This window comes from Heloderma suspectum, chromosome 4, assembly GCF_057233095.1.
Source record: "Heloderma suspectum isolate Gila_16-S chromosome 4, 16-S_ref, whole genome shotgun sequence".
Classification (NCBI taxonomy): domain Eukaryota; kingdom Metazoa; phylum Chordata; class Lepidosauria; order Squamata; family Helodermatidae; genus Heloderma; species Heloderma suspectum.
Genome location: NC_139461.1, coordinates 173197556 through 173258503, shown reverse-complemented (window position 1 = coordinate 173258503; position 60948 = coordinate 173197556). Strand labels below are relative to the sequence as shown.

The 60948-nt window shown below is 44.7% G+C and overlaps 1 protein-coding gene across 1 annotated transcript; it reads left to right on the top strand.

Annotated features, from left to right (window-relative positions):
- Positions 1–9384: 9384 nt before the first annotated feature.
- Positions 9385–28014, top strand: GLUL (glutamate-ammonia ligase). Its single transcript, XM_084851298.1, has 7 exons — positions 9385–9495; positions 14796–14986; positions 19295–19456; positions 23134–23280; positions 23987–24114; positions 24242–24441; positions 26137–28014. Exons 2-7 carry the CDS (start codon positions 14821–14823, stop codon positions 26453–26455), a joined length of 1122 nt encoding a protein of 373 aa, XP_084707424.1. The 5' UTR covers positions 9385–9495; positions 14796–14820; the 3' UTR covers positions 26456–28014.
- Positions 28015–60948: the final 32934 nt, after the last annotated feature.

The following is a 60948-nucleotide window of genomic DNA, read 5'->3' as shown; positions in this document are numbered from 1 at the left end:
ATGCTTAGCTGGAAGGTAACCGGAGCCAGAGAACAGCATGTGAGTCAGTAAACAAGGAAGGAGTGAAGGAAACAGAGAATGTGGATTTCCCCAGCCTCCCTCACTAGAGGGCACTGATCTCACACTGGCCAAGTTACCAGGCCTCCCCCATCCAACGGCTTTACCTTGTAAACAAGGTTTGAGAATAGCTCTTCCAGGAGGGGAAGGGAGGGGAATGAGTGGGAAGCAAAATGAATTCTGAATAGGGCAGTCCTCCTAGATGCCTAGCACGGAAATCTTTATTTCTATGAAACAGCTCTGTTCTGATATGCAACAAGAGGGGGATGAAGTGAAACCAAGCAGGGGATGAAAGCTGATCCCTTCGGCCATTTCCTTTGGCTGGGACACAGAGAAAGTGTAAATGGCAACAAATAATGGGTAATACTGGAAGAACTGCTGACAGCGTAGATTACCAAAGGAGGGGAGGGTTCCAGTTCCTCTAGCTATTGTGTAAAGATGGGGATTCAGTGGGTGCAATTTGTTCTGTAAGGATGAGAAAAACTGCGCCAGCTAAAATTCCCTCTCCTGCATACCTAATAACAGTGCAGGAGCCTCATCCTCCTTTGCATGTCTTTAGTAGCATAAGCCTGCAGTTGGATAACTAGATTCCAAAAAGGACAAGGGTGCTGTCCCTTTAAGACCTTTGGAGCAGGACACCATTCTGCAAAAGTTTGCAATGCAACAACAGAGATTGGACCAAATGTCTGTCTCTGTTAGAGCTTTTAAAGGGACAGAACCCTTTTCCCTTTAGGAATATGGTAACCCTTATGTGTGCAGCAGGTTCCGGTGGGCAAAGTTACACTGGTGCCTTAAGTGTAGGAATCAGACCTGCTTCTGTCATGGAACCACCAGAAGGATCACTTGGGAGATACAAAGATGCATAACTTCTGTGCCTTTAACTAACTGTGAAGAAGATAAATTTTGGTAGTTGCAGCATCTACTGGAGTAAGGAAAGCCACACTTGCTTGAAATACTTCTTTTACACAGCTAGCACCTATCTTTGGCCAGTCACTGCTGGTCTTCTCACAAATTACAACAAGGGCTATTTCACTTATTACAAGGCAAAGGAGAGAGTGAACCAGAGCTGAATAGGGCAAAAACATCTTTTAACATAGCTCTTGTAGCACATGTTTTGGAGTCAAATGCACCTTCCTCAGGAGTTTGCAAGATTTTCTAGTACCTCTTGAGATACAGCAGCCTTGACATCAGTTTTAGAACAAAAGACCAACACTTTTCTTTCTTTCTGTTCTCATTCGTGAACAGCCTCTATTTAAAGAAGCCCTAACAGTGCAAGCCTATGTATGCCTATTCAGAAGTAAGCCCAGTTGAGTTCAGTGGGACTTACAGGGAAGTGAGTATCCACATATACTAGGGAGTAAGCCCTGTAAAACTCTGTAAGGTAACAGAGGACTGGGCTGCAAAAGCACTAATTTACCTCTCTCATGCAGTTTGAATGATACTACCATAAGGCTGCATGCTATCCATACAGGTAAATGGAGGCACATCCTCTCCCTGTACCAGCAACTGACAATAGCAGGAGCCTCACTTGTGAACACAAATAAATGGAAACCAGATGCAGTGGTGCTGATGAGGGATAAGTAACGTGATTCTCAGGTTACTTGTGAAAACAGATGAACAGTCTCCTCCCTTGGGAAGGGCTATAGCTCAATGGAAGAGTGCATATTTTGCATACAGAGGGTCACAGGTAGGGTGGCTAGGTGAAAAAGAGTACAGAGTTCCTGCGATACCTGTAGTAGTTGCATAAAAGAGGGAATTTCAGCACATACAGCTTGAAATGTAACCCTGGCTCCAGGTTCAGTCCCTGGAAACTCAAAGTATGCCTGGTAAGACTGCTATCGGAAGCCCTGGAGGGTCATTGACAGTCATAGGCAATACGGAGCTAGATGCAGCAATGGCTTAACTCTAAGGCAGCTTTCTATTTTCGTTATCTGTTTTAAAAAAGGATCTAGTTTCCATAGGTTTGGTACAAAATCAGGCTGGTTGATGATTGTAAAATACTTAATTCATGAAATAATTAAAGTACTCTATGTGCAACACAAAACAAGTTACTTGTGCATGTCAGTGATTCCTTGACAGTCCAACAGGCTCAAAACTGCAGATTTTGTGTGGGGAAAAAAGAGATTGGACTATATTCAAACTAACCTTAAATTAACCCCAACCCTAGTTTTCTGGCATGTGTTTTGTAGCGGACAATTCCAAGGACATACTCATTAATTTGGAGTACACCAATTATTACATGAATTTGTCCTTTCTCTCTCCCCCTCACTGCAACCCAGTTTCTTCCCTAGTTGAGCATTTTGGTTCAAATGACCAGATATGAACTTGTTTGAATAATAGGAGTTTGTCTACTGTGACATAACGAACCACTTTAAGTGACCCCAAAACCTGGTACGAAACAAAGCACCATTTGATCAAAATGCCAGGATAGTTGAAGAAGAGACAGGGTGAACCCATGTGACTTGGGTTCAACCTGGCACCCTCCAAATGTGTTGGATTACAACTCCCACCCACCCCAACCAATGCAGCCATGCGGGCTGGGGATTATGGGCATTGTGGTCCAACACACCTGGGGGGCACCAGATTGGGGAGGGATGCCCTAGGGTAAGCAGGAGAACTGCCTTGTTCAATTGGCCCAATCCCACCTTATCCAGCATTGACAACCAGGATATGAAGGTAGTAACAATCCACAGTTGCAGTCAGAAGTATAAGTGCCTTTGAAAAGGAAGGTTACATCTAGCTCTTACAGCTAATAGCCTCCCGCCCTGAATTTGGGCCAGGGGGCCATCTAAGCTAGCAGATATCACTACATTTTGTTAGAGTGACCACCTATTCATTACCAGAGAAGACAAAACATGGCATGGGTTTGCATAAAATGTGCATTTCTATGCAAATGTCAAAAGAATGACTATGATTTAAATAGAAATACAATTCATCTCACCATAGCGGGGAAGGCTGTGGCCAGGTGACCTCCTGAGGCCTAGCTCAGTCTGCTGTCCAGGAATTAACTCTGGATGAGCAACTTCAAGGCCTCTCTCTGCTCTCCTTTCTTATAGTTCTTTACCTTTAAAGTGGGCTTGGACAGCCTTTCAAATTGAGAACTGTCCTCGGAGAGTCCTTCAAACGGAGGACTGTCTTCTGAAAAGTAGTCCATGGCCACCCTACATTTTGTGGTAGTGAATCCTGTAAATTAATGATGCACTGAATGAAGAAGCATCTTGAGAGAAGCACTACCTCCCAACTTTTACACATCTGCTGTGTAAAACAAAACGTTTCAAATCTATTCCCTTTTTGTGGCTCGGAAAGAACCTGAGACCCAGTGAAGTATTGGAATAATAAATTCATAATGTCTGGTCCCAGCTAGAAGTCTTGCAGCCATATTTTGCCCTAGCTGAAGTTTCCGGACTGTTTCAAAGGCAGCCCCACATACAACACATTGCAGAAATCCAAACAGGAGGTTATCACTGAAGCCAAGCTGTCTCAGTCCAGATAGGGTAACAGGACTGTTGTTACTTAACAGAGAATATACAACCTTTTGGGGCCCATGGGCACATTTGGCAATTTGAGGAACTGTCCTGGGCACCACTGAAAAATGGCTGCGTGGAGGTGTGGCTAGTCACAAAAGACAAGTAACCTGCCCAAGAGACTGAATACAAGGCAGAGGCAAGGTCTGGGCCCCACCACACTAAACTCCTTCGAACCCACAGTTTTCAGTGCCAACAAAAACCTATTTCAGAAAAAAAAAAAACTTTTTCTCCCCCTCCCCCCTCTGCCTGCCAACTCATTTCCCATCTCTCTCACAGTACATCTCTCTCTCTCTCACACACACACACACACCCCACATATCCCCATCCCTCCATCCATTCACAAACACATACACAAGCACCCCACGTGGCCATCATGCATACATATATACTGTACATGCATATATGCATACATATGTCATACTCACTGCAAGCACACACAAAAACACTTGCTCCTCAAATATCCCTCTTAAACCCTTCCCCCTCTCCCAAGCAAACACCAGCTTCAGAATAGGGGTTTTCCTCAGGACCACAGCAGCAGAGGAGAGGGTTAAACAATTCCATTAATTATTCCCCCTGCCCCAGCAGCTTCTGGTTTAATACAAAGATGTATTTAAACTCACATCTACCTTGGCCTCCATTCAAAGGATGGAAAACTGCTCTTTATGTAAACCTTCATTGTTTAATGATAATTTTTAGTTTCCTAAAGCAATTATTCCAGAGTTACTTACAGTTTTCCAATGTAATGGAAGTTATTATTCTATTCCTATTCCATACTGTGTGTAAGAAGGTGCAATAATAGATGCATACATAAATGCATGTATTTATATAGAACTTCTCCACTGAGGCAATTTACATAAGACGGTACAATTGAACTGTTGCTAAAGGTATTGTATATAAATACAATAAAATGTTAACGTCACATAAAATCCATTTATCATAGAAGGGAAAAATAATAGGTATATCCTGTCTCACTAAACTTTTGGAGTTCTTTGAGAGTGTCAATAAACATATGGAGAAGGGTGATCAAGTAAACATAGTTTACTTGGACTTCCAAAAGGCTTTTGACAAAGTCCCTCATCAAAGCTTCCTGACCAAACTTAGCAGCAGTCATGGAATAGGAGGAGAGGACATTTTATGAATCAGTAACTGGTTAAAGAACAGATGCAGAGAGTAGGTATAAATGGTCAATTCTCGCAGTAGAGGGATATAAACAGCAGGATCCCACAAGGATCTGTATGGGACAGGTGCTTTTTAGGGCACAATCCTATCAAGATAAGCGGCCACCTTCGAACTCGGTGGTGACTGCCTATCCAAAGCAAGGCAGGAGAGGCATGGGGGAATCATTCCCTCTGCACCTCTCGTGCCTTGCTATTTTTCGCTAGACGGCCATTTTCGGATGTGTCGTATGCCCAGCTCCGCTCTCCCCACCCTGGAACACCCCCCAGAATGCTTCCTTTCCGTCGCTCCGTGCTCCTCTTCCAAGCGCGGAGGATGGGGCTTCTCCATGCTGCCTCGGAGGCAGTGCGGACAAGGGGGGAGGTCAGTTTTCCGGGAACCAACCTTGGAGCGTGGGCTCTGAGGACGGTTCGCGGAAATGAGCATATCCTATGGTCCTCTAGACAGTGTCTAGTGGCCATAGGATTGCTCCTTTAACTTGTTAATAAATTATCTGATTTGCTGATGATACCAAATTATTTAGGGTGATTAAAACAAAAATGAATTGCCAAGAGCGTCATAAAGATCTCTCAAAACTGGGAGAATTAGCATTAAAATGGCAAATGCCATTCAATATAAGCAAGTGTAAAGTGAAGCACATTGGGACAAAAAATCCCAACTTGCATATGCACCTGTATACAAATCTATGGTGCAACCACACTTAGAATGCTGTGTACATACAATTCTGGTCACTGTATCTAAAGGAGGATATTGTAGAGTTAAAAAAGGTGCAGAAAAGGAAACCAAAATGATAAAGGAGCTACAGCCCCCTGTGAGGAGAGTTCCTATAAGGAAAGGTTACAATGGGCCAGTTCACAAGATCAAGCAAGCCACTGTGGCTTATAACCGGCCTGTTGGGTTATCTGAGGGTTGTTTCCCTCTCAAACAAGCCACGCCACCCAGGTTCCGACAGCACAACAAGCTGTACCTGGGCGGGTCATTAGGCTAATGGCTCCTGGCATGCACCACCAATTTATATAAGCCAAGGTGGCTTGTTTTGATCATACGAACCAGGTCAAACCATAGCTTAATTTATCCGCAGGGGCTGTCACATTGTGCCAGGTGCCCACAGGTGTCGTTTTTGCATGGTTTCCGCCTTGCCGTGTTGTGCGAACCTAGGTGACTAGGGTTGAGAGTTACACAACACTCAAATAACCCATGGTTTGTTTTAGGGTTATTTGAAGGTGTCTACCCTTCAAACAATCCTTGATGCCTGAGTTCACATGACATGACAAGCCACAGCAAGGCAGGCACCTATGGGCTCCATGTAACACGACAGCCCCCGCAGGTAAATTAAGCCAGGGTGGGCTGTCATGTCGTGCAAACCAGGCTAACGTCTGGGACGGTTTAGCTCAGAAAAAGAATGAGTAAGGAAAGACATGATAGAGGTGTACAAAATTATGCATGGTGTGGAGAAATACTACAACCTGGGACATTCCATGAAGCGGAATGGTGGGAGATGCAGGACAGATAAAAGGAAGGACTTCTTCAGACAGCGCATAGTTACACTATGGAATTCACTACCACAAGATGCAGGGATGACAAATTCATGGAGGAGAAGGCTATCAATGGCTACTAGTCATGATGAGTATACATTCCCTCCAATATTGAAGGTAGCGTGCCTCTGTATGCCAGTTGCTGGGGTACATGAGTGAGAGGTGGAGCAGTTTGCTATTGCACTCATGCCCTGCCTATGGGCTTCCCACATGCAGCTGGTTGGCCTCTGTGGGAACAGAATGTTGGACTAGGGCTTTGGTCTGATTCTGCATGGCTCTTATGTTCTTATAACACTAGAGATTGATGACCAGGATACCCACAAGATACTCTTTACAGCATTTGGCAAATTAAAAAGGTATTTAGGTACCTTTTAATGTTTAGTGCTGGCATAGGGTAGTGACTAAGGGACAAACTAAACATGATACTAAAAGCTGTAATGATGCGTTTAGTATCATGTCTAGTTTGTCCCTTAGTTTTTTTTAACTAAACTATGGTTTAACTAAACTATGGTTTAGCAAAATAATAGTAGGTTGGGAGGCTGATTTTCATTGGGACCACAGCATGCAGGGAGGGGAGGATTCAATCACACACACGCGCGCACACGTAGTCCTGATGAAAATAGGCTCCCAGCTCCTATTGGCCCTAAAAGGAAAGCTCCCATTAGTGTCAATAGGAACTTATTTTCTGGGGCTAATACCATCTTGGAGGGAAGGCCCTTGTACTGAAGTTCTGATGAAAATCAGCACCCCACCCCACCCCCATGCCTGCTATTACATTTGTTTAAAACATACAGATGTGTTGTGTAACGATGCATTTAGCATCACATCCCCTTTGGTCCTAAGGGTATGAGCTCTAAGTCCAGAGATCCATGGTTCAAATCTCACTTCAGTCACTAGATGCCCTTTTGGCATCCCACCATTCTCCCAACAACACACACACCCCACCCCCATCTGCAGTAAGAAGATCATAATATTGGCCTTCCTTGAAGAGCTATTGAAAGGCTTACTAAAGTGACGTATGTGAAGTTCATTGAATTTTCATCATTGATGACAAGACACAATTCCCCTTCTGCAGGTTTAATTTTGGGACTCTTAAAGGCACCGCACCCCCGCCCATAGCCTGACACCTTTAGGGGAGTTCCAGCCAGTTTCTTAGCTCTAGAAAAAAAGAAAATAGAATCTGTAAGCCTGAAGTCTGCCCACCCTTGTCCTATAAGATATATCTTTTCAAAAATCTGTTGGTCTCATTCACACTTCACAGTTTGAGGAGTATGATTACAATCTTAGATGTAGACCTTAAAAAGCTACCACTGTTGTGTGTGGAGACGTAGAATTTCAGGCAGGAAAATGTCTTGGCACAGGGCCTTCCCAATGCAAAACGCGCATGCACACAGACTAGGGACAGGGCCTTTTCAGTGGAGGCCTCACATCTTTGGAGCCTCCACTAAAAACATAATTGATGAGTTTTGAGCTGATTTTTAAAATGTTTTTATCGGTCAGGTTTTTTATCTACAGCTTTACTTGTCTGCTGTTTTAATGGCTTTATTTTTAATGTTTTATTATTTGAAATATTATATTTATTCATTGCTGTAAGCTGTCCTGTGACAGTTTGTTCTAAAAGGCAAGACATAAATACATCAAATAAATAAATAAATACAACGGTACAAGGAACCAACCAGCAAAATAACACATCCTCTTGTCAGCATCACTTGAGAAAAATGAAAATAGCTAAAAGCATGGACCCCCTCTCCCTGCTGTGGAACCTCTTTATCATTTTAAAATGCTTGCCTTTTTGGAGAGGGAGCGAGAGGCACGTTTAAGGTCTATTAGCTCGGAACTGACAGTTCTCTTGACAACACCGATTTCGTATTGTTTTGCGCGCAGAGAAAGTTATGTAAAGGCAGCTCCTGATGTAAACACTTCGGAAAGCGCCCGAGAGCTGCTCCTCCTGTTCTTACTTTCCAAGAACTCTTTGAGGAGCCCGGGACGAGAAGGAACACCCGGATCCATCCTGCTAATCTTGGCATTTCCGTTTATATCTCAGATAACTTGCCCCAGTCAGTTAGAATCAAAGGGGGACGCGGGAGAAGGCCCTAAATCAAAACACATCTCACACTTACGAAATCTTAGAGGGTGCAATCTATGCAAACCTCCTATGGAACAAGCCAGCATCGCCGAAGGCCCAGAGGGCAGGCGTGGATGTTAGCTGCGATCGTAAACACGATCCTTGCTGCCAAGGAGGGTAAGCCCCATTGGATTCGGTGGGATTCCCTCCCGAGTAAACACGGTCAGGCTGCAATAACGGGAAGAGCAGGAGAAGGGAATGCTTAGCAGCTGGTGGGAAGACGCTGGTGACACTTTCAGGGTTTCCCAACGAGCAAACACTTGCAGCCGGCGTGCTTCGAACCTTGCTTTCCCACAAGCCACTTTCCCCTTTCTGTTTTGCACGCTCCTTGCTTCGCGTTGCATGACTGAAGAGTAACGGTTCCCCGCTGCGCTAACAAAGGGAGGAGGGTTCCGGCCCTCCCCCTTCCCACGATCCAATGCGTGTTTACTCAAAAGTAGGTCACGAAGAGTCGGACACGACTGAACGACTGAACAACAACAAGCCTCGCCGAGCTCGATGCGGCTCCCTCCCCAAGAAGCGTGGCTAGGATTACGGCCCCGATCCCACGAAGCTGACTCAGAAACTAGCCCTCCCCCTCTCCTCTGAGTTCCGTGGGGCTTGCTCCCAGGTGGCCGTGCACGACCGGGGCTTAGCGGTTCTTCACCGATTCTTGCGGATTTGGGGGTGGCTCATGCGTAAAGAGCCTCCCAGGGCCAACCCAGCACCAGAACCACCATTTCCGAATTAATGCCTGCCTCTGCTCCTGCAGCCGCATTGAGCTTGCAACCCCCCGCCCCCTTTCCGGGGGGGGGGCTCTTGCTCTTCCCCTCCCCTCCCAGCTCTCTGTCGCCCAATGGCCAGGAGCCATGAGCCCCCACATCAGCTGATCATGTGGAGCTCACGTCTGGAAGAGGCCAATCAGCGCGCTGGGGGATTGCACCGGGCAGCGGTTAAAGGAGGGAGCAGGCAGCCCGGCTCCTTCAGTGTTGAGCATGGGCGAACCCCGGTAAAATTGGCCAGCCAGTCCCCCCAGCTCAGCTTGCCTGCCTCCGGTCTGCATCCTTGCCCCACTGACGTCTCCTCCGTAGCCAAGGTAAAAAAAGGGCTCCAAGCCACTGCCAGCACATAGGGAATCTCTGTGGAGGGGGAGAGGAGCGTAATCCCCAAAGGGGGGGGGGGCAAATGCTCGAAAGGACCCAATATCGGTGGTAGTGGGTGTTTCACAATGAATTTCTGGACGGGATGGACTGCCCCTCTCTCCCTCTCTCTCTCTCTCTGTCCTTCCTTCTCTAACTGGCTTCGCTGCATTTAATTCTCTGGGTAGGAGGATAGGAAGTTGTACTGAAGCAGATCTCTTTTTGGCGTCATTACGGATCTGGCGACCCAGCTGAATTACGATCTGCTCTGATGCTGTTCACAGGGGTCTCGCGAAGAGCTGGGGAAGGAGGAAGGATTGGCTGAGGCTTCGGTTTTGTTCGGTTAAACAAAAGCAAGTGGGGTTATTAGCTGATGGTTCGCGCACGCGCCTGCAGGCAGTGTGAGAATCTTGTCTCTCTTGCAGGGAAAGGGCTCGCGGAAGCATTTACACCGTTGTAACGTTTGAAATTGTGGGCTGATTTTTTCTCCTTCTACCCTCGCCCAAGATATGCCCGCTAAACAGGTCTTATTTCAATCTGAATTTCCAATCAACCCTGATTGCATCAGTAAAAGAGGTTCCTGGGCTTCTGTTTCTGGGTAGACAATGGAAACTGTGTGCCTGTGTATGTAGGAGAGAGAGGTTCCCTCTTTCCTTATAGGTCCCTTGGGACACAAACGGCAGGTTTTCCTATCCTTGGTCTGTATGGCTGCCTTGTAATCCAGGAGCAAAAGGAAATTCTTGTTCCAGCTTTTGAGTAAGTGGGGGGTGGCTTGGGTGGGGCGTTGTTAAGTAATAATGGGCTTGGATGGAATGTCTCCTATCCTTTTTCACTCCCCACTTTTCAAGGCATAGAAATCTCCAATCCATTTGCTTTTCAAAGCAGCAGGACTTACAAAAACAAGAGTGCAGTTGTCCAGGCTGCGTGTGTGTGTGTGTGTGTGTGTGAGAGAGAGATAATCTTCTTCCAACTGGTACTGGGGAGGGATCTTTAAAGGAGAGGAGTGGGCAGGGATCACATTTCATCACTCACAAAAAAGAAAAGGGGGGGAACCAATAACCCCTTCTCTCAAGGTTGGAGGAGCTAGAGGCAGGGGTGAAACTGCTTGTTGGAGACCGAATGCATAGGCTATCTAGAAACCCTTACAGGGACCCATTGGATTATCTTTTGAGGGTTTGACTAGGCACTAAGTCGAGGAGGGAACAGTGGGAGTGCCGTAGTGTATGCACTTTTGTGTGCACACCGCTTCACACATAACATTATTCTACCTATGCTTTTAAAAATGTAATCATGTCCAGCTAAAACATTACTTGACAGTGAAAGCTTACTATGTTTTAAGCCAGCCCTCCCCAACTTGGTGTCAGACTACAACTCCCATCACACACACACCCCAGCCAGCATTGCCACTGAGGGAGGCTGTTTCAAGCTGTCTTTAAGGGTACACCTAAATATGTAAAGTCTGACTGTGATAACCACCTGTATCATGAAGGTAGACTCATCAGGGAGCTGTGATTAGCTCCAACACCCCATTAATGTCAACAGTGTGGTTTTCTTCTGTGTCATACATGAAATGGCACTTCAGATGGAGAGTACAGGAGGAATCAAATTTTTCTGAAAGGATCGGGACAGTTCAAAAAGGTCACGGTAGCCAAGACTGAGAGGAGTGGGAAAGGGCAAAACAAAGTGTCACCACATCTGATGCTTAACTTAGGTCTGCATATTAGTCAGCAACTATTCAGGACTGCTTTTCCCAGAAGGGAGCAACTGGATGAGACAATCATTTGCAGTCTAGCTTTGAGTTGGTGTCTTTAAAATAAAAGGCGGGAGGGGTGGGTGGGAACCCCAGGTCCTGTATTTGAGCTGCATATTCCTGGGGGTGGGTTGAGGGAAAGGGGTAGATGATCTAGACCTCTGTGGAAGGGAGAAATTTGTTAACTCATTTGCCATGTGGTGTTTTTTATATGTAATTGTTGGCTGTACTGATCCCAGGTAATAAGAACTACAAAACAAATAGATAGGAGGACAATTCTAATACTGGGCATGCAACTGAAAACTCATTTTTGTCTGCTATAAGGAGATGGACAGTATAAACAGGTCTACTTTATTTATTGCAATGATGGGCCAGTGGAGAACAGGTTTTCTTTTAATGTGGACCTGTTGGATCAATTATTGAATTCTGTTAGTGGAAGAGCATGCAAATGTCCACACTATACAGAATTCTTTCTGCCTCACAAGGTTGCATAGCCTTGTTGTGTCAGCATAAAACAACAGTCGTCCACAAAAGCTCATGCTGCAATAAATGTGTTGGTCTTTAAGTTGCTACAGGACTCCTTGTTCTTGATTTGCAAGAGCCACAATAAGATGAATGGAGATGAAAAAGGGAATACAGAATTATTCAAAGAAACCATCTAAGGAAGCATTCAAAATACTGTCAAATTTTGCCATGCTTAATACACGCTAGCAGCCTTGCTGGGTTGCTAACATACTTGCATTGAAAATCCATTTTTCTGTATGGAGAAGATCATTAGGTTTCTGATCAATGCTTTTAGCTGCTATGAAGGTAGAATTTGTGCATCTTCTAGATCCCAGGTAATAGAGATTCTTCATGGAGGTCCTGTCTAGACTAAACTAGAATTCTACATCCTTCATAAAAGGGGTCTGTGATCTTCTGGGAAGACTAGGCTGCTTCTAGTTTGAAGTATCTGGACCTCTTAGTGGTTCTCTTTGGCTACGTTCTTTTTCTTGATGGGTATGGTAAGTTCATTCTCTCTTCATTATAGAGTATTGTACAACAGCACATGGGGAAAATGTCAGATTCTTGACTTGAGTGGTAAAGGGCCTCAGGATGCCAGACTTTTCTCCCACATATATCTTCCAGTGTAAATATGGTGCAGTGGGAAATATGCAGTATATGTTTAAACCGCATTTTGGAACATGAAAAAGTTTCATAGTGGGCTTGATCCTTTCTGTAATCTGCTTCTTTATACAATAGAATAAATTTATACAATTTCATGCACTCAAGTATATCATGTTACAGGTATGGGAACAACACATTCTTGGATGGGATTCTCAGATGCTAAAAATAGTAGAAACAGCAGTACTGGTTTACAACAAGATGGTACAGAGTTGAATTTGTTTTTTTTTTAACATGCACAGCTGAATTGGATCATCTGAAATATATGGGAATTGCAAGCACAGGAGGAATCTGGGGTGCTGCTGTTGAAAACTATGTTTTGATGAGGGCCACGGTTTCTACATGCTAAATTATGCTGGTACAAAAGCATGTGGACAGGCGATTGCATGTTCACCACTACTGGCTTTACTATTATGGCTACAGGGCGTATTCTACCTTCACTCAGCTTTTCCCATTTAGCTATGAGAGTTTGTATACAGTATCCCATTGGATCTGAGAAGTCTAAGGATCATTGAGGCTGTTTGTATATTTTTACTGGTGAAGCTAATTATTTGTACTGGTATGTTGTAGTTTTCTAGTCATGGTTCAACGTGGTAGTTGTAGTAGCAAAAGGTCTGCCATCATGGCGTTTGAGATATGGGGGGGGGGCTTGTGTCCTTGGGGGTTGCCTGGGCATGCAAATGCCCTGCAGGATCCCTTATCAGGGAGAGCCAGGCCACCACCCACTGCCAATGGTAGAGGGCACATTTTACTCCTATGATTGTATCCAAGTACCGTACCCTACATTCACTCCTCCCACACCCCGCATTGATTGGAAGCCATTCACTTACATGGGAGAAAGTAAAGGTGCCCCGTTGGTGTCAGGGCTGGCTGGCATCAAGGCATGGTTGGGCACCTGCTGAGGGCTCACACTTCAGCAGGAGCCCGCTAAAAAAAGCCCCCTGGAGTTACTCCTCTTTTTTACCAGTGCAGCTAGTTCACCTGCCTCTTGCTCTGGCCCAGACAACAGTCCTTGCAGATTCTTGTGGTTGTGGCTTGTGCAATTTTGTAGCATGAGTTTGTGCTTGTATAACAGCTACCTTCAATTTAGCTGCAAAAACGTCTATAAGCTTAGCAGACCAAAGTCCCACTGCCTAGTTTCCCTATTTTTAAAAAGGAAAAGCTTCAGATGCAAAAGCTGGCAACATATGGATGACTGAAGGCAAATGAGAGCATGAAGACAGAGATAGGAAAGATTAGAAGCACACACAGCTTCCAGTGTTGAATTGAAAATTACCATTGGCCATGACACACCATGGATACAGGAATGGGCATTCACAATTACAGTGGCAACAGATTAATACTAGCAGTGGGGGCTGGTGGCTCCGATGTCATTGAATCTGCTCTGGGATTCAGTCAGGACTCTAAAGGAGCTATCCAAAGTGCAGAAGCACCTTGGATAGCTCCATTAGAGTTCTGACTGAACCTCGGATTCACTGCCCCACCGAACCTTGGATAGGTCCTTTAGAGTTCGGACTGGAACCTGGAATGGATTTACAGCCCCACTGACATCAGAGCCACCAGCCTCCACTGAATAATAGAAATGCCAATCAGGGCTGCATTGTTTGACACTACACCTCCTTCGTGTAGCTGTGTCCCAGATTGGAATCCAGACAATATTTCCAACTCCTCATCCTTTACGGCAGCCTTCCCCAACCTATTGCCTTTCAGGTGTTTTGGACTTCAACTCCCATCAGCCCCAGCCAGCATGGCCAGTGATGGGAATTGTAGACCAAAAGGAAGGCTGCTGTATAGCATCATTGCTCAACTGTAAGTGCTATGTTTTGTCCTGACATACAGTAACGTAAGTTTGAGCAATGTATGTATTGCTATACATACATACATGTATGTATTGTATGTATACATACAATATACATGTATATTGTATGTATACAATACATACATTGCTCAAACTTACGTTACTGTATGTATTGTATTGGCCATCAAAGGTCTGGCTTTGTATTGCAGAAAGGTGGCTAGGCAATAAGTGCAGAGCTTGAGTGTTGTGATGTCAAAGCACGGGCCTCCTTATATTCCAGCTGTCTACTCAGGGCCTGATTTTCAGCTAGTGAAAATATTTGGCAATCCTCCAAGGCTTTCTGTAGAAATATGACTTGTAGCAACTGTAGACTTTGGCCATGGACTCTAATCAGGTGTGAAAAGTTTTATGGTAAACTAGGCCAGCAATAATCTGGGTTACCGGAAAGCATAATGGAAGTATCCCCATTTGATCTTTGGCAAGATTCCCTTTGGAAACTCTCATGGACGTTCCTCCCCTCTCTTGTTGGTCACCTAACCTTACAGGACTTCAGTCACAGTTTCTGCAGCCATGGCCACCTCTGCAAGTTCTCACCTGAGCAAAGCTATAAAGCACATGTACATGAAGCTGCCTCAGGGCGACAAGGTGCAAGCAATGTACATATGGATTGATGGGACTGGCGAGTTCCTGCGTTGCAAAACTCGGACACTGGAACGTGAGCCCAAGAACATTGAAGGTAAGCAGACAGGCGGTGGGTTGCAAGCAGTGTATCTGGTTAACTTGTGATACAAGCCCCCATTCTAGCTTGGTGATATCACTTCCCCTGTTTTCTGGCCAAGAGCTACCTAGTGACTATTTTGCTGTGTGGTGTGAACGATAAAGCTCATCCTCTGAACGTAATGTTTTTCCATTGGGTAGAAGACGGTGAAAACCAGAATTGTTTTAATGAGCTCATGGTGGGTTCTTCCTTAGTGGAAAACCAGTGGTTCCTATGAGAGCTTCCACTTTGTTAGACTTGGGCTGCAATCCTGTACACACTCACCTGAGAGTAAACCCAATTGAACACAGTGAGATTTACATTGCACTGCATGGCAGGAAAATCGCAAAAGTTATCAAGCATTAAAATGGATTGTCTGCCAAACTTCAGCTCCTTTCTCTGCCAGACTCCTTGGGTGAACAGAACATTGGAGAGAAGAAAATATTTTTGTTGTATGGTCCAAAGAAGGAAAGGCCATCTTTAATATCTTTCCTTTTAATTCCCTACTACAGTAACACACTTGGGCCAAAATGACTTTGAAGAATAGACACACTTGCACTTCAACTGTGGCCTTGGCCCCACTCATTAAAACTTGTGTCCATGGATTATTCAAAGCCAGGTCTGATCACCAGTATGTATTGCAGTCCTGTACAGGTATAAGCCCATTGGACTTAAGCCCATTGAGTTGCAAGTGTAGGCCTATGGCTGCAATCCTATACCCACTTACCTGGAAGTAAGTTTCACTGAAATCAATTGGACTTACTTCTGAGTAGGCATGTCTAGGACTGTGCTGTTAATCTCCAATTTTCCAATGGCTCTCTCCATTCTCCCTTGCTGTTCGCTGCATCTATAACCCTCTTCCAGAACATCTACTTGATGCCACCTCTCTCTCTCTTCTATGACTTAACTCCCTAACCCGAATACCCAATTAAAATGAAGCTTAATTATGTTAAATTTTACCTGCTCACATTCATCCCTTATTAGCTTTGTTTCTTTTCCTCTCTTCCCTTTGTGTATTGCCACCTGTAGACATGTAGATTGCAAGCTCCTTGCACTAGGAGACCTGTCTTTTTGCTTATGTTATGCTATAGAGTGTTATAGAAATAAATAATAATTTAACAATTACATGTGAATCTCAGACAAAGTTGCTAGCCATCAGAATCTTGCACTGCATTAAAAAAGCAACCCAATTTCTCTCACAGAGAAGATCTTAAAGACATATGGGCAGTGTTCACTAAGATCTAAGAAATCAGACAGAGGCAGTATGTGGCAGTCAGTACTTAAGAGTGCAATTTCTTAAATCTCCATATCTGCTCCTTCTTCTTACCCCATTCCTTGACAAAAATAAAAAAAAATAAAAAACCATACTGTCAGAATTAGGCATACAACTCAAGTAAATGTTAATTTGCATAGTTTATTCACTTCCTCCTCGGTTCCCCACATATAAAATAAAGTAGTTGTAGAGATTTCCTTCACAAAATAAGGCTGAAAGACTATAATGACATATTGACATCCAGTCAAAATGCTCAAAAATGCACAGGAACAGTTTTATTCAGGGGGAGAATAACATTTCAAAAAACTTAGGTTTTCTAGTTGGAGAATTCCATCAATAGGAGAAGTTGCATTATGTATTTACAAAATAGAGGGCCTTTTCTGTGGTGGCACCCCGAGTTTGGAATGCCCCCCCCCCCCGAGGTACACTGAACATGTCACTGTATTCCTTTTGGCACCAGGGTAAAACCTTTTTCTATGCCCAGGCGTTTTAAATTATTGTGTATTAATCTGGTTGAATAGTTTTATTCCTCTAAATTTTATTGTATTGTTTTATGTTTTAACACTGTATGGATTTAAAATCCATTTTTGGATGAAGGCGCAATCATAAATTCTTAACAATAAATAAATATGCTCACTCATGCACCAACACATGTCGAGAGAGATGCATTGGGAACCTGCAGCCACAGTGGACTATTTAGCTCAAACCAATATGTAAAATGCAGCACCCCACCCACTGGCTCCAGGGCCCCCATCACATTATCAGGACATGCTACTTTAGTGATGGCAGAAGCCACAGTGGGCAGAATTCCCTCCTCTGTGCAACTCTTAAAGGAACAGGATCCCTCTGCCCTCTTGGCTCCCTGATTCACGGTCTCCAGGCCTTCCACTTTTGTTTTGTCTGCTTGTCCTTCCCTCAGGCACTTTCTTCTGCCAACTCAGCCTTTTTCAGCCATTTTGCCTCCAGGCTATCTGCCTCCTTTGTATTCCTCTATTTTATTAGACCAGTGAGAAAGCAGGAGTTATCTTCTTTCCCTTCAGATTTTTTTTCAGGGCCTGCCCAAATATTTTGCTGCCTGGCAAAGGAGCAAACCCCATCTAGCCCCACAAGTCCAGGTACATAGTACCCGAGACTGGTGAAGTTATTTTGGCATAAATCCCACAAGTGCCTCTTTTCCTGCCCCCGTGGGCAATAATAAATTAAATACAACAATAATAAATAATCATCAATTTGCTGCTCTTCCATAACACCCAAACTCAGCTGCCTGAGGCTGCCACCTCACTCTGCCTCATGGTAGGGGTCATTCCTGGGTAAATAGAACATTTTTGTACTGGGCTTTGTCCCCAGGCATGCTAAAAATGCTGGCCTCTGCTCCTTAGGCCCACCCGGGAACTAGAAATTTTTATTTCAGCTGGTGGTGACTGTATTCGATATAAGACCCCTGGGGTGGCGGGCAGAGTCCTTGAACCAAAAGAACGGGTAAAAATGTTTTAGATAAATATTTAACAGCCCTGTTCACTGCACTGATTCATGTAAACAGCGTAGATGGGCAAGAGAGACAGTGTATATGTGTGTTATATATAGCCTTTTAGACGATGTGAATGGGTGTGGAGCTGTGATCCTGAAATAGCCCATATCTTGCCAGTCTTCATGATAATGCTGCTTGCTGGCTTTGCAATGCCTTCGTAAACCAGTATTCATTCTTGACCTAGGGTAGGTGGTAGGGAGGGAGGGAAAACAAAGAACACCCATCAGAACTCCAGTGTATACAATGAGTTGGCCTTTTGTTTGTCCTTCAGAACAAAACAGCCCCTGACAAATAGCATTAGGATTTCTTCACTGGTTGCTATGGAGCTGGCCAGAGATGGTTATGAAACTACTATAGCATGTATAGCCAATTAGAAGTATTTAGTTTGAGTGCTTTGTTTTTATTCTGAGGAAGTGGCTGGCACCGTTTGGTTAAATCATTTCATCACTTCAAGCATATGAAAGGGATCAAGCTGGCTGGAAGGATTAAACACTTTAATGCTAATTCAAATATACTTATATATTTGCTAATTCTCTCCCCCTGACAACTGTGTGTGTTGAATGCCTGGACACTGTCACACTCACATTCTGGACTATAATTAATGTTTGAAACAAGAAAATGTAACCTTATGCAACTTGATTCTTCAAAAAAAGTTACTCTAAACAAATTTTGCAGGAACTATAATTATTTGGTAATGAATAATGTTGTGGCAAAATCTGGAAAAGTATGAAATGGGAGAGAAACCTGGCAAGAGTCCACACATTAGGAGCAGTTGCAGAGACTCCGGTCCACATTATTTGGAATTGCAAACACTGCCTACAATGTTTTAAAGGAGGTTTTTCCGCAAACTGTCGTTTTTAAAAGGATCAAGGTTCAGGTTCTGGAGAATCCTAGTTCTGTGCAGATGCCCCGTCCAGATTCTCTTGTTTTTCAACAAGCTGTTTTAGGTTTGAAATAGTAGTGGCAGCATACTGCTGCGGGGATGTACCAAGATGCACAGGGGCATCCCAGATGCATGCATGGAACATCCACCAGCGACAAGATATTCAACGGCCTGCTTCTAGCATCTCTGTTCTGGGAAACCAATAGCATCTGCTATTTCAGCTGCTACAAGCTTCCTAATGGGATCCTTCTGGGCATCTAGCAGAACTTGAATGCCTCTGTAAGACTATCAGTGGCTTGTCAGTCATGGTGGCAATATATTACCCTCCAGGATTGGAGGCAGTATGCTGAGAAGCACAAGCAGGAGGAAACTATTACACTCGTGTCCTGTGTATGTGTTTCCCATGGGCATCAGGCTGTCACTGTGAGAACAGAATGTTGGACTAGATAGGCCTGCTGGATGAGAATCCAGCAGAGCTCTTATCTTAAAATGGGAAGCTTAGTAAAGCTGCAGTCCAATACCCACTTCCAGTTGGTTCACACAGATTCCTCTTCTGGAGTTCTGGGAAGTGGTTGGACTTTATTCCTCTTTTTCTGTTTCCAGATCTACCAGAGTGGAATTTTGATGGCTCTAGCACCTTACAGTCAGAGGGCTCCAACAGCGACATGTACCTTATTCCATCTGCCATGTTCCGGGATCCTTTCCGCAAAGACCCCAACAAGCTGGTCCTCTGTGAGGTCTTAAAATACAACCGCAAGCCTGCAGGTGTGTTCCAGTCCCTTTCCTTTTACCTCCTACTCTATTTGGACAGGCCTGGGAAAACAGAGTGCAGAAAAAGCCACAGGAACAAAGAATAACTGGAACTGAAAATGTATGAAGTTCAAGTCGTATCCGTGTGGCACAAGAGGTACCCTAAGTAGGCCTTGGCGAGGAGATGTAGCATTCAGTCTTTTAAGAAGATTAGACCAGGGGTCGGGAACCTCGGGTCGGGAACCTCAGGTCTGGGGTCTAAAGCTGGCCCTCTGGCCGAAACCCTTTCACTCAACCTCTGATAGTTTCCCGGCTTTTGTGCAATTACCCCTCCCCCGTTCTAAAAGGTTGAAATGCCTCTCCTAAGGCTAAGTTACTGGCAGTAGGAGCTATAAGCTAAAATATGCTGGCACTTTGGGGTTTTGGCCCCATCCATTTCACCTCTGGCTCTCTCCTTTTTCCTTTTGGCCCCAGCCACCACTGGAATGCAGCCCCTGAGAGCATCTCCAAAATTGAATTTGGCCCCTGGGCTGAAAGAGGTTTCCCAGCCCTGGGTTAAGTCAGATCTATGGAGGCTAGCATCTAATGGCAACCGCTATTAACCCTGATCTCTAAATGGAACCTCCCTGTTCAATGTATAAGATACCCGGGAAAGAATCTATAGCCATCACCTTCCTGCCCTATTTATAGGTTTTCCCAGAGGCATCTGTTTGGTCTCTGCTGGAAACAAAATGCTAGACTTGATGGATCCCTGGTTTGATCCAACAAGGCACGTCTCATGTTCTTATGAGACAATAAGAAGCATTTTCGGACTCTAGGAAGAGATTTTGCCATGGGTTACCTTTACCAAATCATGGGTCTACAATTTGGTTATAGTGTGTGGGCTCTCCTCACTTCTCAAGAGCAAGTGTTTTGCTCCTCTCTTATTCTCACATATCTATACGTATAGGAGTATATACATTTTCATACTAGACGAGAACCAGACTTACTGAAGTAATGCTAGGTTATCCAAGTGTTTTCTTTTGCCATCCTTTTTTGTCCATAGTTCATCCCAGGTTGGGAAGAAGCTATTCCTTACTTCTCAGTAATGGGATTTCTGTGTGTTTTTGCTCCCTGGTTAGCACAACGGGCAGTGCTTTCTTTTCCTGGAGGGGAACTTGGAACTTGCTGTGTTGGCAACTGTCCAGGAAAGCCTGCCATCTTGACACCACACTTTGGAGGCACTGGAAACAGTGGATGAGTTGCTTCCTAGAGAGGAAGTGGTTATGCATTAAGGCATCCTGGGGAAAGGTGGAAATGATCTTTCTTTAGCACACTTGTGAAAAAAGTCAAGAGCAGGTAACGGATCCACCCATCCCCACTTTTGAAGAGCAACAGTATTCCCACTCCAGCCTCAGTCTAACATCACTCACAGTGAAGTGGTTAAAGACAGAGTGGATACAGACAACCAGTTACCAAGTGGCAACTTAACATACTGTGTGTGTGCATCCTTTTGGTAATCCAGTTGACTATATTTTGTGGCATTTGGAGAGAATTAGGGCTGACCTGAAAGTTCTCAGCCAAGAACATTTGACTCAGTATTTGGGGAGGGGAAGGGGGCAAAAAGTGTAGCAAAATTCTCCACTTTTCCCGCTGTCTTTGCCACTACAGCTGCCAGTTTTGCAGTAGTGGCAAGGAGAGAATTTCCCAGCTGATAGTATTTTTTTTCCAATTTTTACTTGTTATTTAAATTTCTATCCTGCCTTTCCACCAACAATGGTGCTCTTGGCAGCTAAAATTGAGATGAAAACAAAAGTTAAAACATAACATAAATTAAAAACACAACAATAAAAGAAATAAACAGCACCAACCCATTAAAAAAAACCCCTTCAGCAGCAGACCCGCTTACATGCCAAAACTTGCCTGAATCAAAAAGCCTGCCGGTGGAAGGGTGACAAAGAGGAAGCCAACTTTGCCTCCCCTGATAGGAGGCTCCAGAGCTTGGGAGTGGCCGCTGAGAAGACCCTCTCTCACATCCGTACCAAACATGACTTCAATGGCACATCATTTTTTAATGCAGAAGTCCCCAGGAAATGACAATTCATCATCAGATTGACTGGGTTTGCATGATCGACACGGCTCATCCACAATGAGCCTCGGCCCCCTTGGGCACCCTCCTGAATATTCAAGCTATGGCATGTCATGTCTTCCAAACCCAGGGACTGTGTGTTATGCAAGGGTTAAACAACCCTCTCAAAAGCCATGGCCTGTTATAGGGTTATGTGAGGTTTGTTTAACCCTCTCATAACCCATGGTCCCCAAGTTCAGATGACACAATAAGCCATGGCTACAGCTTGAATATTTGAAATGGCTGCACGCACCGCAACACACCATGGCTTAAATAAGCCATGATGGGCTGTTTGGTTACACAAACCAGCCTATAGTGTCATTGCCAGATGGATTCTGGATTTTTAAAGAGCAGCTGGTGGTCAGCAGGAGGAGCTCTCCTTGCCACCACTGGAAAGCCCTCCTATTTCACCACCCACAAAAAGGGCTGCAAAATAGATGCATTTCAGCTCAGGCCAAGTAAACTTCTCCCCCACCGCTTGGCAGGATAATCTGGAGCAGTGTCTTACCAAGTGGTTTCATACATGCCATGGTATGTTACTTACCACTTGGTGAATGACCATTTGTATTCAGCAACATCTGAGAGACGTTGGAGAGGAGGTGATTGGCATTGCTTCATTATGCTTGTCAGGTAATGGGAGGTCCACAGTACGGATTGTGAAAGAAATTATAGATGTCTGTTGCAGGTTGTTTTGTGATTTTACTGGCTTTGGGGCAAAAAAATTTCTTTGCTGGATCAGACCAAAAGCTCATTCAGTCCAACATTTTGTTTCCTGTAGCGGTCAGCCACATGCCTTTGGAAGCTCACCAGCGCAGTATTCTGTTGGCAGAAAAGCCAGGAAATGCTTTCATGAGATGCCACCTCCAGCCCACAAGACATTCAGTCTTTAAGCTGTGTCAGCTGGTCTCTCATCAGCTGATCTGGTGATCACATGCATAGCTCTACTCATGCTTCTCTCATGCAACATATTGAACATTCTTTTCCCCTTTTAACACCACCTCACCTTCCTGAAGAAATGCAGGATTCATTAGCATCTCAAAGCCCTGGTACTGCAGTAGCCATGGTGACTATACTGTTGCCAAGGTGACATGTCTAGAATTCTCTTAACCAGACTGTTGTTTGCTTTGATGCTGATGTTCAAGGCAGTATGGCTGTAAGGTGCATAACCTAGCATAGCTAAAAGTCTTTTGAGTGGCCTTGGGCAATAGGTTGCCCAGCTTCCATTCTATCTTGACATGGAAAACAAGGATGGTGACCTAACTTACAGGGTGACTGTGAATATTAATTAGAAAGAAGCCTTTGAGCTTGTGGAAATAGAGCATTAGCAAAGCAATCAACCAAAACACCCACCTCTTCTATAGAACCCTTGCTTAAGCACTGGTCTTTGTCCCTAACTGCTACCAAGTCTTAAGTAAGTGCAGTTGCATTTTCTTCTTGCCCCCTTTCTTATACTTGCTTCTCCCCTGGAAGGGGGAAACTTACAATCTGTAAGTTCCTTCAGGCAGCCATTTATGCAGTAAAATACCGTCTAGACTGATGGTGCTGTATAAGTAACCATTAGTGCCTTACTCTTTCTTTCTCTCAGAAACAAATCTAAGGAACAGCTGTCAAAGGATTATGGACATGGTGTCTAACCAGAACCCCTGGTTTGGGATGGAGCAGGAATACACCCTTCTGGGAACAGACGGACATCCATTTGGATGGCCTTCCAATGGCTTTCCTGGACCACAAGGTAAGATTCCAAGAAGGAAGTTCATTTACAGCCTTGAGTGCATTACTGCCAATGTCAACCTGCCATTGGGATGGGGCCATAGTTTAGCGATAGAGGTTGTGCTTCATATACCTAAGGCCTGAGGTATTGCCAGTAATGGAAGTACTAAGCAGTAGACCAAGGTGGGCAGAAGGTAGATCTCCAGATGTTTTGGGCTTCCAGAAGCTGCTGCCAGAATGGCCAAGGGTCAGGAATGCTGGGAGTTGAAGTCCAAAACATCTGGAGTTCTACTTTCTGCCCATCCCTGCAGTGGATGATGAACATTGATAGTGCTGAAGTAAGTGGGCCATTGGCCTAACTCAACATAAGGAAATTTCCTATCCATGATAAAGAATGGAAGCATTTAAAGGAAAAGAATAAGCTGTTGTAAAGGACAGATGATCAAACTTAAGGCCTTGCTCATGTATGACTTGGGTGGCTCCCACTGCTTCCATCGCCACTTTGTGAACAAGGCAGCCATTTTGTGAGAGCTCTCACAGCATTCTCTCAATTCCAAATGTACCCACTGGCCCAAAAAAGGCTGGGGACCCCTGTGCTAGATGAATGTCTGGCATGATCCTGCTAATTTAGGTTAATACTGGAGCACCCTTTGCAAAACAACAACTTTCTGAAGATGGTGAAGATGTGAAAAACCCATGGATGTCTCTTGCTTCTTTTGCTTCTGCAGGTCCATACTACTGTGGTGTTGGAGCAGACAAAGCTTATGGGCGAGACGTTGTGGAAGCCCATTATCGAGCCTGCCTGTATGCTGGCGTGAACATTGGAGGCACAAATGCAGAGGTTATGCCAGCACAGGTAGATATTTGAGCCTGCTGCTGATGTTGGTCTCATATGTTTAGTGTACAGGGAGAACGGTGTGAACAGCATCTTGCAGAGGGGGCCCCCTTGTGCCAGTCCTGACCAAGTCTGTATTCTCTTGCAGTGGGAGTTCCAGGTGGGTCCTTGTGAAGGGGTTGAGATGGGTGACCACCTCTGGATTGCTCGGTTCATCCTTCATAGAGTATGTGAAGACTTTGGTGTCATCGTGTCTTTTGACCCCAAGCCCATCCCTGGAAACTGGAACGGAGCTGGATGCCACACTAACTTTAGCACTAAGCCTATGCGGGAGGATGGAGGCCTCAAGTAAGTGCTGCTTCCAGCTTGGAAAGCTTCATTTATGGGAGATTAAGGGAGGAGATCAAATAGCCTTCCAGGAATATTGCAGCTTCAAGGTCTGCAGTGGTGGAATGGAATGGACCACTTCAGATTGTGGGGGCTCCATGGACAAAAGCTCCCCTACATTAAAAATGCCCTGCAAGTAGAAAACTACAGAGAGGGCTGAGCTAGAATGCATCTCCCTGGTGTGCTCATTTCTGCCTCTAGAGTTTGTGTGTGTGTGTATACATGCACATATACTGTCAGGGGAATGGTGCCACCCCATTCGGCTGCATGTTTAGATCAGACTCTTCTCTTGTTTTATAGAACATGTGCACAGACTTCTGAATGGCAGGCTGCTCTCCTCCCTGTACAAAGATAACTCCTTGTATAGCCAGACCATACCTGTAGCAGGGTAGCGCTGCTGCCTAAAATGTTCCAAATTGTGCAACGATATAAAATACTCAAGTTCAAACTAAAGCATGCAAACATAGCAAGATTATACAAAATAGCAAGCAAATATACATGCCTAATCACCCTGTATTTTTTTTCTCTTCTTATAGTCCAGAGCAGCTTTCCCCAACTTGGTGCCTTACAGGGGTTTTGGACTTCAACTCCCATAAGCCTCAGCCAGCATGGCCGATGGTCAGGAATGCTGGGGGTTATAGTCCAACATATTTGTAGGGCACCAGGTTGGGAAAAGTTGGCTCAGAATAATCCTAAGTAATGGATTATAATGTACAGAGAGACAAAAATGCCTCCCCACCTTCACAGCCCTGTTCTTCAGCGGGGCTGAAAGTAAGGAGGCACATTCTGCACTATTGGGGGATGGGGTACATCATTTTAAATCTATTTTAAACAGTTTTTGCCACTGGGAAAGCAGCAGTATCAGACCTACAGCTCTCTGGTGCCATGTCACTACGTCAGCCATGTTTTTTCCTCCAACAATGCATCTGGAAGGATGCCATAAGAACAGCTGTGCGGGATCAGACCAAGGGTCCATCTAGTCCAGCATTCTGTTCACACAGTGGCCAACCAGCTGCCCAGGGGAAACCCCCAAGCAGGACATGAGTGCAAGACCACCCTGCCACCCATGTTCCCCAGCAACTGGTGTACATAGGCTTACTGCCTCTGATACTGGAGGTAGCATTTAGCCATCAAGACTAGATAGCCTTCTCCAGGAATTTGTCTAACTCCCTTTTAAATCCATCCAAATTGGTAGCCATCACTACATCTTGTGGTAGCAAATTCCATAGTTTGACTATGCGCTGTGTGAAGAAGTCCTTCCTTTTATCTGTCCTGAACCTCCCACCAATCAGCTTCATGGGATGTCCCCACTGGGTTCTAGTATTTTGAGAGAGGGAGAAAAATGTCTCCCTATCCACATTCTCTACACCATGCATAATTTTGTACACCTCTATTATGTCTCCCCTTATTCTCCTGCCCTCCCGTCATCATTTTAGTTGCCCTTCTCTGCCACATTGTGAAGTAGTGCCTCAGAGGTATTATGGGCCGACACAGTTCTGGAGAGCCATACGAGGCCTACTGCTGCTTTCCCACAGTTTAAATGGGAGAGGGAAAAAGAGGGCCTTCTGCTCTCTTAGATGACACTAGAACATTCCAGTATAGAGATCTGGAGCTCTCTCCCGGGATTCAGCATCCTACCTCTTGTCCCTTCCATAGGCACATTGAAGAAGCCATTGAGAAGCTGGGCAAGCGCCACCAGTACCACATCCGTGCCTACGATCCCAAAGGGGGGCTGGATAATGCCAGGCGTCTGACCGGTTTCCATGAGACCTCAAACATCCATGAGTTCTCTGCTGGAGTAGCCAACCGGGGTGCCAGCATCCGCATCCCAAGGAATGTGGGCCAAGAGAAGAAGGGCTACTTTGAAGATCGCCGACCGTCGGCCAATTGTGACCCTTACGCTGTGACCGAAGCACTAGTCCGCACTTGCCTCCTCAACGAAAGTGGGGATGAGCCCTTTGAGTACAAGAACTGAAGTGGACTCTGTCCCACAGACACCCACCCTCTTTCCTCTTCCATATTTCCTCTGTTCTAGATGTTAATTCTGGGGGCATGAGATACTATGTTTGTGCCCCTTCTCCCCTAAAACTCACCCTCTGTTTCTTCTTGTGGGAGGGGGGAAAGTCTAGTCTCTTTCAGTGTTTGTTCTGTCATTCGAGGGGCAAGGAAGAGGAGGCGTGTGTGCATTAGAGGAAACAAACCTGAGTTAACCACTGTTTTGTGTAATTCATCTGTATGTCTTGACAGGATTTCAGTAGCTTCCCGGAACAGACAGCACAGTGGGGTGGAAGGATAAGAAAAATGTATATTTAGAGCCTCATTATCCTCCCCTCCTGCAAATTTGCCCTTCCTGAGTCCGCCTGAACTGAATAGGACATGGGTGAAAGCATGGCTCTACATCACTGGTTCACTTCAGTGGTATTTCAGAATGAGTTCAGCATCCCACCACTGAAAATAGCTTAACCCATGGTGCTACCATACACAAAACAAATCCACAAGCAAGCTCTCTCAAGGGCATAAGGGCATTTGAATAGCCTCTCATATGAGATAGAGGGGCACTGTTGTACATGTGAACCTTTTGCCAGTGCTAGGACTTTGGGCATTCTTACTGTCTACAGTCACGTTTCCCGTCCCAAGATGAAAACTTATTCTAGGATTTATTAGAAAACTGTCAAATACTTTGACCTGTTTCTGGAAGCTGTCTGATTTTCTGTTTCTAACACAGAGTGAACTAGTTTTTATATATATATATATTTAAATGTCTAAAAACACACAAAGTTTTTGTTTTGTTTAAAAGGTCCACTAAATCAGCTGTATGCGGAGGGGTGGAGATGGCTGCAGGTATCTTTGTTGGTTGTTAAGACTCTGGTATGGAATGGGGAGTCAGGAGCAGAAAAGACCGTTGAGAAGAGAGATTAGCTGTGGGGTTTTTATGTTCAAGAGCAGCTTTGATGGTTCATTATAGACAAGGGGCTATCCGTTTACAAGCTTGTAAGTTAAAATAGGTATTAATTTTTAATTTAAACTGAAGCCTCTGGGCAGGACCGTGTGCGGCTGGCTGCGGAAACAAAGATGCATCTGTGCTTCAAATAAAGAGTTGGCTGGTCAACTTTAACCATGTTATGAACAAATATCTGGCAGGGGATGTGGAGGGTGGTGGTGATGATAAAGAGCACATTAAAATTTCCAGTAGGATTTGCATGTCAACTAAAGCAGGGCTTTTGGTAAAGGAAAAAAAGAGTGGGGAAATGGGTTTTTAGAGATTTTAAATAACACATTTTTAGGATTTTCTAAAGTTGTACAGTTTTACAGAGACCACCGCTGTTCCTGTAGGTATGTCCTGGCACTCAAACATGGCTGCCACTTCTGCCAGGACTCCACTAATAAGCATAGCTGTCCTCAGAGGTAGTGCTAGCTGGTTCAAACGTTCCGGGATTTTGTACCTTGGTATCTTGGGTGGTGCCAATCAGGTTCCGCGGCATTTGGACTTGAGAATAGGGGGTTTTTTTGTAATAAAAAAATCAAACCAAGTTATATGTCTTCTGCCTCTGCTTTCAGTTTCAGCCCATGTGTGATTTGCTCTTGGGGTTAATCTGCTGTGAATACTGGGGATGTGCCTGGGAAGCTGGGTTTGGGTGTGATTCCTCGAGTCCCACCTCCCCCAACGTGACATCCTCCACATGTGTAGGACTATATCTCCCATCATCCCAGTCAGCTCGGCCATCAACCATGCTGGCTGGGGATGACGGGAGTTGTAGTCCAACACTTGTGGAAGGTGCTGGGTTGGGAAGGCTACTTTACAGTATATATTTTGGGATAGACCAGCCGGAACTGCAAGGAGAGAGAATTCTAAATATGGCCTCACCATAGATTTACATCACGACCCTTTGATGCTTGCTGGGTTTTTCCCCTAACACTTTTCCAAGCTTGACTTTGCCTAAACCTTTTATTAAGGGACCAAAGCACTTTTGATTTGCCTTGAAGTAGCTACTGTGTCACACTTTCCCTTCTGGCTGAGACTGTTCTGAATCCCCATCCCCTCCCCCGCGCAAAAAAAAAAAAAAAAAGCAACTGTGCAATTAACCACCAAGACTCATAGTAATCTTGTTTCCATGGCAAGCATCCACACAGTTTGTATAATTCATTAATCCATGCTCTTGCCCATCTGAGCAGATTCCCACTTACATACTGTTACTCAGATTATTAGCATTTTTCTTAAAACTCAGGCTGTGTTCCTACAGATGCAGTTACCTGGGAGTGTCCCATTGAACTCTATGGGACTTGCATCTGAGTAGAGATGCATAGGATTGTGCTGTTAATCTTTAAACTTAACCTAGGCATGGTTGTGAAAGGAGCAGTCACTCCCTCTCAACCCCCAAAGCGCTACCCATATTGCAGGGGGCCAACGCGTAGCAATTTGGCTACCTAATCATGAATCGCCACTGCTAGAGGATTGTCTTTGTCTGCTTTCTTTGTGCTCACTTGCAGAGGTTACTTTGTGGCGGGGCTGAGCCTCTGTTTGTTTCCATGATCAAGGCCAACTCCTGGGATATGGAGCACAGTGCCGCTGGACATGTACCCAAAACCTTCCCCTCCCCACTGAATAACCCTCACTCACATCGTCTCACAGGTACGATTAAGCAGCAGGACTTCCAGAACAAGGGGAAAAGGCCATAGCTTCCAGAAAACTGGAGGACCACTGTGATTCTTTAGAAATCAAGCAAGCAGGTCACAGGCACACCTCACTAACTGGAAGGGGCATTCTGTATTTGAGGGCCTATTTATTTTTACCATCTTCTGACAAAAGCAACTAGACTCTAGGTTCAGATTTATGCATCTTAACACCTGTGTAATTTCATGAGTCTGATCTGGACTGTGTGTGCCAGAGAGATGGGGGGGGGGGCAGGAAAATGTACAGAGATGAAATGGACACAACCATGTTTGTATCCTTTGTATCAAAAGGAAGGGCATAACGCACCAGCAAGGCATCTTGCTGTGTAATCCCCCAAATGAATGGGGGTTGCAGAAGAGCATGGTAGCCTTTCCCCCACCCAAGACTTTTTGCCAATGCTACTCACACCATCGTTGTTTAAACACCTCATCTCACCCTTTTAAATCTCTCTCCTCCCCATTGTTTACTTTGGGTATATCCCAGCTCATGTTCCCTTCCCCCTCTCTAACGCTCATGGTATTATATCCTGTTTGCTTCTGGTCCCAGCCTTCTGGAGTTCTAGGTAACGGGGGTGCACCCTATTCTAGATCCCCTTAAGAGATTTCAGAGAGTCCATACCTTTGCAGGAGATAGGAACATGCTCGTATACATCTTGCCCCCACACCAAGGTACACTGCTTTAGCACCAAGTTACACATGGCAAAGGGCTGCGGTGGCTTAGTGGTTAAGACGCCGAACTGCAGGCTGGAAGGTCGGCAGGTCAGCAGTTCGAGACCCGAGTGCTGCGTGACGGAGTGAGCTCCCGTCTTCAGTCCCAGCTTCTGCCAACCTAGCAGTTCGAAAGCAAGAAATTGCAAGTAGATAAATAGGTACCGCCTTGGCGGGAAAGGTAACAGCGTTCCGTGCACCTCGGTGTTCAGTCATGCCGGCCACATGACCACGGAAGTGTCTTCGGACAGCGCTGGCTCTTCGGCTTAGAAACGGGGATGAGCACCGCACCCTAGAGTCGGACACGACTGGTTGGGGACACCTTTACCTTTACCTTTTACACATGGCAAAAGGTTCTTCTCTGCCCACTGCATGCTGTATTCATTTACTCTGCCATAGCCTATCTATTCTGCTGCAGGGCCAGCTCCAGAGGGTGGCAAGGTTGGGCATTTGCCAGGGCCCCAAGACTGGCTGAGGGTCCACCAGTCTTATGGTGCTATAGTTATTACCTCTTTGCATAGGGTATTCAAGATCTGTTGAGGGGGCTGTGCCTGATGGCCCCCCAAATCCTGTAGCCAGCCTGGCTATCCTGCACTATTTCTAGAAGCAGGGTTTGTTAGTAAATCAATCATAACAGTTTCTAAAGCTGAATGATTAATGGAATGTTGAATCTCACAATTGATTTGTTCGTACTTATTTGGATAGCTGTACCTCAGTGACACTCGGCCACCTTTTCTCTGGATAGGCAGGTGGGCCCGCTAGCAAAATGCCCAAAAGTCATCCCCAAAAGGCAAAATAGAGGCACACATTGAACACTGGCCGCAACACTCTGAGAGCCAGCGCATTGAGTAACTTCCAAAGAATCTCAGAGTTATAAAATAATTTATCTTAAGTGGGTAAGAAGCAGGAAAGAGCAGCAGAAGTAAAATGCATCTGTCTGTCTGAACGTGAAATTCTGTGGCCTTACCTCTGGAGATAGGAGCTTAATTCATGAAGTGTTTCACATTCTGAATGGCCTTGTGCATAGTTCCAGATTCAGCATGTTCCACGATGTGCAATATAACCACATTATCTTATTCTTATCTTTTGAAGTAGGGCTCACATCAGCAAGGCAGAAAGGAGGGAGGAGCAGTGTTTGACCTGGTGGTGTCCCTACAACCACCTTTTTGGACCATTTCCCCCACTCCTTCGAGTTCCCTCCTATTTATTCTAATGGGAGGGAATTAACTTATGCCAACTCCAGGGTTAGCGTAGATTTCCTGCCAGTTTGGGGGTCTTCCAGGGGAATGGGGAGGCTTTAGATCCTGCAGATCCAAGCCTTCCCCTGATGTTTCCCCAACACACCCACAGAAATCCTCTTTTGCCTCTACCAGAGCTGAAGCTCTGACGTTGGTGAGGCAAGGGTTCCATGGGACGGTTCCGTGGCATCTGGGAGGGGGTTTCTGAGGTCAGATCTCCCCTTCTGAGGACAGATCTCTCTCTCTCTCTGCCCTCAGATAGGGAGATCTGAAATGCTATATGACCCCTGGGACACCCTTCCTCAAACCATAGGATTACAGTCTACAGAAAAGAATAAATGGACACAAACTTGATATCAGAAATGGCAATATTCCAAAACCAGGGGGGAAAGACTTCAGCCTCCCAGGACATTCTTATCACAGATCTTAAAGTGGCCATTGTGGAGCAGATGAATGTCAAAGGGAGATTAAAGCAAGAGATTAAAGCGAGAGGGTGCTGAGTTAGAATTCATCAACAGGTTTAATGCCAGAGGCTTGAACTGGGATAATAGATTTTTTATTACACTACATATGTTAATTGGCTTACCTAGTGCCAGGATGCTGGTTATCAGCAACAGCTATACAGTAAATGACTGTGATGTGATTGTCATGATCAGTACTTTCTGCATTGAATTTCCTTCTGACCTCACTGTTTATAGTTCTTCCACAACCTCCTACCTACTTACACACACACACACACCATATGTACTGTATAAAAACCCCTGAAACTCCATAATACTCCATTCATCTGAGGAAGGGCCATGAAAGCTTATGCCAGAATAATTGTGTTAATCTTTAAAGTGCCACAAGGCTCTTTTTTTTGGTTCTTGATTAGTTATCTATCTTAAACTAATTTTTTAACTAATTGATTAAAATTAAAGTTTGAATACAATAGAAATCTCCACAGGTGCCTTTCTGAAAGGCATATAATTTTTGCTATATCATTTTTAAAAGCACAGCTATGACTTAATCAAAGCAAAAGTCATCTTTCCGTAACATACCAGGCTCAAAATAACCACAGAAACATACAACTGTGCCCTTGCCTTACAGTGCCATTAGTTGTCACGATTCCCTTAGCCCCCACTTCACTTCAACGCCCAAACATACACAGACCAGAAGCTTCAGTCTACAGCTTTTAGTCCAGTACTTCACAGGGTCATACAGATGCAAATTCTCAGACAAACTCTCCGGCTACAAGGAATGCCTTCAGGGCATTCAAATGGAATTTACGAGAGTTGCAGATTGAAGAGGGAGGCAGTCTCACTAGCCTAACTTAAGTGGGGGAGGTCTCTCTCTTCTCGTGAGGCCTCTAAGCGCAGCTTCTCACGCAAGGCCAATCGGGTAGACTAAGTTCTGCCCCTGCCTTCTCTCTCTTTGCTCTGCATCTGCGCCTGGCATCTATTAGGTCAACCTCCTGTTCGCTGCCTCTCACGGGGGGGGGGGGGGGTGAGGATGGACCCTCAAGCTCAGCCATCTGTACAATTGTAACCTGAGAAGCAGGCCTACTCATATCTGGACTAGCCTGGGAAAACACCTCCCCCATGTCTGATGGTTCTCCTTCAGAATCTAAAGTGCTATCCCACTCCCTGCGCTCAGAAACACCCCTGACACTAGTCAACCAGCTAGAAAGGATGCAGCCGCAAGTACTGTCAGCCCCAGTGGGCTCTGGCACACCCATGCCAATCCCAGTGGCAGTTCTGGGCCTGTTTGCTGCTTTCCCCATCATCTGCCACTCTCTGGTGGTCATTTGGGGACAGGGCTGGCATCTAGGGTAGGTATGGTCGGGCACCTGCTGAGGGCTCACTGACAAGAGCCCCCTGGAGTTGCTCCTCCTCTTCACCATTGCAACCTGCTTTTTCACCTGCCTTTCACTTTGCCCCAGACAAGAGTGCCAGGGCCTCCTTGCTCCCTGGCTCTCTGCCTCTCCAGAAAGCAAGTGGTAGCTATAATGGGGGGGGGGGGCTGGTCTGCCAGGCCTTTGATTTTGGCCTCTGGGTGCAGCCGTAGCAGCTACAGCTGCCCTGCCTCTGCCAGACATACAGGGACTGGAAGGGAACATGTGGAAAAAATCAACTCCTGTGGACTAGAGATGAGAAGGGCTGGGGGAAAAATGGAAAAATGTAGAAAACCCCCATTCTCCCTCCTTTTTTTCAAGAACCATTCGGTTCCCCCCCCCCCTCAAAATGGAAAAATTGAATAGCTTTGGATTATGAAATACTTTCTTTTAGAATTTAGGACAACGTGTTTATGAACCATGGGCTCGGTGCGCCCGATTGCGTATGATCTCGGAAGCTAAGCAGGGTCAGCCCTGGTTAGCGCTTGGATGGGAGACTGCCTGGGAATCATGCTTCCTGCATTGAGCAGGGGGTTGGACTGGATGGTCTTGTAGGCCCCTTCCAACCCTATGATTCTATGAAAGCAGGGGTGGGTTGGCCCATGTGCACACATGGCCCGTGTGCAGCCCCTGCTGCTGCACCACCAAATTTGGTGGTGCCCCCCACCCCAGATCAGCTCCAAACTGGCCATTTTAGCGCAAGCTAAAGTTGACCATTTCAGTAGCCCACCACAGTTTGCTACTGAAATGCCCATTGCACTCTGCAGCGCTCGGGATGGGGGTGGGGAATGGCCCTGAGACAACTAGAAGTTTCCTACCCTTGAACTAAAGTTTTAGTTGATTAATCTATTGATCAAAGCTTGCAACCCTTAAAAATCATGTCTCCAGAAGCTAGGCCCTTTAAAAATCAACAAGCTTGGATATGGCAAGATCGAAGTCACCAAATCAAAGCATAAAGCAGCTACCAAGCAGCCCATTTGAAAGACTACATTTAGGCACTGAAGCAGTCAAATCATGATGTAGATGCACTTGTCGATTTTAATAGCATTCTATTCACTGGAGCCTTTTAGAACTTGAATTTTAATGATGGAGCAGCACAATTAACTTCCTGACATTTCGTCCCACTTCTTTTGCCCTCATTTTTTAAAGTAATCAGATCAAGTTTATGTGCAAGCCATTTTGAAAAGCTTGTTGTTGTTGTTCAGTTGTTAAGTCGTGTCCGACTCTTCGTGACCCCATGGACCATAGCATGCCAGGCCTTCCTGTCCTCCGCTCTCTCCCGGAGCGTGCTCAAGTCCATATTCATTGCATCGGTGATGCTATCTAGCCATCTCATCCTCTGCCGTCCCCTTCTCCTTTTGCCTTCAATCTTTCCCAGCATCAGGGTCTTTTCCAGTGAGTTCAGGTTTCTCTTCACATTAGGTGGCCAAAATATTTGAGCTTCTGCTTCAGTATCTGTCCTTCCAATGAGCAGTCAAAGTTGATTTCCTTTAGGATGGACTGATTTGACCTCCTTGCAATCCAGGGGACTCGTAAGAGTCTTCTCCAGCACCACAGTTCGAAAGCATCAATTCTTCGGCGCTCAGCCTTCCTTATAGTCCAGCTCTCACAGCCATACATTACTACTGGGAAAAACATAGCTTTGATTAGATGGACCTTTGTCGGCAAGGTAACGTCTCTGCTTCTTACTATGCTGTCTAGGTGTGCCATAGCTTTCCTCCCAAGGAGCAAGCATCTTTTAATTTCATGGCTACAGTCACCGTCTGCGGTGATCTTGGAGCCCAAGAAAATAAAATCTGTCACTGCTTCCATTTCTTCCCCTTCTATATGCCAGGAAGTGATGGGGCCAGATGCCGTGATCTTAGTTTTTTTAATGTTGAGTTTCAAACCAGCTTTTGCACTCTCCACTTTCACCCTCAACAAGAGGCTCTTGAGATCCTCTTTGCTTTCTGCCATTAGGGTGGTATTGTCTGCGTATCTGAGGTTGTTGATAATTCTCCCGGCAATCTTAATTCCAACCTGTGATTCATCCAACCTAGCGTTTCTCATGATGTACTCTGCATATAAATTAAATAAGCAGGGCGACAATATACAGCCTTGTCGTACTCCTTTCCCAATTTTGAACCAATCAGTTGTTCCATGTCCGGTTCTTACTGTTGCTTCTTGGCCCTCATACAGGTTTCTCAGGAGACAGGTAAGGTGGTCTGGTACTCCCATCTCTTTAAGAATTGCCAGAGTTTGTTGTGATCCACACAATCAAAGGCTTTAGCATAGTCAATGAAGCAGAAATAGACGTTTTTCTGGAATTCTCTTGCTTTCTCCATGATCCAGCGAATGTTGGCGATTTGATCTCTAGTTCCTTTGCCTCTTCGAAACCCAGCTTGTACTTCTGGTAGTTCTCGGTTCACATACTGCTGAAGCCTAGCTTGTAGGATTTTGAGTATAACCTTGCTGGCATGTGAAATGAGCGCAATTGTACGGTAGTTTGAACACTCTTTGGCATTGCCCTTCTTTGGAATTGGAATGTAAACTGATCTTTTCCAGTCTTGTGGCCACTGTTGAGTGTTCCAAATGTGTTGGCATATTGAGTTCTGCACTTTAACAACATCATCTTTTAGGATTTTAAATAGCTCAGCTGGAATACTGTCATCTCTGCTAGCTTTGTTGTTAGTAATGCTTCCTAAGGCCCACTTGACTTCACTCTCGAGGATGTCCGGCTCAAGTTCAGTGACGGCACTATCATGGCTATCAGGGACATTCAGATCTTTCCTGTATAGTTCTTCTGTGTATTCTTGCCACCTCTTCTTAATCTCATCTGCTTCTGTTAGGTCCCTGCCTCCTTTGTCCTTTATCATGCCCATCTTTGTACAAAACGTTCCCTTGATATCTCTGATTTTCTTGAAAAGATCTCTAGTCTTTCCCATTCTATTGTTTTCCTCAATTTCTTTGCATTGTTCATTTAAGAAGGCCTTCTTGTCTCTCCTTGCTATTCTCTGGAAATCTGCATTCAGTTGGATATATCTTCCCTTTTCTCCCTTGCTTTTCGCTTCCCTTCTTTCCTCAGCTACTTGTAAAGCCTCATCAGACAGCCACTTTGCTTTCTTGCATTTCTTTTTCTTTGGGATGGATTGAGTTGCTGCCTCCTGAACAATGTTACGGACCTCCGTCCATAGTTCCTCAGGCGCTCTGTCTATCAGGTCTAATCCCTTAAATCTATTCCTCACCTCCACTGTATATTCATCAGGGATATGATTTCAGTCATACCTGAATGGTTTAGTTGTTTTCCCTATGTTCTTCAATTTAAGCCAAAATTTTGCAAGAAGCAGCTCATGATCTGAGCCACAGTCAGCTCCAGGTCTTGTTTTTACTGACTGTATAGAGCTTCTCCATCTTTGGCTGCAAAGGACATAATCAATCTGATTTCGATATTGACCATCTGGTGATGTCCATGTGTAGAGTTGTCTCTTGTGCTGTTGGAAAAGAGTGTTTGCTATGATCAGCGTGTTCTCTTGGCAAAACTCTATTAGCCTTTGTCCTGCTTCATTTTGTACACTAAGGCCATGCTTGCCTGTTATCCCGGTGATTTCTTGACTTCGTACTTTGGCATTCCAATCCCCTATGATGAAAAGGACATCTTTTTTTGGTGTTATTTCTAGAAGGTGTTGCAGGTCTTCATAGAACCGATCAACTTCAGCTTCTTCGGCCTCAGTGGTTGGGGCATAGACTTGAATTACTGTGATGTTGAATGGTTTGCCTTAGATTTGTACTGAGATCATTTTGTCTTTTTTGAGATTGTACCCCAGTACTGCTTTTCCCACCCTTTTGTTGACTATAGTGCTACTCCATTTCTTCTAAGGGATTCTTGCCCACAGTAGTAGATATAATGGTCACCTGAATTAAATTCGCCCATGCTTGTCCATTTTAGTTTGCTGATTCCCAAGATGTTGATGTTCCATCTTGCCATCTCATGTTTGACCACCTCCAGCTTACCTTGATTCATTGCTCTTACATTCCAGGTTCCTAAACAATATTGTTCTTTACAGCATCGGACTTTCTTTTCACCACCAGACACATCCACAGCTGAGTGTCCTTTCGGCTTTGGCCCAGCTGCTTCACTCTTTCTGGTGCTACTTGGACATACCCTCTGCTCTTCCCCAGTAGTATATTGGACACCTTCGGACCTGAGGGGCTCATCTTCCGGCGTCATCTCTTTTAGCCTTGTGATACGTTCCATGGGGTTTTCTTGGCAAGAATACTGGAGTGGGTTGCCATTTCCTTCTCCAGTGAACCACATTTTGTCAGAACTCTCTGCCATGACCTGTCTGTCTTGGGTGGCCCTGCACAGCATAGCTTATGGCTTCACTGAGTTATGCAAGCCACCTCGCCACAACAAAGCAGTGATCCATGAAGGGGTTTGAAAGGCTTGCCTATGTTTTAATGGAAATGTTTTAACTGACATCTGAGATCTGGTTCTTAGTGCATCAAATAGTGAGAGAAGATTCCAATCACTCCCCATCCTCTCACCATCTCTCTCTAACCATCGCATCCTAAGATGTGCTAGGCTAGCAAATTATATTTTAAAGAAACATGGAGCAAAGTCAGAATAAATTGGATTGCTTAATTTCACATGCATGCACGCACACACGCCCATACAAGATATGAAATTTGTAGCTGTGGCTAAACTATTCTTGCCCCTTTTTTACCGAATGGGGACAGGGATCACAATGAGGCTACCATTATCTTAGCACTTAAGAAAAACAAGTGCTACATATCATTGTCTTAAAAGACTTTGACTTGTCACAACTGTCCATTGATGGTTGTGTCTAACGACACCTCCTCCCACTCCCCATGCAAACCTTTGGGAACTAAAGGCAACACTTTCATCCCACTGAGGAATACCAGAAAAAACTACACAACCTGATGACAGAATTCCCCACAGATGTGCAAAATGGAACCTATATAGACACACCTCAGGAGCCTCAACCAGGCATCTTCTATCCAGGCTACCCAAAATACATAAACCAGGCAACCCTGTACGCCCCATTGTTTTGGGCAAAGGTACCATCATGGGGGGGTCTGATTATATGGACTCCATTCTCAGACCTTACGCTACCAATATTCCAAGTTACGTATGGGATACTGCTGACTTCCTGAAGAAACTACAGTCCATTGACAGTCTCCCAGAAAACACCACCATAGCTGCCAAGGGTTGGATTCAGGATCTGCCTTCTGCGAGAAGGCTCTGCTCAAGGAAGTTCCCTCTGACTGATTTTTGCGAATCCCCCTCCCCACCACACCTCACCCTATTCAGCAGGGTCTCTGGACTCTCTGTATAGTATTTTCAGGGGGCTGGAGGGGCTAACATGTGGTGGAGGGGGCAGGGAAGTCCACATCTGTCAATACAGTTGTTCCACTGGAAATCTGGATGTTGAGGCCCTCTACACCAACTATGTTGAAACCTTCTACACCAACTACACTATGGTGAGGCCCTCTACACCCACATCTCCCACAATGATGGACTACAAGCCATCAAGAAAATCACTGAAAGCCCTACAGCATATCTAGCCACCAAACTCTGCCAATTTGTACTTACCCAGAATTATTTCAGCTTTGGGGAGAACATAGATCTTCAGATCAATGGCACTACCACAGGCACTCTCATGGCCCCACAGAATGCCAACAACTTCATGGCCATCTTAAAACAACACTTTCTTGGCGGCTGTCCCCAAAAGCCTCTTCTATACCTGGAATTATTTTATGGCATCTTTATTATCTGGATATATGGACAGGAGGCCCTGGTGAAGTTCCACGAGGACTTCAATAACTTTTACCCCAAAATCAACCTAAGTTCTGACTAGTTCATACAACAGGTTCACCTTCTGAACCCAACTATGCAATTACATAATGGACATATAAGTACCACCTTATATCAGAAGCCTGCTAACCGCTACACATACTGACATGCTTCCAGCTTCCACCCAGAACACACTATACGTTTCATTGTCTACAGCCAAGCCCTACGATACAACCATATCTGTTCACATTTGTCAGAAAGAGCCTCAAAACTTAAGGATATCAATCCTCAGAATATTGTACCCACCTAATGAAGTGTGTGTGTGTGGGGAAACAGATTGACAAGGCCAGACTGATCCCCAGGAACAATTTCCTACAGGATAGACTCAGAGGAGAAAACAACAGAACACCACTTGTTGTCACCTACAATTCCCAGCTAAAACTTTTCAAATGCATCATCAATTATCTACAACCCATCTTGGACAATGTCTCAGGCCTTGGGTGGTAGACCTGTATTTGCTTGTAGACAGCTCCACAACCTAAACCAGCTACTCACTAGCAGTAACAGGCCACATAACAAACACAGGGACCAGACCCTGCAACAAATCCAGATGTGCAGCCCCTGTGTGTTTCTCCCTATATCAACTCTGGAAACACTACTACAGGACCCAGTAATGTCACTCACAACGTTAAGGGTTCATTCATTTGCCCACCTTCCAACATGGTATATGCCATTTTCTGTCAGCAGTGCCTTTGAAAAACCTACATAGAGCAAACGGGCCTATATCTATGGAATATAATAAATGGACACATCTGCTATCAGAAATAGCAGTATTCAAAAACCAGTGGGGAACACTTCAGCCTCCCAGGACACTCTGTCACTCATCTTAAAGTAGCCATTATGGACCAAAGAAACCTCCGAAGGAGATTATAGTGAGAGAAAACTGAGTTATAATTAATCAAGGGGTTCAATTCTATCATTAGAGGCTTGAATCAGGATAAAGGATGTTTATTGCATTGCATGTGTTCACTGGCTTGCCTAGTGCCAGGATGCTTGTGGTATCAGAAGCAACTCTACTGTGGATGACCACTGCCAACATTGCGATCATCACTGTCAGTACTTCCCGCATTCAATTTCCTTCTGATCTCAGTGTTTACAATTCTACACACACACACACACACACACACACTGTATATAAACCTGAAACTCTCCATAAAACTTTATGCATCTGATGAAGTGGATAGTGTCCATGAAAAATTATGCCATAATAAATTCATTAGTCCTTAATGTGCCACAATACACTTTTGTTGCAATAGACTATCCGAACTACCCTCTGGAAACTTTCTACCCTGTCACTCTTCACTCAGGCTCTGTTCACACATGGCAAGTATATACGTCACTTGATTTCTCATCATTTGGCTAAGTACTTGACAAATTACAGTTGAATGTGTGAACCAGTTCCATTGCAAGGGGGGGCGGGGAAGTAATATATGAAAGTTCTCTCTAGGATGGCTCTCTCACACAGGTAGGTCACCAATTGACCAGCATCTATGTGTGAACCAGCCTAAGTAACGAGCTACTCAGAGTTGGTTCACACTTTACATGGCAGTTGAGGGTACACCAGCATTCCATTGGTGCTGGCTACAGTAAACATGTGAAGAGTGGGAGATGTATATCTACAATCATATGCCAGGAGGCCACAGCCAAATGGAAAATCCCCATGACACTTGTAACTCAAGATAACACACCATCTGATGATTTGGGCTGTACACCACAAAAGCTTATGGCATAATAAATGTGTTAATCTTTAAGATGCCACAAGGCTCTTGGTTGCTTTTGCTGCAGTACATTAACATGGCTGCTCCTCTGGAAAAGATGGATCTGGCAATTTTGCCATGAACTATTACGGCAATCTCCAGCAGTATTTCTGGCTCCATTAACCCTCTCCTGCCCAAACCCCTCCCAATCTTATAACAACACACCACACACTACACAAATGTGGTGAAATTTGGTAAACAATATCCTTAATCTCTACATTAGATTAAATTTTACATCCTTTTCTACAGATATGTTTCCACTGGGTAATGGATATATCAGTCTCTGTCCTATTACCTCTGATATTTGTCTTTAGCAGGCTGTAGACCCATCAGAACACTATCTGTCTTTGATTAAAAGGCTTTAATGTGTTTCAAATCATAACAGATTTACTCAAAACTTGTTGGATTTCATGCATGCCAACAATCATCCAATTTTGCAATCCTGAAGTGATGGAACATGTGTGTGAACTAGCTGTGAGGATTATGGTTAAATAATCCCAAGGTATAGACAGGTTATCTCTACGTCTAGACGCAATACAGTGTTCTACTGTTAATTATCCTCAGCTTTTGTGTGTAAACACTTGACCTTTGTTGTGTCAGAACAAAAGTCTACACTTTCACTTGATTTGATCTTGGTCTTCTGGGTCTGATTAGGCTGCCAACAACAATATTTTCCAAACAGTTTGGATAACACTGGAATTGTTGTTGATGATACTTGCATTAAAAGCACTGCACAAGTAATACATATAAGACTCCACAGGGGGGTTATGGTCCTGGCAGGGAAATGTAGCAGTTTTAAGCTATACCACTCATTATGTAACCTGCTTAGGTGAAGTCAGAAAATATCTTCTGCTGCAAATTATGTAAATTATGCACAGAGGAGACTGGAGTTAAGAAACGAAGCACTGAAAGGATTATGGACATCTCTACGGGCTCCTTCACACTGGGCTTTTATCCTGCGATTGATATTGCTCCTTCACAGAAGTTTGCGGGCTCTTTATATGACGCCGTGATCACTCAAGGTGTCTCCTGCACCAAATGTCCTTTGTTCCATTCTTAAATAGATTGAAGATAATGAGCTATCAAATCACCCCGCTGTGTTCCGCTTGAGTTCCCTCCATGAAAAGAGGAAAAGCGGCAAGAAGAGGAGCGAGATCAATGAAAGATAATGGAAGACTCAGATACGGGGAGAAGGAGGGGGAAGGGGGTGTGGGAAAAGGAACCACGTGAAAAAGGGAGTTGTGATCCTTCATTTAAAATGGAAGCAGAAAGCCCCATTTTAAATGCAGGATTTTAGGCTGTGTAGAGATGCCCTACAGGTTACCAGTCTCTAACAGAGAACTCTCAGCACCCTCCCAGGATCCTCTGTGTGAAGTCATGACAATTACACTGGTATAAACCCAATACACATTGGTAGTCTATATATTCCATATATTCCATGACTCAGTGACAGCCATGCAGACTTCTTTGTATATATTCATTATTTATTTAGTTATATCTTGCCTTTCAAGGCAAAAAAAGCCCTTCAAAAGCTATTTAGAATATAGCTAAGATAGTATAAATAACAGATACAAATTCAATTAAAAAGCCCAAACAATTCCCTGAGGCTCTTCCAGTTCTATGGATGTATCCAGCCAAAGCTTTCATTCTGCAATCATTCACAGAATCTGGGGGGTGGGGGGAATCCAGACATCATCGCCTTCAATTTATAGCCCTCCCGTATTTTCCCACTGCTTCTTCTGCCTTTTTTCTTACTAAAAAAAAAAAACTTTAGGGAAGAAAAAATGGAATAACTGCACAATGCTGGAAGCACCCTATGACTAAGATTACAGTACATGAACAAAAAGGAAATGGGGAAAGAGCAGACACTTGGACTGGATCATCTTTGAGATTGCCTGAAAGAGCTTGTTATGGAATGATCCAGCCATGCCATAATTAGGAACATAGCATCAGGAGCTATTGCACAGTTTTGCCTTTCATGGATAAGCAGATGTAGCTATTGTTACTCCAATACGTGGACCAGGTGTTCTTGACAAGCCAGTAAAGCTCTTTGTAGTCAAAACAGACATTCCAGGGTTCCTATTGTGAAAGATGAGAACATTAGTATTTGATACCACAGTAGTACAGCTACTTTGAAGATGATTATGAGACCTTTCCCTCTCTCCTTTTGCCCACAGAATGTGGAGACACCAATCTACCTGTTTGCAGCAGATCATGTAGTATTCTCTCTCTCTCTCTCTCCCTCCCTCCTTCACACACACACACACACACACACACACAGATTCTCCCCCCTCCTCCCTTTCTAATATATGGTCCTGGACTGTAGATTGGGTTCTCTTCTGCTCTGCAATTTTTTTAACCATCTATGTTTGTGCCAAGTAGACTGGAAAAGGCTGCCAGTTTGATTACATTGACATCTGCTTTTGCATGACAAGAACGTGTTGGCCTTAAGAAGAAGGTGGATCTGCTTCATGCATTGGACACACTAAGGGTACAATCTTAGGCATATTTAGACAGAAAATAAGTCCTACAACTCCCAGCATGCCCTAGTCTGCATGGCTGCTGGAGGCATGCTGGAAATTGTATGACTTTTTTCTGTCTAAACATGCAGTGGGTTGTGCCCTAACACTATGAAACTTTAGGTCATTAGTGAGCAACCTGTGACCAGCTGTTTTAGCCTACAACGCTCATCATCCCTCACTGTTGGCTGCCAACCTGAAATAAAAAGAGTTTTCTGTGGCACCTTAAAGGTGACTCTGTGTGTGTGTGCGCACCATAACCTTACATAGCATAGAGGGTCCACTTTGTCAGATGCACGAAGCAGATCTGCTGTATTTTATTTATTATTACATTTATATCTCACCTTTTTTCCTCCTTACAGAACCCGAAGCAGCGTACATAATCCTCCTCCTCCATTTTATCCTCACAACAACAACCCTGTGAGGCGGGTTGGGTTGAGAGTCTGTGACTGGCCTAAAGTCACCCAGTGAGCTTCCATGGCTGAGTGGGGACTAGAACTCGGATCTCCCAAATCCCAGTCCAACACTCTCGCCACTACACCACAGTAGCTCATGCATCTGATGATGTTGGGCTGAAGCTCACAAAAGCTTATGCCACAAGAGAACTGCTATTTTTTTTAGGGTAGAGAGGAACACTATCCTGCTTTTGAATATTTTCGTTAGGATAAACAGTTACGGAATTTCAGATGTGTGGTAGTCTTTGTCTGTCCCTTAAACACAGTTCTAGTTTGATTTTTTGTTACCTTTTTGTTCCTTACCATACATTATTTTAAATGTTATGTTTGACTAGCTGGACAACAATTCACTTCTATCTATGGGGGGAAAGTGAAGAGGGGCATTCAGGGACAGGTGCACTAAACTTGCTCCCTGATCCCAGCTGTTAAGAATCAGGAACATTATACTGAGTCAGACTATTGGACCATATTGTCTACACCGACTGGCAGCAGCTCTCTTTTTATTTAAGCCTGTTCCTATTTGCATCACCCCACCCACTTCTCTACATAGCCACATTGCATTTAGAATAAACATGATGGCTAAAAGCTGCTTCTCAAAGACTTGCTCAATGAAGGAGTATCTTGATATTAAAGAGCCACTCCCCACTGCAGTTCGGGAATGATCAGGAGCACCCTTAGATCAGGGTATGCTGACATGTTCAATTCTTAGGCATATTATATTGAACACAAACTCCCCCTCCCTTCATTGCTCATAACACTTTCCTTTTTACTGCCCTCACTTGAGCCTGGAGTTCAATGAACAATGGGATCCCATGTGTGTATCCTGCTAAGACCACATGCTGCTCTGTTGTTCTGTTCTGTGACCCATCCCCAGAAATCTCAATGCTCCTGAACAAATAACTCCAATTAGAACAGAGTTCAAAAAGATGAAGCATTAGCATGTTTTCTCTATTCACACCGGCTGAAGCATTAGCATGTTTTCTCTATTCACACCGGCTGAAGCATTAGCATGTTTTCTCTATTCACACCGGCTTAACCATCCTAGCACAGCAGGGCAAATTCTGCTTTCATAACCTCATTATGTAACCTCCATCTTGAGCAGGGCTAGTGCCAACTTGGAATTTGGGAGGGGGAGGGAGTAAAGCAGAAAAATGAACAGCATTCTTTTCTTGGTTGGGCTTAATCTCCGCCTCCTGTCAAACGCTGGTCATGCAAGCAACAAGAACAATTAAGTGTCTGTACGCCGAGATCTTTTCTCTTGTGTTTTGTTGAAAGTATCACCTGTTCTCTCTCAATATCCTATTCAGCTCAGACTTCACGTGCACAGCCAGATGCCCATGAGGCGTACCCATGTGGTGTGACCCCAGCGCTGCAGGGGGAATCAATTGGGTGGGTCTTTCCAATGCACTCAGCACTCCAGTGGGAGAGAGCACACCAACTGCAGGAGCATACAAATCTGCGGCTAGGTGCCCAGGGGTTCATAGGTGTCACAATGGACAATTCTTTGTTAGGCTCAGGCACAAGACTAGGCTGCTAGCACAGCGGGGGCAGACTTGTGCTTAAGGGGACTAGGGAGCCAAGCAACCAATATTTTATTGGCTTGATCAATTGAACTGTGTTTTATCTGACCTATTCTGGAACCTGCAGTATGCGTCACACTCCGATGAAAAGGCAGCCATGGTTATCCAATTGTATCTATTTCTCCTCTTCTTTCATCTCTGACTGTGACGCGACACTGAGTACATGAAGAACAATGGAAACCTTTCCTCTTCATTACAGCCAGCTTGCCAAATTGGCCACCAATCTCATGTACCTCAACCGTCCCTGTTGAGCAGAAAGAGTCCCTGGTTTCTGGTGCCAATCATAGTCTCATAAAATCATAGTCTCTGTTTATGTCTTTTGGAAAGATTTGGCAGTCCTTTAAAAATGGTTAGTGACATGTTGTGAGGGGAGGCAATCTTTATTCACTTTCTGCATCAGCAATTAGCAGCCAGTGCTTCTAGACAGAAGAGGAAATGCTGGATGAGGAAATTATGGTTTCCTGTCTCCTAGTAAACTTGCAAGGTGCTTGCAAGTTCAAGCAAACAACCCAAGCATGACAGATTGCTCTAATTAAAAGTCATTTACTACTCCAGTCTAGTTCACTACATGTCATTGATACACACATGCACCCACTACTTCCTATCTCAATTTCTTAAAGCCCTAGTTCACACAGACACTAAATGATGAAGTACAACAGTTTTTGGACTGTACCAAGAAGGCAGAAGGGGGATTACATGATTGAATGTTCCTTCATATACAAAGCTCCCCATAAATACAAAACTAGACATCAGGGAGAATAGTTCTAGCCTAGCATTGCCTTCAACCTCAACAGCATAGTAAGCAGCAGAGACATCACCTTACCGACAAAGGTTCGTATAATCAAAGCTATGGTTTTCCCAGTAGTAACGTATCGCTGTGACAGCTGGACTATAAGGAAGGCTGAGCGCCGAAGAATTGATGCCTTCGAACTGTGGTGCTGGAGAAGACTCTTACGAGTCTCCTGGACTGCAAGGAGGTCAAATCAGTCCATCCTACAGGAAATCAAACCTGACTGCTCATTGGAAGGACAGATAATGAAGATGAAGCTCCAATATTTTGGCCACCTAATGCGAAGAGAAAACTCCCTGGAAAAGACCCTGATGCTGGGAAAGATTGAAGGCAAAAGGAGAAGGGGACAGCAGAGGATGAGATGGCTAGATAGCATCACCGATGCAATGAATACGAACCTGAGCGCACTCCGGGAGAGAGCGGAGGACAGGAAGGCCTGGCATGCTATGGTCCATGGGGTCACGAAGAGTTGGACACAACTTAATGACTGAACAACAATAAAGCATTGCCTTCTCCCCAATATGTTGATTTTGTATGTGCAGAGAGGGTGTTGTTGCTGATATTTCAAATATACAGAGGAGCCAAATACAAAACAGGACAGAGCTCCTACACCTTTCATCATACTGCAGAAGAGGGAAATTAAAGCAGGTGTAACCTGCATGACCAATTACATCTGCTGAAATTCTTTCTTCTACACAACTACTAAAGGCACAGGAGCCCTCTTTGGGATCACCCTGTTAATGCCACCTGATCCGTGCTGTTTGGGTGAACTAGGCCTGAGTCTGCTTCATGCAACTGATGAACCGGCCCTTACCTAGGAAGGCTCAAGCCACAATAAACCAGTTAGGTGCCACACAGTACTTTCGCTTCTTGCTGTTAGACACCAATATCGCTATTCAGCAAGGAGGCAGCTGAGGAGCAAGTACACTTTGCAAATGAGAAGACACAACAAGGGCTTCTTCACATGGAGCTTTTATCCTGCGATTCAGATTGCTCCTTCGGAAGTTTGTGGGCTCTTTAGATGATGCCGTTACCTTCCAGGGCGTCTGCTGCACTAAATGCCCTTTGTTCGGTGTTTAAATAGATGGCAGATAATGGTCTATCAAATTACCCTGTTGCGTTTTGCTTCAGTTTCTTCCATGAAAAGAATAAAAGTGGCAAGAAGAGGAACGAGATCAATAAAAGATAATGGAAGACTCAGATGTGGGGAGAAGGAGGGAGAAGGGGGGAGAAAAGGCAGGGGGTGAAAAAGGGAGTCGTCGTGATCCTGCATTTAAAACGGAAGCAGAAAGCCCCATTCTAAATGCAGGATTTTAGGCTGCTGTAGAGATGCACCAAGTGATTTAAAATGAGAAAAGATCCCCATAAGTATGACATCTAGAAAAAGCACCTATCCCAGGGTTCAGCACACCATGTTTACAATGGTGCAGGGAGGTAATCATTTATCCTGGGCCAGGGTCTTACTGGGGGCCCTCCCCTCTTTAGATGGTAATGTATATAACTTTATTTACTTAAAAATGTGGTATGCCAGCCCTGCTGTGTTTGGAGGCCCTCCTGCTGATTCTACTGAGTGGGGCCCTGGACCTCTGCCCCAAAGCCCTACCGTGACAGCACCACTGCAGATCTCTACAACTGGGAAACTTACCAAAATATCTGCATTAGATCTAGAATGCAGCCTGTTCAGGAACAGACAGTTCAAGCAGGGTATGTGACAAAATGTTGCACAGTATCCTCATCCCTAAAAGGAGAACAACTTTTCAGCCATGCCCTCCTTCATGACGCTGTAAACTGCAAGGTGTGCAAACAAGCCAATTTGCCCCTCCCCCAATTTAACTTTTCCAGGTACTTTATGTGGCTCCTGGAGACCATGCTTACCTCACTGGGCTTTCTTTGTGGGTGTGTGGGGGTAGGTGGGTGGGTGGGGGTTGCACTTTTGGATTTAAAAAAATCCTGTACTTCAGCATACTTCAAGGTTCACCTGCTCATGCCAATATCTCCCCTCTTGTTTTTCAGTGGCCCCGTTTTGGCTCCAATCTTGTCAGCACCTGACTTCGCCATTAGAGGGAATGGTGGGCTTCAAAATAGTGCCAGGAACAGTTGGCCCTGTTGCACATGGAAATAAGTTCAGTGTATCACATAGCCATGAACTAAGATCACATGTGCAGAGATGTCTACTGTATCACGTGGAGATGTGAATTGATGTAATCAGCCTGTGCACTCACTGAGCCTCTCTGGCTTGGCATGCAGGAATGCGGGTCAGTTATGTCATCTGAATCCCTAGGGCTCCCTTCCTGCTCATAGACCCCTGCAATGCAGTGCACCCAGTTCAATGAAGTAAAACTGCCATTGCAGTTGGATTCCCCTGCAAAAAAATGCATTTGCTTGAATATTGTTGGCATCCCTAGTCCTGGGAAGAATGAGTCCAGGGTTGAGCTGAGTGGCAGAGTACATGGTGTGAACGAACGAATGGAATAATGGGTGCCTCTGGATAGCAGAGACTGGCACAGGGGAATTTGTACCTGTTTGTATATGCATGTTGAAAACATTTATAGACTCATGGTGAACCTACAAATCAGGAGGAAAACACACAGTTCTCAACCCTGTGTTTTCTTCATAAGGCAAACTGGGGGTGGGGGGAGTGAAACTGGCAGGTTCCCACAACCTCCAATGCTTCTGTGCAGTTTTTCCCCCATTCTAAAAGGCTGAAATGCCTTAGTTCCTAGCAGTAAAGCTTTGACCTAAAATATGCTGGTATTTTTTGTATTTCTGACCCCGCTCCTTTTATGTTTGGCCCCACTGACCAATGTGGCCCCTGAGAGTTCCCTGAAATGGAATTTGGCCTTTGGGCTGAAAGATGTTCAGTGCCCCTGTGGAAGGGTGTGCTTAGCCCTTCTCCTCCCCTGCCCACTGATCTTTCCCTGCAAAAGCCCCCAAGCCATTTGTAATAATTTTTCCTGACTTAAGCACCACTCTCTCCCACCATTCCTATCTTGCACATGCCCCTTAGCACTACAATATGTACTTCCACACTCGGTGCTATGGAGTTCCCTAGGAAGTGTTTACATGTGGAAGCCAATAGGGATGGTCCAGCAAAAACCAAGAACACAGGGGTAAGACATTTGCAAGAAACAATTCGCAAGAGGGTATGGGCCCGCATGTCAGCATTCTCTGCTCTCAGGGAGGAAAAATCCAGCAGTAAACCCAGAACCAAACACTTCAAGGATCTACAGTGTACAGAAGAGTGAATTAGATTACACAGAATTACCTTCAGTGCAAGTTAGCCCTGGCTTAAAAAGATGCACACGTCACAGTAGTATTCCATCCTTGCATAAATATTATGTTTTCCCCGTTGTGCTTATGGCCTGTCCTTCCAGTGTTTATGGTCACATTCAAAGCAGCTGCGAGCAAGTAAAGCTCTTTCCTTCAACTGCCCGAGGGACCCCTTTCTTAGGTAAACATCAGCACATCGATAGAGTATACTGATGATGTAGAACTGTAGTGGGGAACCATTTTCAGCCTGAGGGCCGAATTGGCCCCTGGCTGGGACATCGGGGCACACTGCCTAATGTGGGTGGAGCCTCTACTGGCACGTGCTGCTCCTCTCCCCCTCTCCCCATTTTCACACAGTGTGCAACAGAGTGGCACTGTGTCAGCCTGCAGACTTCACTTGTGGCATGCATCGCTTGCCAAAGAGGTTGGCCACCATTGCCTTCAAAGAAAAGGTTCCTCCAGTGGGTCCACTGGTCTTAGCCTCCATGGCTTCTTCTTTTCTTGCATCAGTGCTTGCTTCATGTGAAGACAGCTGCCCTGTCTCTTGAGTGTGGTGGGGCTCCCTTCTCCTCACACCACTCAGGTGAAGGCAGCCTGGAGTGACCTCAAGCAAAGGCAATGAAGAAAAAAGGAAGTACTTAGTAACTTGGCAACTAAAGGGCAGAGTGAGTTTCCCCATCTTCTGACGAAACAGTGAATGATTAATGTTTGTGGTGGGAACTGATGGAATTAAACTGCATTCCATGCAATAACTCACTGATTTGCTGCTGTCATACTGGGGCAGTCACAGACACTCAGATGATTAGCTCCACCTTTTCTTCCCCCCTGGACTTGTCTCATGTTTATTAGCTGAACTTCTTCCACTCGTTCTGCTTACTTCTTGTTGTTTTCTTAAGTTAAATCATTGCTTTTAGCCTGACTCATCTTCCTAAAATACACTGACATTGCAGAAGCCATATTCTGGCGTAACAGTCCCCCCCCCCCCCATGGAAAACACCCATAAAAATGTGCACAGCAAAAAAGGTGTCTCTGCGTCTGCCTGATGTTTAAGGAGCCCCCTCCTCCTGCGCTACAGGGGGCAGAAGGGTCTGCCGTGGGGAGGAGGAGGCAGGGAAGTTTGTTTCTGCCAGCACAGTTGCACACACCTAAATCTGGATCCAACCCAGAAGTAACATTTTTACAGCCACTCAGTAGGGGCATCCTGGAAGTGCCCTCTCTGAATTAAAGTCCAAACAAACCTACCTTTCATCTCCAGGACTGAGGTCTTACAGTGGAGTGGGGGTGATAATACTGCAAGTTTGAAGTAGAAGCCAGCTATGGATGGTACTGATTGGCTAGCCCCCTGTGATGTCATGAACAAGCTGAGGTTGTTGACTCAGTTGTGGGTTGTGACCCACCATTTGGAAGGCCAGTTGACCTGGGTGGACCTGGGCCTTGCAGGTAGACTCAGATGGAACTTGGAGACATAGATTCAGTCCCCTGGATGCACTGGAGAGCCTTGGGCGGTCACTTCTGTCAGATACAATCCCTCCCCCTTCAAACTGGTAAAACTGCAATAACAGTCACTTCCACAGTTTGATTGCAAAGATGAATGAGATCAAGGACATATTATCTGATTGGGGCTTCTAAGTAGAGGCAAATATTAATATTCCCAATCCTGGTTTTACTACCTTCAATTTCAGCATGGGCCATGGAATTGGATTTGCTGGCCAGGTTGTGGAGAATGTGATGTGTATGTGTTTGTGTGTGCATGCATACACAGAGAGAGAGAGAGAGAGAGAGAGGGAGGGAGGGAGGGAGGGAGGGAGGGAACAGAAGCACATAATTCTCTCTCTTTTCAATTAGTTTATAAAGTGCAGTATTAGGGTTCAAAGCTTGCCTCTCGCTTAAGCAGTCTGAGTGGGAACTCAGCAGCAGACAGGGAACTTTGCTCCAAGATCTCCTTCCTCTGTTCAGAAGGGGGAGAAGTAATTTCCCTTCTTGCATGGTAGGGGGCTTCTTCACATGTAACATTTTTTAAAGTGTATACCTAAGATGTTTTTGTAGTGCACCCCAAAATGTAAAGTGTGACACATACAGCGTACAGGTCCAGAAGCCAGCAAGCCAAGACTGGCTACCCTTCCCTGTTAAATTTACACTCTGTAAACCTAGGTTTTCCTTGTGTAATGCATGAAACAGCTCCGGTAGACTTCCATGGCCTGATGCTGGTTTTGGAAAGAGGATCAAGCTGAGGTCAAATTAAGACTGAAGCTTTTTCTGCTAGTATTGTAATGTATTTTATTTATTTAGAACACTTAAGCCCCATCTTTCAAGGTTTCATTCCCAAGGTGGCTGGAGAGAGCAATCCTATGGGGATCGACGGTTGCCTCTGAACTGGGCGTGACCACCTATCCACTGCAGGGCAGGAGGAGGGGTGAGGAGAGCATCTCTTCTGTGCTCCCACTGCCCTGCTTTCATGGCTAGACAGCCAAAATTGTTGTACCGGCACTTCCAACCTCCTCGCCCCAACCCCAGGAATGCCCCATTTTCCCCGCTTTGTGCTGCTCTTCTGAGAGCGGAGCATGGGGCCGATTTGCGCTGCCTACGAGGTGGTGTGGGAGCGGGTGGAGGTTGGTTCTCCAGGAACCAACCGATCCTATGGCCATCTAGCCACTGACTAGTGGCCATAGGATTGTGCCCTAAATCAAGTAACAATAAACCCAAGTAATCATGGGTACCATGTAGTAGCAGCAATCAACAGCAACATCAGAAACAGTACTGAAACAAAAACTTTAAGAAAAGGTATAAACTGGGGAAAGCGGGCAGGGGAGGGGGAAGGGATAATAAGACAATTATCCTTCAAAGATTGATCAAAGCCCAAAAGGATTGTTTAAACCTGACACCTAAAAACTAACAATAATGGCACCAAGCAGACATATCTGAGGAGGATATTCCACTGCTGGGTCACTATCATAGAGAAGGCCTCTTCTCTTGGTCGCCATCTGGAGAAAGGCCTCAAAAGAAAGGAGAAGGTGACCCTACAACTACCCTGGTCCCAGGCCATTTAACTGTGAATGTGACCAGGCCACACACATCTAACTGGAAGGTATGTGGCATTTCCTGGTGTTGGAACCTTCCTTATAGGTCAAGTGGTCCTGCTGAAGGGAAGTAGACATGTCTGGGAAGAGATGAGCCAGGGGGTGGAGATACTGTCCTTCCTTAACAAAAGATATCAACCCAAATGTGCTGATATCCTGTTTCACAGAATCAGAAACTGAGCCCCAACAGTGAAAACAGATTCCATGGTTGACTCTTCCTCCCATTAAGCCCTGCTGTTTTGTTTTACAAATGTTGACATATACTAGCAGAGCCGCCTTTAAAGGTAACTTATGCTAACACATACACATGCTAGATCATTGTTACTCTTTCCTGCCGTGAGTAGGATACATTAGGGATGTATGCTGCATAAATATTGACTCTGACAAACCTGACCAGCCAGAAATAAGCCTGAGATACATGGACATCTAATAACCTGAATCATGTGAGAATTGATACGAAATGTAAATAGGCAGTGTGGGTGAAGTTTTAAAATGTCTAAAAACACTTGGAAGTCCCCTTGAAAATCCCTCATTAGGTGTTTGGAATCTCAAAAATCCCTTCCTTTTCAACAAGATTATTTTAATTTTGCATAACGGGTTTTATCTGCTTGTCTGGAACAGTTCATGCATTATGTGAAAGCAAAAGGGAGTGTATTATTGTAAAGTGAATATAGAATAATGCACCTTGACACAGAACTCCCTGTGCTTTTTCTCCAGCAGTCAGGCTGCTTTCCCCTCTGCCTTCACAAAGCTTTTGACAGGCAATATTGAGCGATTTGAAGCCTGATTTAGTTTAGTCATCTGTCTAACACCACCTCCCGTTTCAGGTGAGCTGTCCAACTTTTAAACAGGTTTTTAAAAAAAATTTCAGTTGCTTGACTGTTGCCTTATTTTAACACAGAACCAACCTTCAAGCTGAAAAACTGCTCTGTGGAGGAGAGGAGAGGAGAGGAGAGGAGAGGAGAGGGGAGGCTTGGAAGCAAGGGGATCCCTGGAACAAATATGGTAAGAACCGCCATGGCTGAGGAAGAGGAAGCAGCAGCAGCTCCACTGTGTTTAGCTCCAGCTCCTGCTGAATTATTACTGCCTGTCATGCAGATGTGAAAGGTTTTGGAGAACAGAAAGTTAAGATAGTCTCTAAGCTAAACCTGAAAGGGAGAGCTATGCAAATCTCTTTCTGTCAGTAAAACAAAGTTTCACAGGCTGAGGCAAGGAGGGAGGTGGAACTAAGGTGGGGAACCGCATAATAAGGGCTGGAAACAACTTTGGCAGAATGGATCAGAGATGGGTGGAGTCAGGTGGCTGCCTCGGGCAACAGATTTGAGATGTCATAAAAGGGCAGTAAATCGTTTTCACACAAATAAAAGTAGATGTACAGAGGAAATATCACACTTTTTAAAATCCTTTAACTGGCTCCTGCCAGTCCAGTCTTTGCCAGGGATAATGTTTTTGTTTTGCATAGATTCAAAGTCAGCTTGAGGGAAAAGGGCTGGGGGGTGAGGAGAGGAATACAGTAAAACTCTCCTTTCAATAGAGAAGCAGGTTCAAGTCCCAAAGTCCCAAAGGGGGGGCTACAGGGAAAATGCCCAGTATGCTTGTTCCTAAGGACTTCCCTTCCAGATGTGAAGCCACGGGGAGTGTGACATCAGTAATTTGCTGAGCAAGAGCACAGCTCTTTTCAATAAAAGGCCAGCTGCACCAGCACCAAAGGAAGCCAGGAAGCAGCCAAGGGTTAGTCAGGAACATTCTAGAATTGGAGATATACAGTGGAATTTTCCTCTGGAAAACTCTTTGAAGCTATCTGCGCTCATTCCCTGAAGGGTTTGCCTGAACTTCTGTGGGAGTAACTGTTTCACAATAGATGGCCTGATTCCTTCTGAGCTCAATTTGTGTGTGGTGTGTCTCTCCTCACACACACCAATCTTCATGTACCTGTCAACAGAAAATGAAGGAGATTTTCTCACCACGTTCTTTCACTCCCATATACTGAGGGAAAATGAGAGCACACACACACACACACGCGTGGTGGGAGGGGATAAAACAGAGAGACCTAAGGGAAAAAGAGACCAGAAAGGGGTCAGTTTTCTCCATAAATATTAAAAGAAGGAGCTCCTATTTCCTTACCAATATTTTACTTATCTCATTAAAAAGTATAAATTTCCTTGTGTCAAAACACATTGGGGCAAAATACCTCAGTCCTGCACTGAAGAGGACTCTAACATGTGAATCTTGGCACATTTATGTGAAGGGTGTGTGTGTGAGAGAGAACCTTCTTGTTGAAACTTCATGTTTTCGTTGGTTTCTAAGTGTAGCCAAGAGCAGTAGGGAGTGAATATTAAGACCAGGATCTTTAGTGCTTCTTGTTTCTGCTGACACTATGCCATGCAGCCATGGGAAGCAGCAGAGAACCAGAATTAACTCTTCCTGCCGCACAAGCTTTAGAAGTTATGGAGTTCTGCAGCTGAATGAGCAGGTTACTATGGAAACTCTCTCTTTACTGAAATAAAGTGGAATAACATAGCTCAATCTCTGCAAGGAGAAGCCAAATGCTATACTGTGTAAAGGCACCAATTTTCTCTTTTGCATCCATTCCTTCATTTAAAAACATTATTAGGTCACAGATCTTTGAACTGCCCATCCTTAAGAATAATCAAATTTTGGCATCACTCGCTTTATTTAATTAGGCTGCAATGCTATACACACTTACCTGGGTGCAGGTCCCATGGAGCTCAATAAGACTTATTTCTGAGTATACCTGTATAGGTTTGTGCTGTTATTTTGTCTCATATTATCTCAAACCAAAGGCAACTTCATAATAATGCTTAGTATTTGTATAACACTTTCAAGTGTTTAAAGAGTTTCACATATGTTATTTTGGGGCAATTCATTCAAGATCCCCTACTACTTTTGCAGGATATTCAGGGACTTGGTGGGAGGGGGATTCTAAGGCTTTTCAGGGGGTGGAGGTGTCTATGCCCATGGGACACTCAATTCCAGCCCGGAATGCTGCCATTCTGCTATGGGAAGCCAAAATGCTGATTGAAGTGGCAGCAAGACTACGTATTTTTAAGGGGGGGGAAAGGAAAAGGAAAAAAAAAACATTCAGCCATCTTGTATTAAAGTAAAAAAAGACTTCCCCTAAAGGTCTTAGAATCCTCCCCCCATTTGATTCAAGTGAGGTGAGGGGGGCATTTTCGCCCCACTCATATGAAATGCTGAAAAAAATGGATGAATAATTTGACCCAGCAATACTTCTTACATGATGTCATGGAAGGCTTAGAGGACACACCAGTACGGAAGCTAGACAAGAGATTTATTGTCTATCTCAAACAAGAATAGAGGAGTGAACACCTGACTCCAGTCTGATATAACTGGACAGATATAACTAAGTCCAGTGCCACCTAATGACTAAACTATATAATAACACTATCCACAGAGGTGTATTCACCAGAGGTTTAAAATACAACCCAAGGAGAAACAATCAACCTTGCTTTTCTTGGATTTGCCCCAAAAGCAGGTCGCAGCTTGTTAGTTGGTAATCCTATTTACATCACATTGCTGATGTGCAAAGTTGGGTGGAGCAAGTTAATTGGTCTAATTTATTACACCTAAGTCTGCAATCTTTTGCACATTTACTTTGGAGGCATGTCTTACTGAATCCAGTACAGTAGTTCTGAGTATACACAGTTACAATGATCTGGTTTCCAAGTAATGGCAAGCCACCGTGGGTGAATTTCCTGGCAGGGCTTACTGTTTTGCATGTTGAAAATTCAAGCTGCAGCAGGGGCATACCATGGCTTGTTGCTACCCGCAACCCTGGTGAGGGTGGGTTGTTGGAGTGGTTAACAAGACACTCAGAACCCATAGTTTGTTTTAGGATTGCCAGTGGCTTGTTAACCATCCCAACAACCCACCCTCCCTGGATTCTCACGGAACAAGCTGCGGTGCGCCCCTCACCTTGAATATTCAACATGGCATCCAGAGCTGCAACGACAATGCCCGCGGAGAATTTCACCCACTGTGGCTACCGTTATACGTGAACAAGCTCAACATGGCTGAACACACCAGCCACAATCTGTAAGTATTATTAAGCATGTATGAAATAAAACTGGAACACTTAAATGGTAAATTTGGATCAAGTTTTAATTTGTACAATTCAGTCACCGTGGACTGCACTCATGCTCTCTGCTGCTTTCCGGTGCTTGAAAGGGGCAGTATTCAGAAGTCCAGATAAACCCAACATTCTCCCAGAAATTAGTTATATGTGCTAATGATTCATTAGTTAAGCCTTAGCATCTCAATGTTTTTTTAGGATTCTGTTCAGGCCCAGGTTCTACAGAGACTTGCTGAATAAAGTTTCAGGTTCTATTCTAGTTCCAGGGAAAAATAAACGCTTGGTTTTGTTTGGGTTCAGGTTTCATTTAAAGAGTCTTGCACTAGATACTGTATCATGTGCAACTTGGTCAGGTCTTTTTTAGGTAGCTTACCAAAAATCTCTAGGTTCCATTTAACTGATCTCTCCGAATAACCCATGACCAAAGAGAACTATAATCTCTCTCCTAAACAAACTCTGCTCACCAAAGTAAGCTCTTATTTTATCCCATAAATGGGAGAGGGCTGTTATAGCGTCTTTTTTTCCCCCTGGCACTGAGCCCTTGCAGTGTCCTTCACACGATCTATCAGAGGGTGTCACACATCTGAGGAAGTGCACCTCCAAATGACCCATTTCGGACTTCCTAGCATGTGGAAATTTTTCTCTTGACTGGTAACTTGTTATGAAGTGGACTGCTAAATACTAGCTGCGTTCTTGGAGATAATGTGTGTTGACAGGAGATTGGCTGTTAATTGGTCCTTTTTTTGCAGTGCCTCCCTGAGAGTTCTTAATTAGGAAGGGGAAAAGACAAGGAACAAATGGAATAAAACAGTGAGAGGAATATGGGACAGAGTGCCTGGGAGGATGTCTGTCATTATTTGTTGTCCTGCCTATTGTATAGGGCATGTAGAGACAGATTTTTATCCTGTTTTTTTTTTCTTCTTGTTCTGAGATGTCAGATTTTGAGAAAATGTGTATGCTTTTAGCTGAACAGAACAAATATGTTGCGTACCAAGTGTCATTATTTGTAATAGGTGCTTTTAAAATTAGACAGAAGTGTGTGTGTGTGTGTGTGTGTGTGTGATGGAAATGGTTTGATTTATTCTTTATTGTAGATTTGTTTGGGAGTTTCTCCCCTTTTTTTCTCCTGCTTTGTGATGACGTTTGATTTTAAGCAAATACAGATTGAACTGCCTGGGGAGGTGCTAGGCTCTTCTCCATTAGAGGTTTTAAGCACAGACTGGATAGCCTCTTAAAAGGGATGCTGTAGCAGAAGATATCCTGCAACAGCAATGGGTTGGACTAAATGACCTTCCAGGTTCCTTCCAACTCTATGAGTCTACAATTAGTGGGATTTTATACAGGAGGTGTATACCACATTTGGGCTTCTTTCACACAATTTTATTCTTGTCAATGTGGAAGAGAAAGTGGCATTCCAAACCTGTTGAAGTAAGAGCTGCTTTAAACCTCACATTTGAAAATAGTCTCTGTTGATCAAAGGTGGGGAAGCATATAGCCTATGACATTTTTTTGAGACTTGTAAGACTTAAATTGAATCCTCCAGAATCCTACCTTCTATTTTTAGTATGGTCTATTACTAGATCTACACTATTGCTTTATAGCAGTATTGAAGTGCACTGATAACTGTTGGGGCACATTACACATTGATATGGGGCACATTGATATACCACTTTTGTAGTATTATTTCCTGCTTTTTATTCCACATTATCCAATATATCACAACATATGTCATTGTGTGTCCTACAAGGTAGGAATGTGCAAGAGCATCTCTACACCAGCCTAAAATCCAGCATTTAAAACAGGGGTTTCTGCTTCTGTTTTAAATGCAGGATCATGACGGACTCTCTTTACACATGCTTCCCCACCCCCTTTTCCACCCTCCTTTCCCCCTTATCTGAGTCTTCCATATGTTTCATTATACAGCCACTAGATGGCACTGTGGTCTAGCTCCTCTTACTGCAGCTTTTCCTTTTTCACGAGGGAACTCAAGCACAACTCAAGTGCTGTAATTTGATAGCTCATTATCTCCCATCTTTTAAAAAATGGAACAAAGGGCATTTAGCGCGGGAGATGCCTTGGAGGTTCACTACATCATCTAAAGGACCTGCAAACTTCCATGAGTAACCAATCTCAATAGCAAGATAAAAGCTCCGTGTGAAGAAACCTCACTACCTCCCCAAGATTCGTAAATCCAATAACAACCATAATGGGATATGGTGAAGAGAATTCGAACTTGACTATACATTTGAATTTTTGCAGGCTAATTTGAGCTAGGAAATTTGTGTGAAACTGTTTCCTCTCAAATTCATTTCAGCTCATTTAAAAAAATAAATACATGTTTGTTTAGGAACCAGCTGTGCCAAAAAGTTTGTGTAAGCTTTGAGAGCTATAGCAGTACCTCCAGCCTTTACTCCTTATCCTTGTACTCTTTGGAGACTGCTGGTACATGCATACATCAGACTACCCTGGCAGTCTCATGGGCTGAATTATGGGTGAGGTCCCATCAAATCTTATTTGGCACAAAGAGCCTTGCAGTAACCTACAGCTAACCTGGCAACAAATTAAATATTAGCTCAAGCTGTGCTGGTGTTGCAAGAAAGGAAAAAAGAGAGAGCAGGTACTCTACTGTGAAGCAAGCTGAATGATCTGGTGTGCAAGAGCAGCAAGTTAATTATTTCTTTGTAGTGTTAGGGTGTGAACATACTGTACAAAACGTGGGAAGGGCAGAGCTATTGTTGCAATCTCTTGGTTTATTTGGCCCAAGCAATCATGGTGTTAGGGCTGCTGGGCGACCATCCTTTGTTAAACGGGTCGCTTGCTAATAGTCAGGGATGATCTGTTGATCTTTCCTCAAGGGAAGCTCATGACTGGTCATATTGCTCCCGAATGGGCAAGTTGCTGGAAGGGATGAGGAGGTCTAAGATTAATGTTCTACAACCAGGGCTGGCCTGAACCATTTTGCTGCCTGGGGCGAAGGACAGGATGGCACCCCTCATACTTCCAGGTACAGAAGCCTACTGGGCTGGCAACTGAGTATTTCTTCAATGCTTGCAGTTGGTCATCTTCTTCTACTGCAGCTGAGGTAGCAGAATAGCTTTTGGCAGCCTTCCCCAACCTACATATGTGTTGGACTACAACTCCCATAATCCCCATGGGAATTGTAGTCCAACACATCTGGAGGGCACCAGGTTGGGGAAGGCTAGCTTGTAGGCTGTAAAGTAGGCCATGTGGCACACAGCCCTGTCTTCCTACACCTTATGTATTTATTTATTTCATTTCTATACCGCCCAATAGCTGAAGCTCTCTGGCCGGTACACAAACATTAAAATCATAAAGTGCACCATAAAACAATATAAAATATGAAAGCTTAAAACCACAATATAACAGTACAACCCGAATGAAACCTAGCAGCAATGCAGATATTTAAAATACAGATTTAGAACACCAGAGCTAAAAGACTAGGAAGCTAAAATGCTAAAATACTGGGAGAATAAGAAGATCTTCACCTGGTGCTGGAAGGAGTGCAACCAACAACGTAGGCACCAAGTGAACCTCTTTAGGGAGCTCATTCCACAGCTGGGGTGCCACAGCAAAAAAGCACTTCCGTTGGCAGGGGCTCACGGAGAAGGACCCCTGAAGATGATCTTAAGAGTCTGGGCAGGCTCATACACCTTGCCGCTGCTTGCTCACCACTGTTCCTGGTGCCTGTCCCTAGGGATGTACGAAAGTCACTTACCGTTTCGCGGATCTGCTTCGCAGTGGGGGGGGGAGGCGCTCCGCCCCCCCCGGAATCCTCGACAGGGGGGAGGCGCTCCATCCCTCCCCCTGGAGTCCTGCCCGGCTGGCTCCACTCCACGGGGATTCCGCAGAGCTGCCAGCCGGCTTCACCCACAGCCGGACATCCGGCCGCTGGGCAGCAGGGACGCAAATGGCAGCTGCCGTAGCCACCGCTGTTTGCGTCCCTGTATTTAACTGTGATAGGCTACGTAAATATTTACGTAGCCTATCACGGCAAAGTAAAAAAAAAAACGCGTACGCAAATGGCGGCGGCTACGGTGGCTGCCATTTGCGTTCCTTATTTTTCGCCGTTTTAGTCTATGTAAATATTTACGTAGGCTAAAACGGAGAATCAAAAAGGAACGTAAATAGTGCCCACTACACTATTTGCGTTCCCCTTTATTTTCGCCGTAATAGTCGATGTAAATATTTACGTAGACTAAAACGGCGAAAAATAAGGAATGCAAATGGCGACCGCCGTAGCCGCTGCCTTTTTTTTTTTTACCCAGAAGCGATAGGCTACGTAAGTCTTTATGTAGCCTATCACGTCTGGGTAAAAAAAAAAAAAAAGACCAGACTGCAAATGGCGGCAGTGGCAGCCGGTCGGAAGACCAACTGCCACCGCTGGAGCCGCCGCCGGAGCCACCGCCATCTGGAACATCCGCCCCAGATAAGTCTCGTCCCAGGGGGGATCCGCGGGGGGGCAGGGGGGGCAGGCCATTCCGCCATGGATTTCTGGGGGCCGAATGCCAGTGCATTCGGCCTCACTTAAATCCATGGCGGAA

What these genes read in the sequence shown, in the direction of transcription:
- GLUL (XM_084851298.1), top strand. Translation starts at nt 14,821, where the DNA reads ATGGCCACCTCTGCAAGTTCTCACCTGAGCAAAGCTATAAAGCACATG. An exon ending in ATACAACCGCAAGCCTGCAG is followed by an intron (nt 19,457 to 23,133) that starts GTGTGTTCCAGT and finishes TCTTTCTCTCAG; the next exon opens with AAACAAATCTAAGGAACAGC. An exon ending in TGGCTTTCCTGGACCACAAG is followed by an intron (nt 23,281 to 23,986) that starts GTAAGATTCCAA and finishes TTGCTTCTGCAG; the next exon opens with GTCCATACTACTGTGGTGTT.